The sequence below is a fragment of the Arachis hypogaea genome, chromosome 6, assembly GCF_003086295.3.
Source record: "Arachis hypogaea cultivar Tifrunner chromosome 6, arahy.Tifrunner.gnm2.J5K5, whole genome shotgun sequence".
Taxonomy (NCBI): domain Eukaryota; kingdom Viridiplantae; phylum Streptophyta; class Magnoliopsida; order Fabales; family Fabaceae; genus Arachis; species Arachis hypogaea.
In genome coordinates this window covers 80065580-80137668 of record NC_092041.1, presented here as the reverse complement: position 1 = coordinate 80137668, position 72089 = coordinate 80065580, and the positions used below count along the sequence as shown (strand labels likewise).

The 72089-nt window shown below is 37.6% G+C and overlaps 2 protein-coding genes and 2 non-coding genes across 5 annotated transcripts; 3 read left to right on the top strand and 1 right to left on the bottom strand.

Annotated features, from left to right (window-relative positions):
* The first annotated feature begins 16033 nt into the window (after positions 1 to 16033).
* On the top strand, positions 16034 to 26248 carry LOC112696762 (1-aminocyclopropane-1-carboxylate oxidase homolog 1). Of its 2 annotated transcripts, none has more exons than XM_025749621.3 (3): positions 16034 to 16768; positions 18660 to 18981; positions 25786 to 26248. In XM_025749621.3, exons 1-3 carry the CDS (start codon positions 16206 to 16208, stop codon positions 26041 to 26043), a joined length of 1143 nt encoding a protein of 380 aa, XP_025605406.1. In that variant the 5' UTR covers positions 16034 to 16205; the 3' UTR covers positions 26044 to 26248. The 2 variants fall into 2 exon arrangements, with proteins under 2 accessions (XP_025605406.1, XP_025605407.1); XM_025749622.3 differs by having other exon boundaries at positions 25812 to 26081.
* Positions 26249 to 45347: 19099 nt separating this feature from the next.
* On the bottom strand, positions 45348 to 45455 carry LOC112700577 (small nucleolar RNA R71). Its single transcript, XR_003153483.1, has one exon. It is a non-coding gene; the product is annotated as a small nucleolar RNA R71 (small nucleolar RNA).
* Positions 45456 to 62254: 16799 nt separating this feature from the next.
* Positions 62255 to 62358, top strand: LOC112700203 (small nucleolar RNA R71). The gene has a single exon (XR_003153117.1). It is a non-coding gene; the product is annotated as a small nucleolar RNA R71 (small nucleolar RNA).
* Positions 62359 to 67646: 5288 nt separating this feature from the next.
* LOC112805646 (uncharacterized) lies at positions 67647 to 68009 on the top strand. Its single transcript, XM_025848000.1, has one exon. It carries the CDS (start codon positions 67647 to 67649, stop codon positions 68007 to 68009), a length of 363 nt encoding a protein of 120 aa, XP_025703785.1.
* Positions 68010 to 72089: the final 4080 nt, after the last annotated feature.

The window sequence follows — 72089 nt, the reverse complement described above, 5'->3', positions numbered from 1 at the left end:
GTCAGTAGCTTGCAGTGGGCTCTCATGGAGCCTCACAGATACTCAGAGCAATGTTGGAACCTCCCAACACCAAACTTAGAGTTTGAATGTGGGGGTTCATCACCAAACTTAGAATTTGGTTGTGGCCTCCCAACACCAAACTTAGAGTTTGACTATGGGGGCTCTGTTTGACTCTGTTTTAAGAGAAGCTCTTCATGCTTCCTCTCCATGGTGACAGGGGGATATCCTTGAGCCTTAAACACAAAGGATTCTTCATTCACTTGAATGATCAATTCTCCTCTGTCCACATCAATCACAGCCTTTGCTATGGCTAGGAAGGGTCTGCCAAGGATGATGGATTCATCCATGCACTTTCCAGTTTCTAGGACTATAAAATCAGCAGGGATGTAATGGTCTTTAATCTTTACCAGAACATCCTCTATAAGCCCATAAGCTTGTTTTCTTGAATTGTCTGCCATCTCTAGTGAGATTCTTGCAGCTTGTACCTCAAAGATCCCTAGTTTCTCCATTACAGAGAGAGGCTTGAGGTTTATGCTTGACCCTAGGTCACACAGAGCCTTCTTAAAGGTCATGGTGCCTATGGCACAAGGTATTGAGAACTTCCCAGGATCTTGTCTCTTTTGAGGTAGTTTCTGCCTAGACAAGTCATCCAATTCTTTAGTGAGCAAAGGGGGTTCATCCTCCCAAGTCTCATTACCAAATAACTTGTCATTTAGCTTCATGATTGCTCCAAGGTATTTAGCAACTTGCTCTTCAGTGACATACTTATCCTCTTCAGAGGAAGAATACTCATCAGAGCTCATGAGTGGTAGAAGTAAATCCAATGGAATCTCTATGGTCTCTGTGTGAGCCTCAGATTCCCATTGTTCCTCATTAGGGAACTCATTGGAGGCCAGTGGATGTCCATTGAGATCTTCCTCAGTGGTGATCACTGCCTCTTCCTCCTCTCCAAGTTTGGCCATGTGTGTCATGTTAATGGCCTTGCATTCTCCTTTTGGATTCTCTTCTGTATTGCTTGGAAGAGTACTAGGAGGGAGTTCAGTAATTTTCTTGCTCAGCTGTCCCACTTGTGCCTCCCAGTTTCTAATGGAGGACCTTGTTTTAGTCATGAAACTTTGAGTGGTTTTGATTAGATCAGAGACCATGGTTGCTAAGTCAGAGTGGCTCTGCTTAGAATTCTCTATCTGTTGCTGAGAAGATGATGGAAAAAGCTTGCCATTGCTAAACCTGTTTCTTCCACCATTATTGTTGTTGAAACCTTGTTGAGGTCTTTGTTGATCCTTCCATGAGAGATTTGGGTGATTTCTCCATGAAGGATTATAGGTGTTTCCATAGGGTTCTCCCATGTAATTCACCTCTTCCATTGAAGGGTTCTCAGGATCATAAGCTTCTTCTTCAGATGAAGCGTCCTTAGTACTACCTGGTGCAGCTTGCATTCCAGACAGACTTTGAGAAATCATATTGACTTGCTGAGTCAATATTTTGTTCTGAGCCAATATGGCATTCAGAGTATCAATCTCAAGAACTCCTTTCTTCTGATTCGTCCCATTGTTCACAGGATTCCTTTCAGAAGTGTACATGAATTGGTTATTTGCAACCATTTCAATGAGTTCTTGAGCTTCTGCAAGCGTCTTCTTCAGATGAAGAGATCCTCCAGCAGAGCTATCCAATGACATCTTGGACAATTCAGACAGACTATCATAGAAGATGCCTATAATGCTCCATTCAGAAAGCATGTCAGAAGGGCTCTTTCTGATCAATTGTTTGTATCTTTCCCAAGCTTCATAGAGGGATTCACCTTCTTTCTGTCTAAAGGTTTGGACTTCCACTCTAAGCTTACTCAATTTTTGAGGTGGAAAGAACTTTGCCAAGAAAGCATTGACTAGCTTTTCCCAAGAGTTCAGGCTTTCTTTAGGTTGTGAGTCCAACCATATCCTAGCTCTGTCTCTTACAGCAAACGGGAATAGCATAAGTCTGTAGACCTCAGGGTCAACCCCATTAGTCTTGACAATGTCACAGATTTGCAAGACTCAGCTAAAAACTGATGAGGATCTTCCAATGGAAGTCCATGGAACTTGCAATTCTGTTGCATCAGAGAAACTAATTGAGGCTTAAGCTCAAAGTTGTTTGCTCCAATGGCAGGGATAGAAATGCTTCTCCCATAGAAGTCGGGAATAGGTGCAGTAAAGTCACCCAGCACCTTCTTTGCATTGTTGGCATTGTTGTTGTTTTCGGCTGCCATGTCTTCTTCTTGTTTGAAGATTTCTGTTAGGTCCTTTACAGAGAGTTGTGCCTTAGCTTCTCTTAGCTTTCGCTTCAAGGTCCTTTCAGGTTCAGGGTCAGCCTCAACAAGAATGCCTTTGTCTTTGCTCCTGCTCATATGAAAGAGAAGAAAACAAGAAAATATGGAATCCTCTATGTCACAGTATAGAGATTCCTTGAAGTGTCAGAGGAAAAGAAAAATAGAAGGAAGAGGTAGAAGAATTTGAACTTATCAAGAAAGATAGAGTTCGAATTGTGTATTAAGGAGGAGTGTTAGTCCATAAATAGAAGGATGTGAGAAGAGGGGAAGAAATTTTCGAAAATTAAGTAAAAGATTTTTAAAAACATTTTGAAAAACACTAATTGATTTTTGAAAACCAAGAGTGGAAAAGAAATCAAGTGATTTTTGAAAAAGATTTTGAAATTAGAAATCAACAAGATATGATTGAAAACTATTTTGAAAAAGATGTGAGAAAAATATATGATTGAAAAGTTATAGTTTTAAAAAGATATGATTGAAAAGATATGATTTGAAAAACAATTTAAAAAGGTTTGGTTTTTAAAATTAATGACTTGGCTAACAAGAAAAGATATGATTCAAACATTAAACCTTTCTCAACAGAAAAGGCAACATACTTGAAATGTTGAATCGAATCATTAATTGATAGCAAGTATTTTTGAAAATGGAAAAAAATTGATTTTGAAAACATATGATTGAAAAGATATGATTTGAAAAAGATTTGATTTTGAAAAATTTTGAAAACTTGAAAAAAATTTGCATTAAAAACAAAATCTTCCTTCTTGTGCCATCCTGGCGTTAAACACCCAGAATGGTATCCATTCTGGCGTTTAACGCCCAAAACACTACCCTTTTGGGCGTTAAACGCCCAGCCAGGCACCCTGGCTGGCGTTTAAACGCCAGTTTTCCTTCTTCACTGGGCGTTTTGAACGCCCAGCCTTTTTCTGTGTAATTTCTCTGCTGTATGTTCTGAATCTTCAATTCTCTGTATTTTTGACTTGAAAAGACACAAATTAAAAAATTTTTTTTGGATTTTTAATAATCAAAATGTAACTAAAATCAAATAACAATGCATGCAAGACACCAAACTTAGCAGTTTGTATACCATTGACACTAACAAAATGAGAATGCATATGAAAAATAACAAAGCACTCAAGACAAGAGAATTTAAAGATTAGAACAAGGAAATCATCAAGAACAACTTGAAGATTAATGAAGACACATGCATGAATGCAAGAAGAATAGAAACATGCAATTGACACCAAACTTAAAATGAGACACTAGACTCAACAAGAAGCATAAAATATTTTTTTATTTTTATGATTTTGTAATTTTTTGGATTTTTTGAAAATTTAGTGGAAAAGAAAATAAAGATATCAAAATTCTTAATGAGAATTCCAGGAATCATGCAATGTTAGTCTAAAGCTTCAGTCTAAAGGAATTAGACATGGCTAGCCAAGCTTCAGCAGGACATTGCATTCAAGAGCTAAATTGATGAGAATCAATAAGCTTTGGTGATGATAAGAACATCACCTTGAAACACTAGAATTCATTCTTAAGAACTCTGAAGAAAAATACCTAATCTAAGCAACAAGATGAATCGTCAGTTGTCCAAACTCAACAATTCCCGGCAACGGCGCCAAAAACTTGGTGCACGAAATTGTAATCATCAATGGCGCCATCAACATGGTACGCTCAATTGCAATCTCAACTCTTTATCACAACTTCGCACAACTAACCAGCAAGTGCACTGGGTCGTCCAAGTAATAAACCTTACGCGAGTAAGGGTCGATCCCACAGAGATTGTTGGTATGAAGCAAGCTATGGTCATCTTGTAAATCTCAGTCAGGCAGATTCAAATGGTTATGGATGATATATGAATAAAGCATAAAGTAAAGATAGACATACTTATGTAATTCATTGGTGAGAACTTCAGATAAGCGAATGGAGATGCTTTGTCCCTTCCGTCTCTCTGCTTTCCTACTGTCTTCATCCAATCCTTCTTACTCCTTTCCATGGCAAGCTGTATGTTGGGCATCACCGTTGTCAGTGGCTACAATCCCGTCCTCTCAGTGAAAATGTTCAACGCACCTTGTCACGGCACGGCTAATCATCTGTCGGTTCTCAATCAGCTTGGAATAGAATCCATTGATTCTTTTGCGTCTGTCACTAACACCCAGCCTTCAGGAGTTTGAAGCTCGTCACAGTCATTCAATCATTGAATCCTACTCAGAATACCACAGACAAGGTTTAGACCTTCCGGATTCTCTTGAATGCCGCCATCAATTCTAGCTTATACCACGAAGATTCCGATTAAGGGATCCAAGAGATAAACATTCAAGCCTTGTTTGCTTGTAGAACAGAAGTGGTTGTCAGGCACTCGTTCATAAGTGAGAATGATGATGAGTGTCACATAATCATCACAATTCATCATGTTCTTGGGTGCAAATGAATATCTTAGAACAAGAATAAGCTGAATTGAATAGAAGAACAATAGTAATTGCATTAATACTCGAGGTACAGCAGAGCTCCACACCTTAATCTATGGTGTGTAGAAACTCCACCGTTAAAAATATATAAGAACAAGGTCTAGACATGGCCGAGTGGCCAGCCCCCATGATCTAAGAACTAGACGTCCAAAGATGAAAATACAATAGTAAAAGGTCCTATTTGTAGAGAACTAGTAGCCTAGGGTTTACAGAAATGAGTAAATTACATAAAAATCCACTTCCGGGCCCACTTGGTGTGTGCTTGGGCTGAGCATTGAAGCTTTCATGTGTAGAGACTTTTCTTGGAGTTAAACGCCAACTTTTGTACCAGTTTGGGCATTTAACTCCCATTTTTGTGCCAGTTCCGGCGTTTAACGCTGGGCAGTTTTGAGCTGATTTAGAACGCCAGTTTGGGCCATTAAATCTCAGGAAAAGTATGGAATATTATACATTGCTGGAAAGCCCAGGATGTCTACTTTCCGACACCGTTGAGAGCGTGCTAATTGAGCTTCTGTAGCTCCAGAAAATCCACTTCGAGTGCAGGGAGGTCAGAATCCAACAGCATCTACAGTCCTTTTCAGCCTCTGAATCAGATTTTTGCTCAGGTCCCTCAATTTCAGCCAAAAAATACCTGAAATCACAAAAAAACACACAAACTCATAGTAAAGTACAGAAAAGTGAATTTTAACTAAAAACTAATAAAAATATAATAAAAACTAACTAAAACATACTAAAAACATACTAAAAACAATGCCAAAAAGCGTATAAATTATCCGCTCATCACAACTCCAACCACTAACCATCTTCCTCTTACTCTTAATGCCACAAAGAGCTCTAAGTTGACCATCCATCTCCAGTAGCCCATATTCAAGTGGGAAAGTAAAGGTTAAGAAAGAGTATTTTACCCACTTGAATGTTATATTGGACGGTAATGGCTTTGGGAGAGGTGTTTCTAAGGATCTTACAAGCTCCACTCCCTTGTGCTCTTCCTTGACAACTTCCACCTCTTTGCAATCTTCTTCAATATCAACCTCTTCCTCTTGGTAGATTTCTTCCAATTCAATGTCTTCTTTATTGTTCACCAAGGGCATGGGAGGTTGTGCTTCTTCTTCTTTCATCTCTATGCCAAGTCCAATGAGAGAGGATTCAAATGTAGATAAGAGTTCATCAATGATCAATTCCATCTCTTGATCATCCCTTTCAAAGTCTTCAATCATGAGATAGCTTGGAGGTTGTACACCCTCCCCAACATCAGTTTTAAACGTCTTCGAGAGATGCTCTATAACTTGACTTTCCCATGGAGGGTCAGTATCTCCTAAGTCTTCAACCACTTCTTCCTCTTCAATGGTAGGCGTAGCTTCTTCCAATTGTTCTAATACAAAATCGTGTTGCCCACTGCCCACCGGAGTTTCTAACTTCTCCATCATGCCACGTTCTTCAGTAGATTCTCCACATGAAGCCATGGGGTTCCTTGAATGTCCGAACGTCGGGAAGGTAATCGATTTATCGCTTGATCCAGTTGTTTAAGTATGAAATCATATTCCTCCTTGATGGCTTCTTTTCTATGATAACTCCCCTCAACTACTCCTTCATCTATAAAGGTCTCTTCTACCTTTACCTTTAGTGCCTCCTCTAGCTCCTTATGAAGTATGGATTCACGAAGATGATCCCTTCTCTCTTGTTCCATGTCAATAGCATCAATGGGATCATGTTGCTCTTGGATTGATGGATGTGCGTGCTCTTCCATGGGTGGTGGTGATGGGATGGAGAGATCATTTTGTGGTTGAGATGGAAGTGAACTAGAGCTTGAGGGTTGAACATTGGAGGTGGAGGGTTGGTCCATGCAGGATATAAGATTTTGGAGTTTAGAGGTGAGACCAATGAGAGAGGTAATTGTATTTTCCATGGAGGTTTGGGGTGGATAGGAGGGTGCATTATTTTGGAGAAAGGGTTCATGGTAGGAAGGTGGTTCATCTTGATAATGGCATGGAGATGGTGAATATTGAGGTGGTGGCTTATGAGAGTAATTTTATTGGAATGGGGTGGTTCTATGTATGGTTCATTTGGCTCATAAGGTGGTTGGTATGGTGGATATGGATTAGGTTCATATAGAGGTGAATGGTGGAAAGGGGCTTGTGAGTATGGTGGTCCAAGGTTATGTTGAGGAGGGGATTCATAGGCATATGGTGGTGGTTGTTGATAATCAAAAGAGTGCTCACCATAGCCATTACCTTGATATGCATCACAAAATGGTTGTTGATAGTCCATTGGAAGTGGTTGTTGCCGTGAGGGTTGATCAAATCCTTGTGACTCCTCCCATCTTTGATTGTCCCATCCTTGATGCAAGTTGTCATTATAATCTCCTCTTCCTGCAACATAATTGTAACCAGACTTATAGCCAAAGGGGTGAGAGTTTATAGTAGTAAGAGAAAATAAAAATAAAAACTAACAAAAAGAAAATATTTTGAAAAAAGAGATAAGATAAGATTTTGAAAAAGGACAAGAAAATATTTTGAAAAAGATATGATTTTTTTGAAAAAGATTTGAATTTTGAAATTTAAAACTAAGATAAGATAAGATAAAAATTTTAAAATCTGAATTTTTTTTTTGAAAAATATTTACAAAAACCAATAATAAGGCACACGTTTGCAATTCCCCGGCAACGGCGCCATTTTGACGATAAGATTTTTCCTAGTAAAGAATTTCATAAAAATGATCGCGTTGTAAGTATAGCTTCTAAACCAACAGAAAATCCTTTCGTACAAATGTTTGGTTGTCACAAGTAACAAACCCCTGATAAAATTGATAACCGAAGTATTTAAACCTCGGGTCGTCTTCTCAAGGAATTGCAGGGAAGTATGATTTATTATTGGTTATGCAAAGGTATATTTTGGGGCTTTGAAAAAGTTTGAACAAGTAATTTAATTGATAAGAAAAATAAATTAATTATTAATAAAACTCTTGGCAAGGTATGAAAACTGGAAGTCCTATCCTAGTTATCCTTATCAATGGTGATGAGAATTATATTTTTGCTCCCACTCAGTCAACCTCTAACTACGAAGGTAAGTCAAGTGGACCAATTAATTTAACACCTAAAGTCCTAGTCAACTCCTGAGGAAAGACTAGAGTTATAGGAATCTAAATCAATTAGCAAAGATACAATCATCAAACACGATGAGTTTGATAACTCAAGAGTCACCAATTAATCAACTAAAACCAAGAATATAAGAAATTAAATAAAAGCCATATATCTGAAATACCTCAAATATTAATAAAAGAAATCAGATCCAACATGGAAAAGTTCATAAACAAATGAAAGAGAAAATACATAAAAAAAGAACATTGAACCTGTGATGAAGAAATCCTAAATCCTAATCCTAATTCCTAAGAGAGAGGAGAGAGCCTCTCTCTCTCTAAAAACTACCTCTAAACTATGAAAAGTGAATTACGATCTGATATCTTGAGCCTCTGCATGTTCCCTGACCTTAATATGTGTTTCTGGGCCGAAATCTGGGTCAAAACGCGGCCCAAAACTGTCTCCAGCGTATTCTGAAATTTCTGCAGATCGCGTAGGTCACGCGTACACGTCATTCAGCATTTTTCTTACCACGCGTGCGCGTCAGGCACGCGCTCGCGTTGTTTGCGCGAACTCCAATCCACGCGTACGCGTCAAGCACACGTACGCGTCGCTTTGATTTTATCCAATTCGCGCGCACGCGTCAGCCATGCGTGCGCATCACTGTTCGCTGGTTGTCTCCTTTATTTCTTATGCTCCTTCCCTTTTTGCAAGCTTCCTCTTCATTCTCTAAGTCATTCCTGCCCTATGAAGCCTGAAACACTTAACACACGGATCACAGCATCGAATGGTATAAAGGAGAATTAAAATACACAATAAAAAGATCTCTAAGAAGCAAGTTTTCAATCATGGAACAGTTTTTGGATGGAATTATAAATTCATGCAAATCATATGAATAAGTGGGCAAGAATTTGATAAAAACCACTCAATTAAACACAATATAAATCATAAAATAGTGGTTTATCAACGAGTTGTTTGTATAACTTCTTACATTAACTTGTACCTCGTCGCTTTATCTTGCCGACAACTTTTAGGTCGGGTAATGATTTTTGGGGTTTGTCGAGCTTAAGTTAATGCGTTTGAAATAGAAAACTTTTAAAAAGAAATAGACCAGGAATATTTTATTAATGTTTAAGAAATTCCTTTATAGAGCTATTTACTAAAAGCTTGGGTGCCCCTAGCCCATAAAAAAAAACCCTTTTTATTGGGAAAAAGAGTGCACCTAGGTACAAGGCTTTTAGCAATAGTATCTTTTTAGGTTACAAGCGTGCCAAGACCTCGGGAGCTCCCGCCCTTGAAGGTCGGACACCTTATAGGAACCTTTGCTTAGGATCTCTACTATCTTGTAAGGTCCTTTTCAATTTGCAGCTAGCTTTCCATCACCTGACTTCTGTATTTCGATGTCGTTTTGAATTAGGACGAGGTCGTTGGTCGTGAAGTTTCTCTTGATCACCTTTCTATTGTATCTTAGATCCATCCTTTGCTTCAGGGATTCCTCCTTAATCCAAGCTCTTTCTCAGATTTCACAGAGGAGGTCGAGCTCTTCTTTTTTAGCCTGGGCGTTAGCTCTTTCGTTGTAAAATAAAACTCTAGGTGATTCTTCAGCTATTTCTATGGGGATCACTGCTTCCATTCTGTATGCAAGTCGGAGGGGTGATTCTCCCATTGTGGAATGTGGAGTGGTCTGATATTCCCACAAGACTTGAGGAAGCTAGTCCACCCAAGCTCCTTTCACATCTTGTAATCAGCATTTTAACCCAACTAATATGACTTTGTTGGTAGCTTCAACTTGTCCATTGGTCTGGGGTTGCTCCACGGATGTAAACTGATGTTTTATTTTCAGGTCAAACACTAAGTTTCTAAAGGTCGAGTCAGAAAATTGAGTTCTATTGTCCGTGGTGATAGAGTGTGGGGACCCTAAACCTTGTGACAATATTTTTGTACAAGAATTTCTGACTTCTTTAGGCAGTAATGGTTGCTAAGGGCTCTACCTCAATCCATTTAGTAAAGTAGTCAATCTCCACTATCAGGTATTTGACTTGGCTTGGTGCTTGTGGGAATGGTCCAAGTAGATCAAGACCTCATTTTGCAAATGACCATGGTGAGCTAACACTGATGAGCTCTTCAGGGGGCGCCACATGGAAACTAGCATGTTTTTTGCAAGGCGGGCACGTGTTAACAAACTTGGCCGCCTCTTTTTGTAAGGTCAGCCAAAAAAAGCCAACTCATATCACTTTTTTGGCTAATGACCGAGCTACTAGGTGGTTTCCACATATGCCACTACGTACGTCCTCCAAGACTTCCTTTGTACTAGAGGTCGGAAAGCATTTTAAGAGAGGTGTTGAGATCCCTCTTTTGTATAGGATATTGTGGACTAGTGTATAGTTTTGTGCCTCTTTTACGAGCCTTTTGGCCTCCTTTTCATCTTTAGGGTGTATGTCAAATTTGAGGTAGTTGACTATGGGAGTCATCCACTCTAAATGTTGATTGTGTATAGTCAGTACTTTCTCTTCCTTTGATATGACTGGCATTTGTAAAGTCTTTTAAATGAGACTTCTATTGTTGCCTTCTGGCTTGGTGCTGGCTAACTTTGATAGAGCATCAGCTTGGACATTGGACTTCTGAGTTACGAGTTATATGTCGGACCTCACTTTCTAAAAAGAGTGTTAGTTGTTCTCGTGTCTCATCCAGGTACTTCTTCTTAGTGCGGTCTTTAGCTTGGTAGGTGCCATTAATTTGTGAAGTTATTACCTGCAAATCACTGAATACCACCACCTTTTCTGCCTCCACTTGTTTAGCTAGCTTCAATCCAGCAAGTAGAGCTTTATATTCTTCATCATTATTGGATGTAGGGAATTCGAACATTAAGGATACTTCTATCCGAGTTCCTTGATCGCTTTCTAGAATAATACAAGTTCCTCTTCCAGACTTGTTTGATGACCCATCTACGTACATACTCTATGTAGTAGGGTTTTCAGGACTTTCAGTGTATTCAGCGATAAAGTCGGCGAGGTATTGCGATTTGATGGTTGTCCGAGTTTCGCATCTTAAATCAAACTTGGACAGTTCTACTGCCCATTGTAAAATTCTCCTAGCCAAGTTTGTTTTTTGTAGGATATTTTTCATTGGTTGATTAGTGCGAACTTTAATGGTATGGGCTTGGAAGTAAGGTCGGAGCCTTCGCGATGTAAGAACAAAGGCATAAGCAAACTTTTTTATCTTTTGATAATTCAGCTCTGCCCCTTGTAAGTATTTGCTGATGAAGTAGATAAGTTGTTGCCCTTTTTTGTCTTCTCAGACCATGGCCGAGGTATAGCACGAGTTCTTCCCCTTTTTCAGGTCGGGTAAGTATGGGTGGTTGCCCCAACAATATCTTGAAGTCTTAGAAGGCCTATTCGCATTCTAGGGTCCATTCAAATTGCTTCCCTTTCTTTAAAATTGAGTAGAGGGGAAGTGATTTTAGAGCTGACCCTGCTAAAAATCTAGATAAAGCGGCCAACCTTCCATTTAATTGTTAGACCTCTTTAACATAAGTTGGGCTCTTCACATTGAGTCACTACAAGAAAAACACTCATTCAGGTACACTTGAAAAGTGTAGTTAAAAATGAAAAAAAAAAAATGATTCCTTAGGCAAAGGCTACGCTTTTTAGGCTTTGGGGATGCTTTTTTGGGGATGCCTATACTAGTGTTGTCTATTCTCAAAGGCTACACTTTTTTGTATCAAAGGCTACACTTCTGGCCTTTGGGAATAGGGTGCGCTGTTTAGCTGATACTGTCCAGGAACAAAGGCTACGCTTTTCAGCACAAATAGTTACCAGAATTCAAAAAAATAGTTAACTATTATAAAATAAATTAGTTAACTATAATTAAATAAAAATAAATACATAATAATACCATACAATAATCTTTAAATAATAAAAATTATCATGAAACAAAATATATTTATATAATGAACCAAAAATATTGGGATGATCATAATTTTGAATATTCATACATCTCACCCTAAAATAAGCATACTCATATCAAAATATGCATGAGACCACTTAAAGTTTACTACTAATAAATTAGAAAAAATCAAAATATTATATCATACAAATGTATCTTCTAATAAAAGACATAATCATCAATCATACATCTTTCAATTTCCAACACTAGCTCCATCTTTACCAAAAAACCATCATGATAAACATCTTAATCTTCACTCACATCTTTAGAATTATCTGGCATAATTATATAGAAAAAATAATTATGAGTTGAAAAAGTGCAACAAGAAAAAAATAATTAATATATTAATAATACATACAAACTTATTCGTAATTATAAAAATAAAAAAATCAAAATAATTATTTAATGAGACAAAAATTTAGATATGAAATATAAATTAATACTGGTAGTATTAATTTCTAAAATTATCTTTCAGAAATGTTCAGATTGAAAGTATGATATTTTTTGTCTTTACTATTATACTAGTAGTATTAAATAAATATATAACTAGGAGTTATTAAATCCAAGTCACATGATATATAATACCCGCTGAAGCACTTGCTTTGAGGGAGCCAACTTTTTAATTGCTTGTTTCACCATTATTCTAGTTGACAAGATCTCTTCTAATAAGCGGGGAAGCACAGCTCTGCAAACCTGAATTACATTAAGTTATTTTATACTCTACATAAATAAGTTATGCGAAAGGCTAAAACAATCTACCACTAAATACTGAATATCAAATGTTTTAGATAAAGAATGTTTATCCAGTGTGGTTTGTAACCACACCGATTTCAATACAGAAACTCATTTACATGAGAAGTCAACTAAGTCTCCACTCGATGGTTAGAGGATGTTGTCACTGAGTTTCATTTTCTAAAAGGTAGAATAAAATAGAACGTCAGCGCTACTTCTCGGATCTAGTAGGACCCTTTTTACCATCAAATCCCCCAATTGAAGAGAGATAACCACAGGGTCATCCAGATTTTGAATATTGCAATCGAAATTGGCGGGTGTGAATGTCATTTGCGGAAATTGGGGGGCAGGTTTGGGTTCACTTTGGGACCCTTCAACTGAATACATTGTTCGAAAAGTCCTTTTTCGAGTCGAGCTTGATGCTCCTCCACTTGCATATCCACCTGAAATATAGTTGATTATGCCTCGGGGTTGTTCATACTGGGTTGAAGACGCCTTCTCCTTTCCCCTATATTATTGTTTTGACGAAGTGTTTCCAGTGGAGGATGGTGCACGTTTTTGCATGTGGCCGGTGATGTACTTGTCAAGATGACCTTGTCGAGTTAGCCGCTATAAAAGGTCTTTTGCGACTACACATTCATTAGTGGTGTGGCCATGCTTCTGGTGGAAAATACAATATTTGGACTTATCTACGTTCTTGGTATCTTGATAGGTGTCGGCCTTCCTTGGTGGTTTGATAAATTTTGAGTTCAGGATTTCTTTGATGATATCCTCTCGTTTTGTGTTGAACTGCGTGTAAGATTCAAACCGAGGAGTTAGTTTAAAACTTTTCTTACTGTTTTGCGTCTTGTCCTCGTCACTGTAGTATGTTTTATCAGCTTTTCGAGCTTGTCTAAGCTCTTCGATATCGATTTGTCCCTTGGCCTTTTTGCAAAAGTCAACAAGGGTTTTTGGCTTGGCTACTGCGATGGTCTCTTCGAACTTTCCTGGCCGAAGTCCACTATTGATGGCATGCAGATGGACCTCAAGGTGGAGGTCTGGTATGCTTATTACGATCTTCGTGAAGCGAGTCATGTAGTCTTTCAGGTTCTCATTCTATCCTTACTTGATTGTATTCAGATAATCTGAATCATGAAGATAAATAGCAGATCTAGCAAAATGATCATCAAATTGCTTGGCCAGTTCCTGAAATCGTGAGATAGAACCTGTAGGCAAAGCACAAAGCCAGTCAATTGCAGGACCGTCTAAATAATTTGGAAAGCAACGATATAAAACAAGATCAGATGCACCGTTAATGATAATTATTGATCGGAATTTTTCGTGGAACTTCTTTGGGTCTCCAAGCTCGTCGTAGGGGGTGAGGGTCATTGGTATGGTGAATCTTCGTGGTAGTTCAAAGTTCATCACTTCTAGTGTGAGTGGTCCTATAGAATTGTCAGGCTCCTCATTTTTTTCTTCAGGCTCCTCATTTTTTTCTTCAGGCTGGGCTTCTTCATTTCGTGGCTGAATCCAAATAGTTTCAGAAACAATGGTCAGGTCAGATTGGTGTTCCTCGTCTTCCGGTTGTGGTTGACGACCATTGTTATTTTCGATCCGAGCGTTGTTCAACTCAACAATATGATCAACCATTTTCTGATTTTCTTGCGCCATACGCTGGTTTGCCTGTTGTAGCTCAGTTACCATCCGAAGGAGCTCGGACATGAAAGGAGGTTGTGCATCAGCCATGTGTATGGGTGAAGGTAATGGGGCTGAGAAAAAGAGAGGGTTTTATATCCTTTCGGGCCCTACGGTAGGCGCTAATTGTTCTTGCCTGTGTGTGCTGGGGAACAAGTCGGCTCTCTGTTATGGATGATTGCCGAGCTGTAGCTTGCGAGCAATTGAGGAGGGGAGGAGTGTACCTGCAAAGGCACCCCAATGCTTAAGTCAGTATATGTATGTTTTAGTATATCCGAAGAGAATACTTTACCTTGCTTTTATATGGTGAAGTCCTTATCAGTAACGGTTCGAGCAATTAGCTCGGTTTGGAGAAAATAGGTAACATATCCGATTATTGTACTGTTTGGTCGCACGTTAGGATTGTAGGTATCGTGTAGTCGAGTTATAGTTTGTTAAGCCGAGGTATAACATATGATACCGAATTATAACTCGTATGTGTAACTGTCATATCAACAACTATTGAGTTAAAGGTTTATTAGTTATTTGATGAAAAATATAATTAATGATTTTTTATTATTACTAATTTATTATTACAAAAGATAAAAAAATAGTGCACACAAAAATTAATTTATTATTTTGATTTAGTGTTTGATTTTAAAAATATGATAGAATTAGAATGTATGTAATTCCCTTACCTAGATTAAATTAGCGTCTAAAGAAGTAAAGATTACTAAACATGTAATAACTTAGGTGTATTATAAAACTGGAATTCTTTAAATTAGTAAGTATAATCTATTTTAATAATAGTAAAAGTTCTGGCATCATTATAGTAGAGATTAAATATAGGTCATGTTGTATTTTAATCTATTTTGTGGAATTCTTTTTATATTATAAATACATATATAAAAATGTAATGAATAAATTTATCATTATTTTTGTCTAAAAATATGTAAAAAAATTATGATACAATATTATTATGTAATTAGTACATTTTTTTGTTGGATTTAGAATTATGTATATAGTGAGAATGATTTAATAGTATTTTTTTGAAAATATATCATATTAAAAATCAAATAGGGTTAATTTAACTTTAAAAGTTAATTTGATTATAATATCTGCTAATATTTTTTTTAATAAATACTTGAAAAATTTAGTGAATCATGCTGAAAAATAAATAAAAAATGTTATGTCGGACGAAAAAAAATATTAGAATTGATCTGTTTATTAATTTATTTAGAAACTAAAATGTCCACTTTTAAAATTTTTAAGAATTGGTTTAGGTTATTATTTCTCTGAAAAATAAAATAGAAACTAATTTGCTTATCAGGATAAAACCTTAAAAATATTTTTATGTATTAATTTTTTTTAAAAATTAAAATATTCACTTTTAAAATTTTTAGAGAATAATTTAAATAACTGCTCTATATATTATGTTAAAAATTCTTCCTCAGAAGGACTCCTTTCATTGATCCAAGAGAAGGGATTCTCTAAACCCTTTACTCCGACGGTACAATGATCCTCACGTGTCACAAGAGCTCCTCAAAGTGGCATTGGAGTTGCTCTAAATATTCGCTTCCTAATTGTTTATGCTGCTGAATCTTTTCTTAAGGTAGCAAAGTAATATTAATAATAAAAAATATTATTTGTATATCAAAATCAGTCACTAAAATCAGCCACTAATGTATTAATATAAAATATATATGATTTAATTTATTTTTAGTGTATATTTATATTTTAACATATATTTGATACTGGTGGCTTGATGATTTTGATGGCTGATTTTGATATACATGCAGTATTACTAATTAATAATTACTTCAATTATAAACACTAAACTTTTATATTCTTATCTTCGTCCCTGCAACCAAACAAATTTTATATTTTTCTTTTGAGGACAACATTGTCTACGCAACTTTATTTGTAACCTTAAGGCGTTTTCAATCTCTTGAATATGGGAATATGCGATAATAAATACCAAAGTATCATTGACTTTGTTTCTCTCCCCTTCATTTAATTTGCTCATCTTATGTCCATGATCTTTAATATTGAATCCTCATCAAGCCTCTTAAACATGGAGGAAACAAGCACAATAGAAAAGTCGCATTCAGGTTATGATAGGATGAGTGAAGTGAAGGCATTTGATGATACAAAACTTGGTGTCCAAGGCCTAATAGAAAATCGGGTTACAAAAGTTCCACCTATATTCCATTGCAATGAACCTGAGTCAAATAGTAGCAGTAAACCAAAATCAAAGTTCAGCATCCCCATAATAGATATCAATAGTGGTATTATTGGCGATGATGTTGTGGAGAAGGTTAAGGATGCTTGTGAGAATTGGGGGTTCTTTCAGATCATAAACCATGGCATCCCAGTTCATGTGTTGGATGACATGATTAATGGAACTCGCATGTTCCATGAGCAAGATCCTGAGGTCAGAAAACGCTACTACACACGGGATCTTTCCAAGAAGGTTCTTTATGTTTCCAATTTCAGTCTATTTCAGGAACCTTATGTTAATTGGAGGGACTCACTTGGAATTTCCATGGCACCTAATCCTCCTAAAGATGAAGAATTACCTCAAGTTTGCAGGTTTGCGTGATGATGATAATAGTTTTGAGAAAATTTTACTCTCCTCCCATGCGAGATATTAAAATAATATTTTTTTCCCTTTATTTTATAAATCTATTTTATAAATGTACATTTTTTTAATTTTTTAAAAACGTCCTCTTTAATCCATTTTAAATTTGGTAAAAACTCAGGTGAAGTAGACTTTACGTGAAGTTGATATCTCAGAGTCATTAGATAAAAATTTAATCAAATCAGTCAAATCATCTAACAGCTCTCAAGTATTAACTTCACGTGAAGTTGACTGCACCTGAGTTTCTACCTTTAAATTTTTTATGTTAACTAATGTTAACTTTATCTATTTTTTAAAAAAAATAAATTATTTTTTGAAAAATACCCATTAACAAAAATTTTATTTTTTATCGTTAATTTTTGCTTACTAAAATACTATTTAATAAATTATTTTTTTATTGATTAAATTGTATTTTTACTAAAATATTTTAAAAAAATTAATGATTAAATTATTTTTTTTAAAATACCTACCCTTCAATAATTTTTTAATTATTAAATTATAATTTTACTAAAATTTTTGTTAACAATTATTTTTATATTTATTATTAATTTTTTGATATTAATATATATTATTTTAACATTAAATAAAAGAATCTTACCACTGTTAATATGTATAACAATTAATATATATTGATATTAAAAAATAATCTTACTAAAATTTTTTATTTAATGTTAAAATAATATATATAGATATCAAAAAATTAATAGTAGAATATAAAAAAATTGTTAACAAAAATTTTGGTAAAATTATAATTTAATAATTAAAAATTATTGAAGGGTAGTTTAGAAAAAAATAATATAATTATTAAATTTTTTTAAAAAGACAATTTAATCAATAAAAGAATAATTTATTAAAGAATATTTTGGTAAGTAAAATTTAATGATAAAAAATAAAATTTTTGTTAATGGGTATTTTTTAAAAAAATAATTTTTTCTTAAAAAATAAATAAAGTTAATATTAGTTAACACAAAAAGTTTAATATGGATTAAAAGGGAGGTTTTTTAAAATTTAGAAGGGAGGAGAATGTGTATTTAGAAAATAAAAGAGAGAGAAATATCATTTTAGCATCTCGTAGAAGAGAAGAGTGAAATTTTCTCTAGTTTTACTAATATAACCTAGTTTTGGATATTATGATTTCATGTTTTATTTGTTTAATTATTCTTTCGGTTTTATGTAAATATCTCAATTGTTACTGCTTTCATTTTAGTACTATGTTCTTGGTTAGATTCTATGAAATAATTAATATCAACAATACAATTTTTGTGTGGGAATACAGAAACTGTTAAATGTTAATCCTTAGTCGTCATAATTGCATTAGGGATCTACCTGTTCTGCTCATTTATTGCTGAAGATCTTCATTAAATTTAGATACAGCACTATATTGTTAGCTAATATGATAGTGTGAAGTCATTGTGGCATGCCTACGGGTTGAGTTCTTTTCTTGTGCTTAATTCGTACAATAATTAATTATTGATTTATATAATAATACTGAATTGGTAAAGTAATAGGTAAATTTGTGCTTTTTCTGAAGGTCTCAAATTGGAAAATAAATTTTTATTGTAAGGCGAAAATAAAATTATAATATTAATTTACTTTTGTATTACTATTAATATGGTGAAATCTAATGACGACTTCTTAATTTAATCAATATTTATATTTTTTTTAATGAACTGGCTTTGTCTATTGTAGAAGAAAAAAACCAATATATTTAAGTTGTTTTGTTTTAGTTCCATCATCATAAATTTACTCTTTTCTTTTTATTTTTCAAATTTTTCTAAAGGCAAAATACTACTTTGAAATTATCCATCTTCCATGATGCTCAACATAGGGTTATAAATGCAGGGACATTGTGATTGAATACTCAAAGAAAGTAAAGTCATTTGCTTCTACTTTGTTAGAGTTAGTATCAGAAGCACTTGGACTTAACCGAAATCACCTTCAAGAAATGGGATATGGTGATGGTTTCGTTGTTCTGTGTCACTATTACCCTGTATGCCCTCAGCCAGAGTTAACGATGGGAAATAGCAAGCACACTGACAATGACTTAATCACAATATTATTGCAAGACCAAATTGGTGGCCTCCAAATTCTACATCAAAATCAATGGATTGATGTGCCTCCCATCCATGGTGCACTTGTTGTCAACATTGGGGATCTTCTTCAGGTACGTTCATAATAATTTCATAGAACCTACATTTTCATGCAACTTTAACTTGGAGGGGTAGCCATTAATTATGATCACTACTAGACATATGCCAATTTTGGCTTAAGACCTATATATCCGATAGTAGCTAAATTCTGCTGGCTATAAACATTGGCTGCCAAATTTCCATCTAACCATGCCCAATTTTAATTGATGGCCTGGCCAAATGTTAAGGATCAATTTTTATTGGTCTCTATGTTGAAAACTGATATTTCAAATGGTAATTTAATTTGCAAATAAATGGAAAAATTAAAGTAGAAAAAAAAAAGAAAGAATAAAAAGAAGAAGGAGAACGAATTAAAGTACAAACAATGTCAAATTAATGTTTTGTTGTGGGCAAAGCCGCCTTGTCATAGGATGAGTTCTAACAGTGGGAGGTAAGGATGACAATGGAGATTCATAAGCATGTGTATGGAAGGGTATAGATGAACAAGCAACTAATGGAACAGTAAATCAGTGGTAATTGCCTCAAAAACTTGATGGATATAGATTAAATTGTATAGAAAGTAAGTACGGAGTCGGACTTGTAAAAGGAAATTACATCAAGTATAACAGAAAGAATTGTAACAATTGAAATTATTGAGGCAGAAGGAATTAAAGAGTGATGGTCATGCACTCCATGCAGAACCTGAAGGAAAAAGCTGAAGGAATAAGAGGGAGGATTACACAGTGTTTGGTTCAAAAGAATAGGGGGAAAAAATATAGAGAAAGAAAATAGGTGAAAAATTAAATTTTTCATTGTTTGATTTACCAAAGAAAATGAAGAGGAAAAGAAAAATGCAGAGTGGGATTTATGGAAAACTTTTCTCTTCAACTATGAGATGAAAACTAACTAAAAAAGAGGAAATAATGATGCAATTACAGATTTATCCTCTACTTAATAAAAAAATCAATATTCTCCATTTCACTTTTTTTTAAATCTGAAAATCCATATCTTGTGTTCTTCCCAGTTTTAGAGCGTCACCAAATTTCATCTTTTTCTTAAATATAATTAAAGAGATTAATGATATAACCTATGAATAATTTTTATTAATCTTTTATCAAATTATTTACTTGTATATATTTAAAAAATAATGTTACAGTTTTTGTTTACCATATTTAAAAGACAATAGAAGAAGATAATTTCAAAAAAATGTTGTTATTAACAAAAATAATATATTAAATCTTAAAATGCAATTTGAATAATTTTTTTATTTAAAAAATAACTTGAATATATTAATAAATTATAATTTATATATAATATAGGTAAGGATATTAATGTAATTTTACTCTGATATAATTTTCTATTTTCTTGCTTTTTCTTTCATACAAACAAAAGAAATTTTTTTCCTATTTTCTTTCGATTCATTTTCTTTTCATCCAAACAATAAATAAAAAAATCAACTTCTTTCTATTTTCTTTCCTCTCATTTTCTTTTCTTTCATTTTTCATCTTACATCCAAACAAACCCTTAGAATTACAGAAAAAAGAAAAATAGAGAAAGAGAGAAGGAAGAGAATTCTGGAGGAAGAGACAGTACCACAGCAAGCTACCATACATGATCATGTAGTTGGCTAGTCGCCTACTAAGTGTGTTCCCTTTTGCTACATCTCAACCCCTAAATTTTTGGATCGTGCGTAACGTGTTCACTCTCTCTAACTAACTTGGTCCCAATTTGGTCATTCTGTCCTTCATTAGAGCTCCTCATAATAATAGCTCCACTTTATTCGTTATAGGAAATAGGCGAAAATTTTGGAAGATATATATGGAATTGAAGCAAAATTCATTCCGTGGGAATAGAGATGAGGATAAAGATTCTCTATAAAAAAAATTGAAGTTTAGGATCCTTGTCTCGAATAATTCTCGTTAATACCCAATAAAACTATGTTTTCCTGCAAGAACGAGAATGGGGTGAACATGAGAAGATAGAGTTGAAAATGAAAATAAGGAGAATTTTTAGAATGTAAGATAATGGGTGATGGATTGTTTTCTGTTCCCATTATATTATATTATCATTCTAGTAGGAGAAGGGTTGTTCGCGGTGCGGTTTGATTCGATTTTAAGGGAAAAAGTCATCCGATCCAAACGCTTAATTTATGTGTAATGCGATTTAGATTGAATGAACTTCTTTTAGAAATTCGATCAGATCCGATCCGATTATAAGCAGTTTGGATCGGATTGGATCTGCGATTTTTTAAATAAAAAATAATAACTTTGTTTATAAAATTAATAACCTGTCCAACAATCCAATATAATAATAAAACGTAAATTCAATAAAACATTATAAAACAACATGTTCAAATGTCCAACAATCTAATATATTCAACAAGTATTGATAAAATAATAATTCTTCAGCATAAAAACAACTAAAAGAGTTTCAACAACACAAAATTAAGTAACATAACAATATCTTAATAAAAATATAACATAAAAAACTCCAAGCTGAGAGGTGAAGCATTGATCACTAATCAGATTCATCACCAAAGTCTTCTTAATCTATTAGTTGAGAAATTGACTCAAGTTCTACAATAAAATATAATAAAATAAATATTAATAACTTAAACATATTATTAAGTAATAAAGTTAACCAATATATGTAGATAAAATAAAACATAATAATAAAAAATATTACCTTTCTCAAGTTTTTCAAATTTTCCAAAAAACTTCTCAAGGTCAATTGGCAATGAATTGGTTCGAAATAAATTTTGTGCACAAATCAAAACTTCAATAGTTTTTAGGGTAAGAAAGCTCCTATATTGATTAAGCACTCTACCTACAATGTTAAAGGCAGATTCATATGCAACCGTTGACACAGGCATACCTAGAATATTCCTCGCAATTTGACTTAGAACAGGATATTTGTAATTGTTAACGCTCACATTCCACCAAGTTAAAATTTCAAAACTACTTGGATCAATTAGTTTCTCCGAAGACTCTATGAGATATAAATCCACTTCATTTATGTTGACACTCTCACTTATTTATACATCATTTTTAAATCTGCTGCAAAGAAAACATCATCAAAGGCACTATCATTTATATCCACATCTTGGCTGTGTTGTGCAAATTGGTGTACTTGATCACTATTGAGAGCAACCCTATAACTATTAAACAAGTCATTAAATACATTCTTTACCTTACCATATAAGAAATCAGCATCCCCCTTTTCGAATAATCTTTGAAAACTTCACTCAACAAACTTAATCTTGTATCTAGGGTCAAGTACCACACAACAAAAATCATCATATTTATGTTTGTCAAGTTACTCCAATATTTATCATGCTTTGCCTTCATTTTTGTAGCCATACCCTTAAGTAATATGTCATTACTATCAACCCAAGTCTTCAAAGAACTAAGAATTGAATAAAAGTGATGAAAATATGAAAAAGAGATCACAAATGTAGAACCCGAGATATTTTTAGTTACATCAAAAAAATTTTCAAAAACCTCACAAAGCATCTTGTATTATCCCAATCTTCATTCTTTGGAATGTCCCCTTACATCATTACAAACTCAGCATCCCTCTCACTTAATCTCTTAAAGACCTTTTAAAATTTTAAACAACTATCAACCATTATGTTAGTGGAATTATACCTAGTGGGATCATCTAATTTCAGACAAGAGCAGTCTTGGATCTTAACCTCTTTAATACAACTTTTAAACCTATCTGTGCGACTAGGAGAAGCAGCATTCCTAATTTTACTAATTGAAGAATGCATATCCTTCAAACCATCATTCACTACCAAGTTCAAGATATGAATACAACACCTAACATGCAAATGTTCACCTTTTAAAGGATGTGAATTTCAATCCTCTATTCTACCTATCGAGTAACAAATGACAACATCATTTGAACTAGCATTATCAACTGTGATGCTAAAGATTCTACTTATTCCCTAGTTTAAAAGACATTTTTCTATCTTCCCACCAATTGTTTCACTTTTATGATTCTTGATGAGACAAAAGTGAAGAATTCTCTTTTGCAACTTCCAATCTTGATCAATAAAATGTGCAGTGAGACAAAGATAGTTTAGATTTTGTACAGAAGTTCAACAATCAGTGGTCAAATACACACTTTGATTTGAGTTTATAAAGACACTCTTTAACTTATGTTTTTCATTCATGAACAAGTTCCAACAATCCCTAGCAATTGAAATCCTGTCCGAAATATGGAGTTTTGGGTGCAAAACACTCATGAAATAACGAAACTGCTTTCCTTCGACAAATCTAAAAGGCAATTCATCTACGATTATCATTCTAGCATGAGCTTGTCTACATAAATCAGGATCAAATGATACAACAGTCAAACAATTACCCATTTCACTTCTTCTTTTTTAAGTTGCTACATAACAAGTATTTTTTGTGTGGGATCAAGTAAATCTTTTGAAAATTTTCTACACTGACGCAACAAGTAACTTTTAAGATTGTTATTACCATTTTTATGTGAATCAACTGCATAAGATGCTCCACACCACTTACATATAGACCAAAGTTTGAGACACTTTTATCTTTTTTAAAATGCTCCCAAATCCAAGATCTAGGTCAAACAGGTTTTTTAGTGTTACCTTTACTTAGGGATATTTGGGGTGCAATTTTGTTCGGTTTTAAGAAAAAAAGTCATCCGATCCGAATGCTTAATTTATATGCGATGCGGATTGGGTTGGATGAACTTCTTTTGTAAATCTGATCCAATCCGATTACACGGTTTGGATCAGCGATCTTTTAAATAAAAAATAATAACTTAATTTATAAAGTTAATAATCTGTCTAAGAATCCAAAATAATAGCAAAACATAAATTCCATAAAATACTATAAATCAACCTCTTCAAGTGTCCAACAATCTAATATATTCAATAACTCTTGATAAAATAATAATTTTTCTGCATAAAAACAACTAAACAAGTCTCAACAAAAAAAACATTAAATAACATAACAAGTATTAATAAAAATGTAACATAAAAAACTCTAAGCTGAGAGGTGAAGAATTGATCACTAATCAGATTCATCACCAGAGTCTTCTTCATCTATTAGTTGAGGAATTGACTCAAATTCTATAATAAAATATAATAAAATAAATATTAGTAACTTAAAAATATTATCAAGTAGTAAAGTTAATCAATATATGTAGATAAAATAAAACATAATAATAAAGAACATTACCTTTCTCAAGTTTTTCAAATTCTTCAAAAGACTCCTCAAGGTCAATTGGCAGTGAATCGGCTCGAAACCAATTTTGTGCACAAATCAAAGCTTAACAGTTTGTGGGGTAAGAGAGCTCCTATATTGATTAAGCACTCTACCTTCAGTGCTAAAGGTGGATCCAAAAGCAACCGTTGACATAGGTATAGCTAGAATTTCTCTCGCAATTTGTCTTAGAACAGGATATTTGTAATTGTTAAAACTCACTTTCTACCAAACTAAAATATCAAAACTACTTGGATCATCTGGTTTCTCCAAGGACTCCATAAGATATAAATCCACTTTATTTGTGTTGACACCCTCACTTGCTTGTACATCATTTTCAAAGCTGCAAAGCGAACATCATCAAAGGCACTATTATCCATATCCACATCTTAGCTGTGTTGTGCAGACTGGTGTACTTGATAACTATTGAAAACAATCCTATAGCTATTAAACAAGTCATTGAATACTTCCTTCACCTTACCACATAAAAAATCAACATCCTCCTTCTCCAACAACTTTTGAAAACTCCACTCAACAAACTTAATCTTGTATATAGGGTCAAGTCCCACAGTAACAAAAAAAAAAATCATATTCATGTTTCTCAAGTTACCCGAATATTTATCATACTTAGCCTTTATTTTTGTAGCTATATCCTTAAGTAATATATCATTATTATCAGTCTAAGTTTTTAAAGAACTAAGAATTGAATAAAAGTGATGAAAATATGAAGAAGTCACAAATATAGAATCCGAGACTCTTTTGATTACATAAAAAAAAAAATTCAAAAACCTCACAATGCATCTTGCATTATTCCAATTTTCATTCTTTGGAATGCCCTCTTGCATCATTACAAACTCGGCATCCCTCTCACTTAATCTCTTAAAGGCTTTTTGAAATTTTTAAACATTATCAAGCATTATGTAAGTGGAATTCCACCTAGTGAAAACATCTAGTTGCATACAAGAGCAGTCTTGGATCCTAGTCTCTTTAATATAACTTTTAAACTTATCCATGCGACTAAGAGAAGCACGGAGGGCACGACAATTAATTAAATAATTTTAAATAATTATTTTTCGTTTTTTATGTATAGTGTTTTTTAACATTTTTTGTTTTTATGCCTATTTTAATAATCATTGTATTTTTTTAATATCTTAGGGACTTTTAATTAAGTAGAATAATTTTGTTAAAATAATTTTCTAATTATGCAACTTTAATAATTTATTAATATTTATACTAAAATCTTGAAAGAAAAAAAAATTGCCTACGTAAATAGTAGTTTTTAATTATTCATGGATAACTTATTATGGAATAAGCTAAAGACTTGAATAATGATGTGAATTTCATTCACTAATATAATCTCTTCTAAAGTTTAACTAGAACAACTGAAAGCTATAAAAGAAGGCAACAAGAATAATATATTGACATAGCAGAAATTGGTTTGCTATGATTACTCCAATGGGTTTTCGGCCTGTCCACAACTCGAGGAAAAATTAAAAACATAAAATACTTCTTGCTAGTTGCTAAATAAGCAGAAACAAGTAAAATATAATGACCCTATACTATTTTCAGTTTTATTTTATTTTATTTTATTTTATTGTGCAGCTTCTTTCTAATGACAAGTTCATTAGTGTTCAACACAGAGTCATAGCAAAGAACATAGGACCAAGAATATCAGTTGCAACCTTATTTAGGACAGATGATGAAGCAGGAAATAAGACATCAAAAGTGTTTAGTCCAATAAAAGAACTGTTATCTGAGGAAAATCCACCTATTTATAGAGACACAACTTTGGCAGAGTACACAGCACATTTTTATGCAAAGGGCATTGGAACTTCAACACTCTCACACTTCAAGTTGTGATTATTATGAACAACAAACAATTGAATCATCTTGTGTTCTACTGAACCAACCAAAACATAATTAAACTATATATGTTCTTTAAATTCAATGGATAAGGAGCGAATTGTCCGCTTCTATCTCCTATACCAATAGAAAGTATGCTGTTGCGTAAATCAAACAGATACACAACATTGTTATTCTATAATAATCTTTAAAAATTATATAATCTCCTCTACGTAATTATATATTTTGAAACACTTGGGGAGAACCTAGCGCTAAGATTATATATGTCTTTTAGTTTGTTCGTACAACATTTTCAAGAGGAAAAAAAGGCAATCCCCAAATTAGCTTATAACATTTTCTGTATGTATTAGAACAATTTGTCTCTATAAAAATTGACAAATTGATTTTAAAATGATTTTAATATTTTAAAATATTAGATAAATTAATCCGATAAAATGAAAAATTATTACTTGACATTTTTTTAAAAAGTTTATTTAAAAGAAAATAGTATAATTTATAAATTAAATTATTTAAATTTTAAAAGATAACCGATTAATTTGTATATTTATTTTTTAGTAAATAGTTTATTTAATATTCTAAAATACTAAGGAATAATTTTTCAATTTTTTTAAACACTATCTTCTTTGATAAAAAAAAAATAGATAAAGACCAATTAAGGATTTCACCGGAAAAAGCAATATAAAATTTTGTACCGGTAATATCCAACATTTTAATCACCTGAAAACCAAATAGTTAGCCTTTTGTAAATAAAAAAAATATTTTATTTATCTAACAAAATACGGATATGAAATATATTGTTTTGTGCATTTAGTTGTCTACAATCAAGGAAATAAAAATGGAAGGTATATTTTACATTTGGTGCCTATGAAAATCAAAATTCTAAAAATCGGATTGGATCGGCCGATTCGATTGGGTTAACTAGGAATTAATCTTTTTAGCCAGTCTGATTGACATTCAAAACAGTCATACAGAAAATCAATTAAAAAATTAGTCGAACTGATAGAATCGGCTCGACTTTTTGAACTTCCAATTCCCTACTTTCACTTAAAACGACACCGTCTTCCCCCTACCCCAAAAAAAAAAAAAAACAAAACAAAACTTCAACCCAGAACACTCTCTCACCCTTCAATCTCTCATAAATGCCCAAGGTCCCAAACTGACCAATCCTAATCCTATTAGAACAAATCAGCAAAGCAAAGTAGCCACCATCAACTCTCACACTATCGAAGCCGGCAGTGTCAACCAGTCAACCAGTGGTTGACATCCTCGTCTATTAAAGGTCTGCTCTTCTCCTCGCGTTGCCAGAAAGTCGATTTGAAGCTGCCGTAGGCGTTGTCATTTCTATCATCGTCGTCAAGTCCGAGCCTATCCTCATCGTCGTTAGCCGCCCTGAACTCATTATCTCTATTCTCATTGTTGAGCCTGAGGGTGCCGACGTTGCCGCCGAACGTCTCTGCTGCTCGACATTGCAAACATCTACTCAGCCATATTCTCCTCGCCATTGCGAATGTGTCTACTTGGCCGTCTTCTCTTTGCCATCACCTCTGTTCCACCACTCGGCCATCAGTTCTACGGAAACATCTCTATTGCTCGCCCATCTTCTCTTCTCCTGTAAGCACTCATCTACTACTTTTTTAGTTGCGTTTTTTTATTTCTTGTTAATTTTTATGATTGTTGTTGTATATATTCTGACTTCTAAGTTAATTTTATGGATATTAGATTTTGAGTTAATTTTATGGATATTAGATTCAAACTAGGATTTTCTTTTGTGCTTATTTTTCAGGTTTTTGTTATTTCAAGTTCGTTGATTGGATTCCCTAGCCCCTTTTAAATTTTGAATATTTTCATTGCTTAGCAATTTGGTCTTGTTTGTTTATTTAACCTTTTTAGTAATTTCTTGAAAATTGTAAGATTGATTTTTTTCTATGTTGTTGGTTCTAATTCCTGATTTTTCTTATTTTGAGTTGATGGTGCTATCGTGTAGTGCTTCATGCATTGTTTATACTATTGTTATTTTATATATATATATATATATATATAATTTTTATGAAATTAGAATAATTGTTAGTAGTGGAACATTAACTCTCTGTCATTTACGTGTAATTTAATTTTCGTTAGTTATAAATGTTGATATTTGAAGTTATTTGTGAATTTTTAATAGATAATTTACTAAGTGAAATTGTAAAATTTTGAATTTTATCAGCTTAAAAATCATTGAATTTAAATATTTAAAAATGTATATTAAATTTTTAATCATTTATCTTTTATATAGTTAAACCAATTGAATTCCAGTTGAACCTATGAACTATTAAGCTATTGAATCAGTTATTCTATTAGTTTATTGACTGGTTGGGTTCTCACAAACTTGATGAAAATAAACAAACTTATCACTCGTTTTATGCTCCATGCTAGCAAAAATGAGGAAGAAAGGTGTCTCCCATTTTCGAGCTCCATGCTAGCTAAAACGACCGTAAAATTTTAAATCGATATTTAGATTTGATGCTTGTGAATATGGGGAAGAAAGTGATGTAACATTTTTTTGTTCAGTGCCTGTGAAAATGGAAGCATTAGCATTTAAAAAACTTGCCTACAAATACTGTAGCATTATAAAAATTCATCATATCTAACTTTCACATTTCTCACCTTGCTTTCTTAAATTTCTGACAGAATGACTATTGAATATATAATTGTTGGTTTATTCGAATGTAAAATTTAGACCTAACAATGACGATGTATCCTTTGAATGTAATGATGTGACGACCCAATTTCGAACACATCATGATCATACTAAAAATCGAGTGTTACTAACTTGCTTCCTAAATAACTATTACTTAATATTATGTCTGTAACCGAATTAGTACATAAAGCGATATACTTTTTTTTTTTAAAATAACAAAAAGTGCGTATCGCTGAATTGAGCCTATACCAACAACAATATGTATGTAAGCAAATGCATAACAACTAGAATCAACATAATAATATACATTATATACAGAAAAGTCATATAAAAGAAAAACCATTTAGTATACTGTCTCATACAACTTAGGTTTACTTATATATATATATATATATATATATATATATATATATATATATATATATATATATATATATATATATATATATATATATGACACTCTAGGCCTTGGTCCATTTAGAAAACCACTAAACTAGTACCCAAACTAGCCTAGCAGAGCTATACAATCTTCAATCTCTCGATGGATCTAATCAAAAGTGAGAGACTAAACATAAAAGTCTATGCTAAGTTGGAGATGCCGTCCAAAACATGCTGCTCATCATAACTATCTGTGGTTAATCTTCACTATCATAAGATGAGATTTATATCATCTCCATATCCTCCTCTAGGTCCTCATCATCATCGTCAGAAATCTCTATAATCTATGAAAACTCTTTTATATTGCTGTCACTACTAATATCCAAGCATGCAAGGTGGATCGAAAACATGGGTCTGCTCGTGTCCATCGAGAATGAAAGTCTGAGCACAAGTATCTGATCTAATGTCTCCTCAGAAAATCTAGACTGCTCTCTGTTCTATGCACCAGACGAGGTGATGAAATCAGCTCTAGAGGAAGATCCCACCACTTATGAATAGGCTCAGGTATATGTTTAGGTATATGCTCAGGTGCATGCTGCTCAACAGGGGCAAGCTGAGGAATGACATGGTCTTCGGGAGGTACAGGGATACTGTGCAGGATCGTCAGGAAAGGGATGATGTGGGGCATCCGGATAAAGCCACGATAAAGGAAACTCATAGGGGGCGTCAGGATAAAAAAGAGGAGTGCTAATCGGGTGCTGAAATGGATGGTTACATAACACATACATGCGTACTCGAGGCTCTGCGGCTACTATGTAGAAACTTTGATGTATCGGGTCTTCGTATATATATGGGTGGTCATGTTCGAAGAAGATCACTCCCATCTCCATCTGAAGGGGAAGGTAAGGGGTAAGAACTAGGTAGTCCTTAGTAGGGTCTTCGTATATATATGCACAAATAATTATGATGCATGTCTATTCCTCGTGCAGGTAATGAGCTCATTTATTTGTCGGTTACATACCTGCTTCTGATAATATCCAGTAATCACATCCAAATATGGCTTTTCAGTTGGCATACCCCCTGTACACACCCCGTGTCAATACAGGGTGCCTTTCTCTAGCCAACGTATGCTTGACATACCTCTATAAACACCCCTGTCACTACGGGCTATGGCCCCAGGCCAAAATGAAACCTTTGTAAACACCCCTTGTTGTCACAGGCTATGGCCCTAGGCCGAAGGTTTCCTAAAAAGAAAATCTTGATGGTTGCACCACCATTATCTGACTGCTCTTCTGCGGCAGATTCTTACATAATCTTTTTCATTATTTAACATCAATTACTCTTTTTGGATACACATCTTTAGTTCACACTTCCATTTAAAACCTTGTCACTTTTTTATTCTTTTTTTCTTTTTTTTTTCTTTCTTCAATCTTTTACTTTATAAATTTCAAAATATCGAATCATGTTCGCACTATTCTCTCGCCTTTTCCTAAATTCCTTATGAAAAGAGAACTATAAAAATCTTAATATAACTATATGTTTCTAATGATTTTAGAAAGTCTTAGTAAAAATAACTAATTAAAAATGTATACGAATTGAATTGATATAAGTAAAATAATATTAAAGGAGTATTAATATTATTCAATGTTTCTAAGTTGATATACCAAAACTAATTTTATTAAAGTTTTATTCTTGAACTTTTAGAAATTATACTTTAAATCTCAAACTTTTAAGTATTTTATTTTTAACCCAACATTTTAAGAAAACTACTAATTAAATCTCATGTATATTAAAATTCACAAAAGTAACTCTGGGTTTTCATAAAAAACATACCCGCTCACTCCTAAAAGCTTACTTTTTACTCAAAATGCCTCTAAACTTATTTATTTATAAAATCAACCTCAAATTTTTATAAAAATTCAAGTTTATCCTCAAAAAAATAATAACGTTATATTGGTAACAAATACAGTTCTTTAAACCCAAAAATCCTTTCTTGTAATCTGATCGAAAATATATATATGATTTTTAATCTGTTTTCGAGCTTTATGGTTATCAATTTTTCACCGTTTTTCGTTTAATCTCTTGGCTATCAAACCTCATCAATTTTATCAAGCTTTCTCACTTGAAGACAACCCCAAATTCACTCAAAAGACCTCGTTGCTGGATTGTACCCATAAAGGCAGAACCATCGACGAGCAATCAAAATAACAACAATTTCAAGGAAAATCAAGCATAATTTCAATCAAACTCAAACAAAAAGCAATCAAACCAGCAATCACTTACTACATTAACATTTAATTGATGCAAAATTATCAAACTCTATCTCCGTATGAAATCACCATAACCGAAGCTCTAGAAAAAGTTCCTGAACAAGAAATTGAAGACAAAAACGTCAAAAATCGGCAACTCCCTCCAACTCCTCAATTTCGGCCGTGACATGCAAGAGGAACTGCGGCTTCTCCGTCGACTTCTCCTGAATAAAAGTGACGTCAACGTGAAAAGGATGAAGATATGAACACTTTAATCAGTTCGGATTTTTTATCGGAATCACGAATTTAAAGAAATCAAGCTCAGAAGCTTGGAGGCACCATGGTTTCACGTTCTCTCGCCCACGATCTTTCTCACTCTTTTCTTCAATGAGTTCGATATAATGATGATGATTAATGAGGTATAATAGTGCTTAAATGATTAGATGGCACATTGGGGATTTGGGTGTCGCGTTATGGAAGCACTGAGTTAGGGATTTAAGTTATAAATATCTTAAACGGATAATTATGAAAACTGGGTACATATAAACACAAGTAACAATATATATAGGGTTAAATATATATGAGTTACTAATATAAATGATATTAGTAACTTAATGATAAGAAGGTATATGATGGAGCATTAGCAACTCTAAACTGATCAAAAAGTACCGATATTTACTTATATCAACGAATATCGAACTTGATAATAATAATAATATTATTATCTAAACTCTATTATAACTATAGAATGTAAAATAAATTAATAACATAATAATAGAATTATATTATCATTTATTTTACTTTGAAACTCGGAATCGACTCGTTGAAATAAAACTAATTGCTGGAAATAATATTTTTCGAAAAACATCGTATTGGCATAAAAATTTGGATTGTTACATTCTACCCTCTTAAAAAAATATTTTCTCTCAAAAATTCCTTTACCTGTAAATAGGTGCGGATAATCGGCTTTCATCTTACTTTCTAACTTCTAGGGGTGTTCCGCCTCTTCATCGCGTCCCTAGGCTACTTTAACCAAAGCAATTGTTTTGCCTCTCAACCGTTTGTCGCTCTTATCGACAATCCTGACCAGTAATGCTGGATATGTCAAGTTGCTTCGGAATTGTACTGACTCTGGTCGCAAAACATGGCCTTCATCGGGATTATACTTTTTGAGTTGTGAAACATGAAAACTATCATGAAGGTTTGACAAAGAAAGGTAGAAGGGCTATTTGATAAGCTACTGGACCGATCCTTTTGAGTATCTGGAAGGGTCCTATGTACCGAGGGTTAAGTTTCTTAGTCCTAAGGGCTTGACCTATTCCAGTAGTAGGGGTTACTTTTAGGAAAACATGGTCGCTCTCACTAAACATTAGAGGCTTACGTCTATTATCGGCATAGCCCTTCTGTCAGCTTTGCGCTGCTTGAATTTTTTCACGGATCTTCTTAATCTGCTCAGTTATTTTCTGTACCAAGTCTGGTCCCAATATACTAGCTTCCTCCTTGTCATAACAACATAATGGCGATTGACACCTTTGTCCAAAAAGAGCTTCATATGGCGCTATTCTAATACTTTGCTGAAAGTTGTTGTTGTAGGCGAACTCAATCAAAAGCAAATACTTGTCCTAGTTCCCTTGATGATCCATCACGCAAGATCTCAATATATCTTTCAAGTTTGGATTGTTCGCTCTGACTATCCATCTATTTGAGGGTGGTATGCCGTACTCATGTACAATTTGGTTCTAAATGCCTTCTTAAAAGCTCCCCATAACTTAGGCATAAACCATGGATCCCGACCAGAAATAATTGATGAAGGTACTCCATGCAGTCGTACTATCTCTTGAGTATACAATCGGGCAAGTTTCTCCAATGCATAATCAAATCGGATATGAAGGAAATGCGTTGACATTTATGTATCTTGAGCTTTATGCTTTTTGAATAGCTATCTTGAAATCCGATGTCAAGTACAACTGGGCTATAACCACTCTTTCTGACGTCTCCTTTATCCTTAACTTCAGATTATCAAAAGCCAAAATCAACTCCTCTTCCTTCATCATCATCCAAGAAATACTTAAACTCTTCTCACATTCCTCTGTCCACTCGAATGAAACTTCCTTATAATTAAGCCGTGTCAAAGGCAAAGCTATCTGCGAAAATTCTTTGATAAACCTTCGGTAGTATCCAGCCAGTCCCAGAAAACTCCAAACTTTAGTAACCATCGTAGGTTGCTTCCACGGAAATACTGCTTCAATCTTTGAAGGATCTACTGCTATTCCTCCATCTTTCTTCTTTACCAACAGTATTGGAGCTCCCCAAGGTGACAATTTTGAACGAATAAAATTCTTCCTAGGTAGCTTATCTAACTACTTCTTCAGTTCTACTAGTTCTAATGGTGACATTTAATAAAGTTCTATCGAGTTCAGTCCAGCTCTAAGTATTAAGTGAATGCCAAACTCTATCTCTCGCTGAGGAAGAAACTCTGGTATGTCTTCAAGAAAAACATCGAAAAATTCCTTCACCATTCAGATCTGTTCCAAACTTTGTCCGTTGCTGTTTGAGCTAGCCGTTAGCAAAACGTACCCCTCACACCCACTCCCATTATAGGTAACTTTTACAAAATTTAAATAGAAAGCATGGGATAACACTGGTCTAGTAGGTACCTTTTTAGATAGAATAATAATAGTTTTCTCAAAACAATCAAGAAAAAATATGGTTTTTGGATAACTAGTCTAATCCTAAAATAATGTCTAGACCATGTAAAGGCAAACAAATCAAATCAAAATTCATACTCATAGAATTTTAATCCCGACTCACGTGCAACAGTTAAAGAAATAAAGGAATGTGACACACCTGAATGGCACAATACAGTTAAGAAGTGTGTCTTGATATAACACTGACCTTGGATCAAGGAGTCCGAATACACAGCATCATTAGCAGTCATAGCAAATAATCATCCTTACTGTTGGATCCTAACTGGCTCTTGAATAAACTTCTTTCTATAGTTTCGTGATAGGTGGCCAAGCATACCAAAGAACTAACACGCATTTGCTCCGAAGTAGAAAGGCCTATCACCATGGTCCCTTCCACACTGGCTACATGTCATTCCCGCTTAGATCTATTGAGGTCGCTTGCCCAGATTCAGCCTTAACCTATTACCATTCCCTAAGGGTGTAAGTTATCGAACCAGACTGAAAATTATCGCAAAACAGAACTAAAATTTACAACAATCGAATGAAAAACCAAAAAAACCAATTTTTTGGTTTTTTTTCAAACTAAATCGATCGATTCGATTTGGTTTTCAGTTAACTTGGCTGAAACTGAATCGAACCGAACTGAGGAAGGTGTTCAGTAGTGCTTATTTTTACTATTTTTCCCTATAACTTAGTAAAAAAGAGCCCATCAGTCCAAATACCTAACTTTTTTCCCCTTTACATGTAGCACCCACTCAGTCACTCACCCACAACTCACTTTCATTCTTCCTCCTCCGACATAAGAGCCTGAGAGAGCTAGAGAGCATCGTCCGCCATCAAAGAATTCGTCTGTCGTCGCTTGGTGCACGAAATTTTGATCTTCAACGGCGCCAACAACTTGGTACACACAATTGTAATATCACTCTTTTTCACAACTTCGCACAACTAACCAACAAGTGCACTGGGTCGTCCAAGTAATAAATCTTACGTGAGTAAGGGTCGATCCCACGGAGATTGTCAGCTTAAAGCAAGCTATGGTCACCTTGTAAATCTTAGTCTGGCGGATTCAAATGGTTATGGAGTTTTAATAATTAAAAGATAAATAAATAGAAAATAAAGATAGAGATACTTATGTAAATCATTGGTGGGAATTTTAGACAACTGTATGGAGATACTTTATTCCTCTTGAATCTCTGCTTTCCTACTGCCTGCATCCAATTCTTCATACTCCTTTCTACGGCAAGCTGTATATTGGGTGTCACCGTTATCAATGGCTACTTCCTGTCCTCTCAGTGAAAATGGTCCTCTACGATTTCTGTACGGCTAATCAACTGTTTGATTGCTCGTCTCGGATGAAAAATACCATGCACAGATATCGTATGGCTAATCAACTGTTGGTTCTCGATCGCATAGGAATAGGATTTACTATCCTTTTGCGTCTGTCACCACGTCCTACAGTCGCGAGTTTGAAGCTCGTCACAGTCATCCCATCCCAGATCCTACTCGGAATACCACAGACAAGGTTTAGACTTTCCGGATCTCAGGAATGCTGCCAATGGATTCTAGCCTATACCACAGAGGTTCCAATCTCAGATTTAGATGCCCCATTGTCAGAGGGGAGTCGATCTGAATCGTTGATTAAAAACCCAAGAGATATACATTCAAGCTTGTCTTCATGTAGAACGGAAGTGGTTGTCAATCACGCGTTTATAAGTGAGAATGGTGATGAGTGTCACATAATCATCACATTCATCATGTTCTTGTGTGCGAATGAATATCTTAGAATAAGAATAAGAATGAATTGAATAGAAGAACAATAGTACTTTGCATTAATACTCAAGGAACAGCAGAGCTCCACACCTTAATCTATGGTGTGTAGAAACTCCACCGTTGAAAATACATAAGAACAAGGTCTAGGCATGGCTGAATGACCAGCCTCCCCAAATGGCATATGAATTTGAAAATAGGGAAAAAAAGACCCCTAGTACAATAGTAAACGTTCTATTTATACTAAACTAGTTACTAGGGTTATAGAAAGGAGTAAATGATGCAGAAAATCTACTTCTTGGGCCACTTGGTGTGTGCTTGAGCTGAGCATTGAAGCTTTCACGTGTAGAGGTCTTCCTTGGAGTTAAACGCTAGTTTGTAACTTGTTTCTGGCGTTCAATGCCAGAATAGGGCAGAAAGCTGGTGTTAAATGCCAGTTTGCATTATCTAAACTCGGGCAAAGTATGGACTATTATATATTGCTGGAAAGTCCTGGATGTCTACTTTCCAACGCGATTGAGAGCACGGCATTTGAACTCTTGTAGCTCCAAAAATTTTATTTCGAGTACAGGGATGTCAGAATCCAACAACATCAGCAGTCCTTTGTCAGCCTCTGAATCAGATTTTTGCTCAAGTCCCTCAATTTTAGCCAGAAAATACCTGAAATCACAAAAAAACACACAAACTCATAGTAAAGTCCAGAAATGTGAATTTGCTTAAAAACTAATAAAAATATACTAAAAAGTAGCTAAATCATACTAAAAACTACCTGAAAACAATGCCAAAAAACGTATAAATTATCCGCTCATCATAATACCAAACTTAAATTATTGCTTGTCCCCTAGCAACTGAAAACAAAATAGGATAAAAAGAAGAGAATATACAATGAATCTCACAAAATCAATGAAACTTAGTCCCAATTAGATGAGTGGGGCTAGTAGCTTTTTGCTTCTGAACAGTTTTGACATCTCACTTTATCCTTTGAAATTCAGAATGATTGGCAACTATAGGAACTTAGAATTTAGATAATGTTATTGATTCTCCTAGTTTAGTATGTTAATTCTTGAACACAGCTACTTTATGAGTCTTGGCCGTGGCCCTAAGCACTTTGTTTTCCAGTATTACCACCGGATACATAAATGCCACAGACACATAACTGGGTGAACCTTTTCAAATTGTGACTCAGCTTTGCTAAAGTCCCCAGTTAGAGGTGTCTAGAGTTCTTAAGCACACTCTTTTGCTTTGGATCATGACTTTAATCACTCAATCTCAAGCTTTTTACTTGGACCTTCATGACACAAGTACATGGTTAGGGACAACTTGATTTAGCCGCTTAGGCCTGGATTTTATTTCCTTGGGCCCTCCTATCCATTAATGCTCAAAGCCTTGGATCCTTTTTACCCTTGCCTTTTGGTTTTAAGGGCTATTGACTTTTTCTGCTTGCTTTTTCTTTTTCTTTTAATTTTTGCCACTTCTTTTTTTTTTGCTACTTTTTTTTTACTTTTTCTTGCTTCAAGAGTCAATTTTATGATTTTTCAGATTATCAATAATATTTCTCTTTGTTCATCATTCTTTCAAGAGCCAACAATTTTAACATTCATAAACTTCACTATCAAATATATGCAATGTTCAAGCATTCATTCAGAAAATAAAAAGTGTTGCCACCACATCAAAATAATTAAACTAATTTCAAGATAAAATTTGAAATCCAAGTACTTCTTGTTCTTTTGTAATTAAGCACATTTTTCATTTAAGAGAGGTGAAGGATTCATGGAATTATTCATAGCTTTAAAACATAGACATTAGACACTAATGATCATGTAATGAAGACACAAACATAGACAAACATGAAGCTCAAAAATTAAAAACAGAAAATAAATAGACAAGGAGATTTAGGAATGAGTCCACCTTAGTGTGGGTGGCGTCTTCCTCTTGAAGAACCAATGGAACGCCTAAGCTCCTCTATGTCTCTTCCTTGCCTTTGTTGCTCCTCCCTCATAGCTCTTTGATCTTCTCTAATCTCATCGAGAATGATGGAGTGCTCTTGGTGCTCCACCCTTAGTTGGTCCATGTTGTAACTCAAGCCTTCCAAGGAGGTGTTGAGTTGTTCCCAATAGTTGTATGGAGGAAATTGCATCCCTTGAGGCATCTCAGGGATTTCTTGATGAGGATCCTCCTCATGCTGTTGTTTAGGTCCATGAGTGAGCTCTCTTGTTTGCTCCATCATTTTCTTGGTGATGGGCTTGTCCTCTTCAATGAGGATGTTTCTGTCTATGTCAATCCCAGCCAAATTGCATAGGTGACAAATGAGATGAGGAAAGGTTAACCTTGCCAAAGTGGAGGATTTGTCAACCACCTTGTAGAGTTCTAGAGGTATAATCTCATGAACTTCCACTTCCTCCCCAATCATGATCATGATGACCCGATCTACAGTCATTTCAGATCGGTTGCTAGTAGGAATTATGGAGCGTTGGATGAACTCCAACCATCCCCTAGCCACAGGCCTAAGGTCCGGTTTTCTCAATTGAACCGAATTGCCTCTTGAGTCTCTTTTCTATTGAGCTCCTTCCACACATATGTCTCTGAGGACTTGGTCTAACCTTTGATCAAAGTTGACCCTTCTAGTGTAGGGGCGTGCATTTTCTTGCATCATTGGCAAGTGGAATGCCAACCTTACATTTTTTCGGACTGAAATCTATGTATTTCCCCCAAAGCAAGCCAGTTCTTTGGATTTGGGTTCATACTTTGATCATGGTTTCTGTTCTGAGGGTTACTTGAAACTGTAGGTCAATCTTAGACGAGATCTTCGGTACTTGGTCGGAGCTGTTGTATCTGACCTGTTGACGGTGGCTGGAGCCGCTGTGTCCGACTTGTTGGACACGGTGGTGGTGCTGATCCTTCGTTCTCGGAGGGTGGGGGTACCTGCAAGGGACTCCGATGCTTAAGTTAGCAAGGGTATTAAGCAGGTATTGAGTAGAATCAGAGTATGAGTTATACCTAGGTGTTCCAGTATATTTATAATAGCATAGAGTGACCTTCTTAGATAAGATAAGTTAATTATCTTATCTTATCTTTATCTTATCTTTAATTGAGGTCATCTTATCTTTAAGGGAACCGTCCTTCTCTCTGTAGGCTTGGGCTGCCTTAGGATTTGGAGCGTGTTCCTCCGTTTGGGCCCTCTATTGAGCCTTCCTGTGATTTGGCTGACCTCTTTGAGAAGAGGTCGGGTCCTCCTGACCTTAAAGAGGTCGGTCATTTTGTTTGTAGAATATCTCGGGTCGGAGAGCTCCACCCAGGGTATGAACAGTGCCCCTGCTCGAGCTCGGTCTTTATTTGGAGGTAGAGTCTTAGTTTTTAGGACTTCGAACCTTCAGGTGAAGCCGAACTCGAGCATTTTGTCGATTTTGCCCTTGTAGGTGTTCCTTTTTTGAATGCAGAATGTTTCGCTTCCTTTTGAAAATGCGCGCTTTGGATTAACGTCCTGGCATTGGGAACGTGTGAGGTTTTTTAATGCCACATTAATTGGTTTTTGATGCTCCGTTTTCTCTGGGTCTCTTTGTTTTTGAACTTCATATCTAAAAAATGGTTTCTTTTCTTCGTAACCTTCTTTCTCTCTTTTCTTGTTTTGTGATTTTCTCATTTCTGCGACATTTTCTTGGCGATCATTTGGTGTTTATTTTTGGAGTGCGATCATCTTCTTCAACGCTTTCTCTTTTCTTCAGGTTGGTTCTTTTCCCTGCTTCTTTATTTGTTTTGGAATGTGATTCTTCAATAAAGTTTCGATTTTGCCTGTATCTTTGTTGGAAAGCCTGAATCTTTTCGTATTGCCATGCTTGACTGCCGTTGTGATGTACATGTTCTGGTCCTCTTTTCACCCTTCCGTTTAGTGTCTCTAGGGTTTTGCATGTTGCCGCTGCTTGAAAAAGGTTGTTCCTTTAGTGGTTTTAGGTTCTGTTGGTAGTTTCTCTTTTGGTGAAGACGATGTTTTCTTTGATGATTTCTGCTTTGGTTGTTATTTCTGGTTTGAAAGGGGAACATTGTTGCTGGGTGTGAATCTTGTAAATCTCCTTGGGTTCTTGTATTGTGGCTTGCCCCCAAATGGTGCCCCAGGATTTTCAACGTAAGTCCTGGGGACTCCTTTTGTTGCTTGTAATGTACTGGGTTGTGTGGTCGAGTTGTTTTGCTGCTGTCCAAGATGTGTTTTAGTAATTCGATATTCTTTTCTTTATTGTAGGACTAGTTGGTCTTATGGCTTCTCGCAAGAATATTGTTGAGACGTCTTCCCGAGTCCCTGAGGGCATGGCCGATTGGGTAGATTCCATGGTTCTTCTATGTCTTTCAGTGGTGGATTCCGACTTCTGTAGAGAGCTGCGAAAACACCATAGGGTCTGTGGTAGTGGTGCCCAGGAAGGGAATTACGAGCTGGTAGCGCCTGATTCCAATGAGAGAGTTTATTTTCCTACTTCTGTTGAGAGGGAGCATCCCTACTTTTATGCTTATGAATAACTTCTTTAGTCTGTTGGACATAACTTTTCCTTTTTTTGCTTTTGAGACCAACCTGTTGTGGTCTTGTAACATTGCTCCATCTCAGCTTCATCCCAATTCGTGGGATTTTATAAAAATTTTTCAGCTGCTGTGTCAAGAGTTAGGCATCAAGCCTTCTCTAACTCTTTTCCTCTATTTGTTTGTTTCGGCCAAGCCTGGGGCCTCTTCAAAAAAGAAAGCTTCTTGGGTTTCCTTTAGATCTGCCCAAGGGCACAAGGTCTTTGCCATGTATGATGAGTCCTTTAAGGATTTTAAAAACTATTTCTTTAAAGTACGAGCTGTCGAGGGGGTTCGCCACTTTTTTCTTGATGAAAATGATGAACCTGCTTTTCCTCTTGAGTGGCAAAAGAATGTCATAGTGTCTTGGTATACTTGGGAGATGTTGGAGGGGGTCGAACAGGCCTTTGTGAGCGTATTAGAGGATATTTGGGGGGAGCCTCCACATCTGGATACTAAGAAATTTCTGGGGGACCTCTCTTTGGTCCGAAAAGTGTTGGGTATTGATTGACATGTTTTCATTTTATTCTATTTGACCCCTGTAATCCTTGACTTTTGTTTGTTGATTCTGTCTTTTTCTGGATTTCAGAAATGTCGAAGAACAACGTCTCCATGAAGGCTTTCAAAAAGGCCAGGAAGGCAGCCGCTGCACAAAACATCTCGGTCAAGGCGGCTGGGGAGGGGTCCTCCCAAACCATCATGAAGCCGCCCGTGTCGAGTTCCCCTAGCCCGAGGAGGGTGATCCCTACTCCTCGGGTTCGTCTGGCAGATCCCCCACAATCTTCCGCTACTGCTTCTGGTGCTCCTCCTTTGAAAAAGTTGAAAACATCTGAGCCCTTTAACCTGGGTGCCCCAGATTTTGATGCTATTGAGTTTGTCGACCAACAGATTGCCCCTTATGGTGGGCTTTCTATGGATGATGTGTCCCTTCTTCAGCACCTAGATTTCATTACGAAAAATAGCGTGAAGATGGCACATATGGGCGCTGATGAGCGGATAATTTGTATACTTTTTGGCATTGTTTTTAGTATGTTTTTAGTATGATCTAGTTAGTTTTTAGTATAGTTTTATTAGTTTTTAGTTAAAATTCACTTTTCTGGACTTTACTATGAGTTTGTGTGTTTTTCTGTGATTTCAGGTATTTTCTGGCTGAAATTGAGGGACCTGAGCAAAAATTTGATTCAGAGACCAAAAAGGACTGCAGATGCTGTTGGATTCTGACCTCCCTGCACTCGAAGTGGATTTTCTGGAGCTACAGAAGCCCAATTGGCGCGCTTTCAACGGCGTTGGAAAGTAGACATCCTGGGCTTTCCAGCAATATATGATAGTCTATACTTTGCCCAAGATTTGATGGCCCAAATCGGCGTTCAAAGTCACCCTCAGAAATCCCAGCGTTAAACGCTGGAACTGGCACCCAAATGGGAGTTAAACGCCCAAACTGGCACTAAAGCTGGCGTTTAACTCCAAGAAGAGTCTCTGCACGAAAAATGCTTCATTGCTCAGCCCAAGCACACACCAAGTGGGCCCGGAAGAGGATTTTTATGTCATTTACTCATTTCTGTACACCTTAGGCTACTAGTTTTCTATAAGTAGGACCTTTGACTATTGTATTAGAAATCTTTTGATCACTTTAGATCTCTAGATCATCTTTGGACATTTTAGTTCTTAGATCATTGGGAGGCTGGCCATTCGGCCATGCCTAGACCTCATGCTTATGTATTTTCAACGGTGGAGTTTCTACACACCATAGATTAAGGTGTGGAGCTCTGCTGTACCTCGAGTATTAATGCAATTACTATTGTTCTTCCATTCAATTCCGCTTGTTCTTGTTCTAAGATATCACTTGTTCTTCAACTTGATGAATGTGATAATCCGTGACACTCATCATCATTCTCACCCATGAACAAGGTGACTGACAACCATTCTTGTTCTACAAGCGATCAAGGCTCTAGTGAATATCTCTTGGATTCCTGATTGCACGATGCATGGTTGATCGCCTGACAACCGAGTGCTCGTCTGATAAACGAGCCAACCATTCCGTGAGATCAGAGTCTTCGTGGTATAGGCGAGAACTGATGGCGGCATTCAAGAGAATCCGGAAGGTCTGACCTTGTCTGTGGTATTCTGAGTAGGATTCAATGACTGAATGACTGTGACGTGCTTCAAACTCCTGAGGGCGGGGCGTTAGTGACAGACGCAAAAGAATCACTGGATTCTATTCCGGCCTGATTGAGAACCGACAGATGAATTCCGCTATGCTGTGACAGAGCATATGCAATCGCTTTCACTAAGAGGATGGGAGGTAGCCACTGACAACGGTGAAACTCTTGCTTAAGCTTGCCATGGAAGGAAGTAAGAAGGATTGGATGAAGACAGTAGGAAAGCAGAGAGACGGAAGGGAAGGCATCTTCATGCGCTTATCTGAAGTTCCTACCAATGAATTACATAAGTATCTCTATCTTTACCTTTGTGTTATTTTCGTTCATCACCATATCCAATTGAGTTTGCCTGACTAAGATTTACAAGATGACCATAGCTTGCTTCAATACTAACAATCTCCGTGGGATCGACCCTTACTCGCGTAAGGTTTATTACTTGGACGACCCAGTGCACTTGCTGGTTAGTTGTGCGAAGTTGTGTAATGCCATGGTATTGAGCCACAAAGTTTTTGGGGTTCATGACCGGGGATTATGAGAGTTGTGAAAAGTATTGTTCACAATTTCGCGCACCAAGTTTTTGGCGCCGTTGCCGGGGATTGTTCAAGTTTTGAGCAAGCTTTTGGTAACATCAGTGCCAAGATCCGGCAACAACACCAAGTTTTTGGCGTTATTGCCGGGGATTGTTCAAGTTTGGACAACTGACAGTTCATCTTGTTGCTTAGATTAGGTATTTATTTTTTTCGAAATTCTTGAAGATGAATTCTAGAGTTTCATGATGATTTATTGAAATCTGGCTGGCTGAGAAGCCATGTCTAATCTCATTGGACCGAGGTTTCAACTTATCACCACAAGAGCTTGTTGATTTTTATCAAATCTTGCTTTTGGAGCAGTGATCTGCTAAGGCTTGGCTGGCCTCTGGCCATGTCTAGTGTTTTGGACCGAAGCTTTCTCTGAAAGCTTGGCTGGCTGTGAAGCCATGTCTAATTCCTGGACCGGAGTCTTAGACTAGCATTGCACTGATTCCTGGAATTCTCATTAAGAATTTTGATACCTTTTTCCACTTGATTTTCGAAAAACACAAAAAAAAAAGTTAAAAAAAATCATAAAATCCAAAAATATTTCTTGTTTGAGTCTAGTGTCTCATCATAAGTTTGGTGTCAATTGCATGTATTCATTCATGTATCTTAGTGATCTTCAAGATGTTCTTGATGATTTACTTGCTCTGATCTTTGAATTCAATTGACTTGATTGTTTTGTGTGTCTCATATGCATTTTCATTTTGTTAGTGTCAGTAGTATACAAACTGCTAAGTTTGGTGTCTTGCATGCATTGTTATTTGATTCTTGTTGCATTTTGGTTTGTCCTTATTATTAAAAATCCAAAAATATTTTTAATTGGTGTCTTTTCAAGTCAATAATACAGAGAATTGAAGATTCAGAACATACAGCAGAGGAATTGCACAGAAAAAGCTGGGCGTTCAAAACGCCCAGTGAAGAAGGACAGACTGGCGTTTAAACGCCAGCCAGGGTACCTGGTTGGGCGTTTAACGCCCAAAAGGGTAGCATTTTGGGCGTTAAACGCCAGAATGTATACCATTCTGGGCGTTTAACGCCAGGATGGCTAGTAGGGAAGATTTTGTTTTCAAATCAATTTTTTTTTTAGTTTTCAAAATCTTTTCAAAATCAAATCTTTTTCAAATCAATTTTCCAATCAAATCTTTTTCAAAATCAATTTCTTTCTATTTTTAAAGATACTTACTATCAATTAATGATTTGATTCAACATTTCAAGTATGTTACCTTTTCTGTTGAGAAAGGTTTAATGTTTGAATCATATCTTTTCTTGTTAGTCAAGTTTTTAATTTTCAAAATCAAATCTTTTTTTAAAATGTTTTTCAAATCATATCTTCTCAATCACATTTTTTTTAAAATCAATCATATCTTCTTAACCACATCTTTTTCAAAATAGTTTTCAATCAAATCTTTTTAATTTCTAATTTCAAAATCTTTTTCAAAAATCACTTGATTTCTTTTCCATTTTCATTTTCGAAAATTAAGTAATGTTTTTCAAAAATGTTTTCAAAATTTTTCACTTAATTTTTGAAAATTACTTCCCTCCTTCTCACATCCTTCTATTTATGGACTAACACTATCCCTTAATGCAAAATTCGAACTCCATCTCCTTTGTTAAGTTCGAATTTTCCACTTCTGTCTTCTACTCTTCTTTTCCTCTGACACCTAAAGGAATCTCTATACTGTGACATAGAGGATTCCACATTTTCTTGTTCCCTTCTCTTTCTTATGAGCAGGAGCAAAGACAAAGGCATTCTTGTTGAGGCTGATCCTGAACCTGAAAGGACCTTGAAGAGAAAGCTAAGAGAAGCCAAAGCATAACTCTCTTTAGAGAACCTGAACGAATTCTTCAAGGAAGAAGAACTCATGGCAGCCGAAAACAACAACAATGCCAACAATGCAAGGAAGGTGCTGGGTGACTTTACTGCACCTACTCCCGACTTCTATGGGAGAAGCATCTCTATCCCTGCCATTGGAGCAAACAACTTTGAGCTTAAGCCTCAATTAGTTTCTCTAATGCAACAGAATTGCAAGTTCCATGGACTTCCATTGGAAGATCCTCATCAGTTTTTAGCTGAATTCTTGCAAATCTGTGACACTGTTAAGACTAATGGGGTTGACCCTGAGGTCTACAGACTTATGCTATTCCCTTTTGCTGTAAGAGACAGAGCTAGAACATGGTTGGATTCTCAACCTAAAGAAAGCCTGAACTCTTGGGAAAAGCTAGTCAATGCCTTCTTGGCAAAGTTCTTTCCACCTCAAAAATTGAGTAAGCTTAGAGTGGAAGTCCAAACCTTCAGACAGAAGGAAGGAGAATCCCTCTATGAAGCTTGGGAAAGATACAAACAATTGATCAGAAAGTGTCCCACTGATATGCTTTCTGAATAGAGCATCATAGGTATTTTCTATGATGGTCTCTCTGAACTGTCCAAGATGTCTTTGGATAGCTCTTCTGGAGGATCTCTTCATCTGAAGAAGACGCCTACTGAAGCTCAAGAACTGATTGAAATGGTTGCAAATAACCAATTCATGTACACTTCTGAAAGAAATCCTGTGAACAATGGGACTAGTCAGAAGAAAGGAGTTCTTGAGATGGATACTCTAAATGCCATATTGGCTCAGAACAAAATATTGACTCAACAAGTCAATATGATTTCTCAAAGTCTGTCTGGAATGCAAAATGCACCAAGCAGTACTAAGGAAGCTTCATCTGAGGAAGAAGCCTATGATCCTGAGAACCCTTCAATAGAAGAGGTGAATTACATGGGAGAACCCTATGGAAACACCTACAATCCTTCATGGAGGAATCATCCAAATCTTTCATGGAAGGATCAACAGAGACCTCAACAAGGTTTCAATAACAATAATGGTGGAAGAAACAGGTTTAGCAATAGCAAGCCTTTTCCATCATCTTCTCAGCAACAGACAGAGAGTTCTAAGCAGAATACCTCTGACTTAGCAACCATGGTCTCTGATCTAATCAAAACCACTCAAAGTTTCATGACTGAAACTAGGTCCTCCATTAGGAATTTGGAAGGACAAGTGGGTCAGCTGAGCAAGAAAATTACTGAACTCCCTCCTAGTACTCTCCCAAGCAATACAGAAGAAAATCCAAAAGGAGAGTGCAAGGCCATCAACATGGCCGAATTCTGGGAGGAAGAAGAGGCAGTGAATGCCACTGAGGAAGACCTCATTGGACGTCCACTGGCCTCCAATGAGTTCCCCAATGAGGAACCTTGGGAATCTGAGGCTCAAACTGAGACCATAGAGATTCCATTGGACTTACTCCTGCCATTCATGAGCTCTGATGAGTATTCTTCCTCTGAAGAGGATGAGTATATCACTGAAGAGCAAGTTGCTAAATACCTTGGAGCAATCATGAAGCTAAATGACAAGTTATTTGGAAATGAGACTTGGGAGGATGAATCCCCTTTGCTCACCAAAGAACTGAATGACTTGTCTAGGCAGAAACTACCTCAAAAGAGGCAGGATCCTGGGAAGTTTTCTATACCTTGTACCATAGGCACCATGACCTTCAAGAAGGCCTTGTGTGACTTAGGGTCAAGTGTAAACCTCATGCCCCTCTCTATAATGGAGAAATTAGGAATCTTTGAGGTGCAAGCTGTAAAAATCTCACTAGAGATGGCAGACAACTCAAGAAAACAAGCCTATGGACTTGTAGAGGATGTTCTGGTCACAGTTGAAGACCATTACATCCCTATTGATTTCATAGTCCTAGAGACTGGGAAGTGCATGGATGAATCCATCATCCTTGGCAGACCCTTCCTAGCCACAGCAAAGGCTGTGATTGATGTTGATAGAGGAGAGTTGATCATTCAAGTGAATGAAGAATCCTTGGTGTTTAAGGCCCAAGGATATCCCTCTGTCATCATGGAGAGGAAGCATGAAGAGCTTCTCTCAAAACAGAGCCAAACAGAGCCCCCACAGTCAAACTCTAAGTTTGGTGTTGGGAGGCCACAACCAAACTCTAAGTTTGGTGTTGAACCCCCACGTTCAAACTCTAAGTTTGGTGTTGGGAGGTTCCAACACGGTTCTGAGCATTTCTGAGGCTCCATGAGAGTCCTCTGTCAAGCTAGTGACAATAAAGAAGCGCTTGTTGGGAGGCAACCCAATGTTTTATAATTAATTATTTTCTTTTGTTATTTTATCTCTTTTGTAGGTTGATGATCATAAGAAGTCACAAAATCCATGAAAAAAGCAAAAACAGAATGAAAAACAGGAAGAAAAACAGCACACCCTGGAGGACGCACCCACTGGCGTTTAAACGCCAGTGAGGTTAGCTGGTGGGCGTTTAACGCCCAGTCTGGCACCATTCTGGGCGTTTAACGCCAGAAAGGGGCACCAGACTGGCGTTAAACGCCAGAAAGGGGCAAGATGCTGGCGTTAAACACCAGAAATGGGCACCAGCCCGGCGTTTAACGCCAGAAATGGCACAGAACGTGATTTTGAATGCCATTTGGTGCAGGGATGACTTTTCCTTGACACCTCAGGATCTGTGGACCTCACAGGATCCCCACCTACCCTACCACTCTCTCTCTTCTTCACCAATCACCTCAACACCTCTTCCCCAAACACCCCTCACCTATCAAATCCATTCTTTCTCTTCACCACTCACATCCATCCTTCATAAACCCCCACCTACCCCACCATTCAAATTCAAACCACTTTCCCACCCAAACCCACCCTCAAATGGCCGAACCTCTCTCTCCTCCTCTCCTATATAAACCCTCCTTCACTCCTTCATTTTCACACACCTTAAACACTTCTTCTTCTCCTTTTTGGCCGAACACAAAGCCCTCTCCATCTCCTCCATTTCTTCTTCTTATACTCTCTTCCTTCTTCTTTTGCTCGAGGACGAGCAAACATTTTAAGTTTGGTGTGGTAAAAGCATTGCTTTTAGTTTTTCCATAACCATTTATGGCATCCAAGGCCGGAGAAACCTCTAGAAAGAGGAAAGGGAAGGCAAAAGCTTCCACCTCCGAGTCATGGGAGATGGAGAGATTCATCTCAAGGGTGCATCAAGACCATTTCTATGAAGTTGTGGCCTTGAAGAAGGTGATCTCCGAGGTCCCTTTTTCACTCAAAAAGGGTGAATATCCGGAGATCCGACATGAGATCCGAAGAAGAGGTTGGGAAGTTCTTACCAACCCCATTCAACAAGTCGGAATCTTGATGGTTCAAGAGTTCTATGCCAATGCATGGATCACCAAGAACCATGACCAAAGTGTGAACCCGAATCCAAAGAATTATCTTACTATGGTTCGGGGGAAATACTTGGATTTTAGTCCGGAGAGTGTGAGGGTGGCGTTCAACTTGCCTATGATGCAAGGAGATGAACATCCTTACACTAGAAGGGTCAACTTTGATCAAAGGTTGGACCAAGTCCTCACAGTCATATGTGAAGAGGGCGCCCAATGGAAGAGAGATTCAAGAGGAAAGCCGGTTCAATTAAGAAGGCATGACCTCAAGCCCGTGGCTAGAGGATGGTTAGAGTTCATACAACGCTCAATCATTCCCACTAGCAACCGGTCCGAAGTTACCATAAACCGGGCTATCATGATCCATAGCATCATGATTGGAGAAGAAATAGAGGTTCATGAGGTTATAGCCCAAGAACTCTATAAGGTGGCGGACAAGTCCTCTACCTTGGCAAGGTTAGCCTTTCCTCATCTCATTTGTCACCTCTGTTATTCAGTGGGAGTTGACATAGAGGGAGACATCCCCATTGAGGAGGACAAGCCCATCACTAAGAAGAGGATGGAGCACACAAGAGATCCCACTCATCATGAGATCCCTGAGATTCCTCAAGGGATGCACTTTCCTCCACAAGACTATTGGGAGCAATTGAACACCTCCCTAGGAGAATTGAGTTCCAACATGGGACAACTAAGGGTGGAGCATCAAGAACACTCCATCATCCTTCATGAGATTAGAGAAGATCAAAGAATCATGAGGGAGGAGCAACAAAGACAAGGAAGAGACATTGAGGAGCTCAAGCACTCCATAGGATCTTCAAGAGCAAGGAAGAGCCGCCATCACTAAGGTGGACCCGTTCCTTGATTTCCTTGTTCTTTATTCTTCTGTTTTTCGAATTTTATGCTTATGTTTATCCATGTTTGTGTCTTGTGATCATTAGTGTCTTAGTGTCTATGCCTTAAAGTTATGAATGTCCTATGAATCCATCACCTTTCTTAAATAAAAATGTGCTTAATTGATAAAAGAAAGAATTGCATGAATTTTGAATTTTATAACAGTTAATTATTTTGATGTGGTGGCAATATTTTTTGTTTTCTGAATGTATGCTTAAACAGTGCATATGTATCTTGAATTTGTGGTTCATGAATGTTGGCTCTTGAAAGAATGATGAAAAAGGAGACATGTTACTGAGGATCTGAAAAATCATCAAAATGATTCTTGAAGCAAGAAAAAAGCATTTCTATTCAAAAAAAAAATCGAAAAAAAAGAGAGAAAAACGAAAAAAAAAAAGAAATAAAGAGTTGTGATCCAAGGCAAATAAGAGTGTGCTTAAGAACCCTGGACACCTCTAATTGGGGACTTTAGCAAAGCTGAGTCACAATCTGAAAAGGTTCACCCAATTATGTGTCTGTGGCATGTATGTATCCGGTGGTAATACTGGAAGACAGAGTGCTTTGGGCCACAGCCAAGACTCAATAAGTAGCTTTGTTCAAGAATCATCATACTTTACTAGGAGAATCATTAACACTATCTGGACTCTGAGTTCCTAAAGAAGCCAACCATTCTGAATTTCAAAGGATAGAGTGAGATGCCAAAACTATTCAGAGGCAAAAAGCTAAAAGCCCCGCTCATCTAATTAATACTGATCTTCATAGATGTTTTTGGAATTCATTGCATATTCTCTTCTTTTTATCTTATTTGATTTTCAGTTGCTTGGGGACAAGCAACAATTTAATTTTGGTGTTGTGATGAGCGGATAATTTGTATACTTTTTGGCATTGTTTTTAGTATGTTTTTAGTATGATCTAGTTAGTTTTTAGTATAGTTTTATTAGTTTTTAGTTAAAATTCACTTTTCTGGACTTTACTATGAGTTTGTGTGTTTTTCTGTGATTTCAGGTATTTTCTGGCTGAAATTGAGGGACCTGAGCAAAAATCTGATTCAGAGACCAAAAAGGACTGCAGATGCTGTTGGATTCTGACCTCCCTGCACTCGAAGTGGATTTTCTGGAGCTACAGAAGCCCAATTGGCGCGCTCTCAACGGAGTTGGAAAGTAGACATCCTGGGCTTTCCAGCAATATATGATAGTCCATACTTTGCCCAAGATTTGATGGCCCAAATTGGCGTTCAAAGTCACCCTCAGAAATCCCAGCGTTAAACGCTGGAACTGGCACCCAAATGGGAGTTAAACGCCCAAACTGGCACTAAAGCTGGCGTTTAACTCCAAGAAGAGTCTCTGCACGAAAAATGCTTCATTGCTCAGCCCAAGCACACACCAAGTGGGCCCGGAAGAGGATTTTTATGTCATTTACTCATTTCTGTACACCTTAGGCTACTAGTTTTCTATAAGTAGGACCTTTGACTATTGTATTAGAAATCTTTTGATCACTTTAGATCTCTAGATCATCTTTGGACATTTTAGTTCTTAGATCATTGGGAGGCTGGCCATTCGGCCATGCCTAGACCTCATGCTTATGTATTTTCAACGGTGGAGTTTCTACACACCATAGATTAAGGTGTGGAGCTCTGCTGTACCTCGAGTATTAATGCAATTACTATTGTTCTTCCATTCAATTCCGCTTGTTCTTGTTCTAAGATATCACTTGTTCTTCAACTTGATGAATGTGATGATCCGTGACACTCATCATCATTCTCACCCATGAACAAGGTGACTGACAACCATTCTTGTTCTACAAGCGATCAAGGCTCTAGTGAATATCTCTTGGATTCCTGATTGCACGATGCATGGTTGATCGCCTGACAACCGAGTGCTCGTCTGACAAACGAGCCAACCATTCCGTGAGATCAGAGTCTTCGTGGTATAGGCGAGAACTGATGGCGGCATTCAAGAGAATCCGGAAGGTCTGACCTTGTCTGTGGTATTCTGAGTAGGATTCAAGAGAATCCGGAAGGTCTGACCTTGACGTGCTTCAAACTCCTGAGGGCGGGGCGTTAGTGACAGACGCAAAAGAATCACTGGATTCTATTCCGGCCTGATTGAGAACCGACAGATGAATTCCGCTATGCTGTGACAGAGCATATGCAATCGCTTTCACTGAGAGGATGGGAGGTAGCCACTGACAATGGTGAAACCCTTGCTTAAGCTTGCCATGGAAGGGAGTAAGAAGGATTGGATGAAGACAGTAGGAAAGCAGAGAGACGGAAGGGAAGGCATCTTCGTGCGCTTATCTGAAGTTCCTACCAATGAATTACATAAGTATCTCTATCTTTACCTTTGTGTTATTTTCGTTCATCACCATATCCAATTGAGTTTGCCTGACTAAGATTTACAAGATGACCATAGCTTGCTTCAATACTAACAATCTCCGTGGGATCGACCCTTACTCGCGTAAGGTTTATTACTTGGACGACCCAGTGCACTTGCTGGTTAGTTGTGCGAAGTTGTGTAATGCCATGGTATTGAGCCACAAAGTTTTTGGGGTTCATGACCGGGGATTATGAGAGTTGTGAAAAGTATTGTTCACAATTTCGCGCACCAGGCGCGATCATTTTTCGGACTGTTCAGGGTATCCCGATTCATGCTACTAAATCTTTCATGGAGGAGGCTAAATCAGAGTTTGATCGGATCAAGGGTCTAAAGGAGGAATTGGAGGTGAAGTTGGCGAAGGTAGAAAAGGAACTGGAGGGTGAGAAGGCTAGCTCTATTGCCTTGGCGGCTTCTTTGAAGTTGGCTGAGGACATGGCATTGAAGCACAAGGATAGCTATGTCTCGGCTTATAGGGAGTTGGTGCGTCTTTGAGATGACTTGGAAACTGCTCGGGTTGATTATGCCGAGCTTCAAGGTCATCTTGTGGGTAGCGGGATTGCCACCTATGAGAACCTGATAGAGCAGTTCCGGATTGTTGCCCCTGGTGCCGATTTGACTCTCGTTAGTCTTGATAACGTAGTAAAGGATGACAAGATTGTCCTGGATGATCCCGATGATGATATTGAACCTCCTCCTGCGCCTCCTGTTAAAGCCTCTGCCCCGCCGGTTCCTTCAGCCCCCTCGACCGTAGTTGAGCCAGATCCTGACTGTCAGATCTTGAATCGAGGCGACGGGACAGTGGATGCGGTGCCTCTCCAGACTCCTCTTTCCCCTCATGTTGATGCTGCTACTGGGAAGCCTTTGGACTCTCTTTGATTATCCTTGATAGATTTGTGTATAGCCCGGCCTGTGGGTTTTGAACTCTTTTTTGTAAATGGTATTTTGTTGACTATTGATAGTTGCTACTTTTAGCAACTTTATTTTGAAAAACAAAATAGTTTCTCTTGCTCTTGGGGTTGGCTTCAAGCGGCCTCTTGAGTCTTTGTTTTATGGTAACTGCCTTGTTTTTCACAATATGCTTGCTTGCAGCTTTCTTTAGCATTTATCTGGAATCTTTCAGAGTTGCTTTTTATTCATCCTCTTTTGATTGCTTTTGGCGAAGTCGAGGTCTTATCGGATCGAGCAATCTTCCCTCTGTTGGCTGATTTTCTCAGTTGATCTTTTCTTGAGTTATTTCTAGCAACCCCTTGGGATTACTTTTTATAACTTTTTGTAGCTTTAGTCCGACTTTTTCACGTCGGTCGCTGTTCTGTTACTAGGTAATTGTTTTTTCTTGGATCTTGTTCAGATCTCTTTTGTAACTTTATCTTTTCCGGGCCGACTTCGTCATGTCGGGCTTTGTCGAGTTACTTGATAATCCTCTTTCTTGGATCTTGTTCAGGCTTTTTCAGGGATTTGTCTTTTGTAGCTTTATCTTTCTGGGCTGACTTCGTCATGTCAGGCTTTGTCGAGTTACTTGATAATCCTCTTTCTTGGACCTTGTTCAGGTCTCTTTCAGGGATTTATCTTTTGTAACTTTAATCGATCCGGGCCGACTTCGTCATTTCGGGCCCTGTCGAGTTACTTGATAATCCTCTTTCTTGGACCTTGTTTAGGTCTCTTTCAGGGATTTATCTTTTGTAACTTTAATCTATCCGGGCTGACTTCATCATGTCGGGCCCTGTCGAGTTACTTCATAATCCTCTTTCTTGGACATTGTTTAGGTCTCTTTCAGGGATTTATCTTTTGTAACTTTTTGTAGGAGTCCGACTTCGTCCTGTCGGGCTCTTCGAAGTTATAGTAATCCTCTTTTATAGGGTTGGCCAGGCCTCTTTCCAGGGCTTTACTTATAACTTTGGTTTTTGTGGTTGGTCCGACTTTGTGCCGTTCAGCCTTTAAGTTATTTTATAGCAATCCATTTTATTAGGACCTCGTCAGGTCCTTTCTATGGATCACTTTCTATAACTACTTGCATTATTCTGTCTTCATCTTTGCCGATTTCGTAGAATTTAGGTTTTTAGCCCTTGTTTTTATCGTGATCGCACAGTGAATTCGGTTTTCACTTTCTGTCAATTTGTAGCTTTACAATCGGGCGATGAATGTTTTTAGAATAATACGACTTGAGCGTTTGTAGAGAATCTGAGCAAATTTTATTAAAAGAAAATACAAATATACATGAGGAGTTAATTTCCTAATTCGGGTGATTTGTAGGTCTTGGCAGGGCGCCTCATTTGAAAACCTTTTCAGGAAAAAGAGTGTGCCCTGTCCAAAATCTTTTGTCATCCCTAGCTATAGTACCTTCTTAGGTTGCAGGCGTGCCATGATCTAGGAAGCTCTCGCCCGTCGAGTTCGGATAGCTTGTAGTAGCCCTTTCCCAGTACTTCTATGACTCGGAAGGGTCCCTTCCAGTTTGCTGCCATTTTCCTTCTCCAGGTCGAGTTGTTCCTATATTATTTCTGATTAGGATGAGGTCGTCTTCATCGAAGGCCTGCTGTATTACTTTTCGGTTGTATCTGGAGTCCATTCATTGTTTCAACGCTTCTTCCTTTATCCGAGCTCTTTCTCGGATTTCCGGAAGTAAGTCGAGCTCTTCCCTTTGGAGTTGGAAATTGGCCTTTTCGCTGAAATGGATTACCCTGGGTGATCCTTCTTCCACTTCTACTGGGATCATTGCCTCCATCCCGTAAGCTAATCGGAAAGGTGACTCCTTTGTCGTGGAATGTGGAGTCGTTCGATATGCCCATAGGACTTGTGGGAGTTTTTCGGCCCAGGCTCCCTTTGCATCCTGTAGCCTCCGTTTTAACCCTGCTAATATAACTTTATTAGCAGCTTCAGCTTGTCCATTAGCTTGGGGGTGGTCAACAGAAGTGAATTGTTGTTTTATATTCAGGTCAGCCGCTAGTTTTCTAAAGCATGCGTCTGTGAACTGGGTACCATTGTCTGTAGTGATGGAGTGTGGAACTCTGAACCATGTGATGATGTTTCTATATAGGAATTTCCGACTTCTTTGAGCTGTGGCGTTAGCTAGGGGCTTTGCCTCGATCCATTTTGTGAAGTAGTCTATTCCTACTATGAGGAATTTGACTTGCCCTGATCCTTGAGGAAAAGGTCCAAGGAGATCGAGGCCCCATTTTGCAAATGGCCAGGGTGAGGTTACGTTGATGAGTTCCTCTGGTGGAGCGGCGTGAAAGTTGGCATGCTTCTGACATGGCGAACATGTCCTTACAAATTCTGTGGCTTCTTTTTGTAGCGTCGGCCAATAGAATCCTGCCCGAAGTACTTTTTTGGCGAGTGCTTGCGCTCCGAGCTGATTGCCACAAATACCACTGTGCACTTCTTCTAGGATATCTTTAGCATTGGAAGTTGGCACACATTTCATCAATGGTGTTGAAATCCCTCTTTTGTATAAAGTGTTATTTATGATGGTATAGTATTGTGCTTCCCGTTTTAACCTCTTTGCCTCTTTCTCATTTGTAGGGAGGGCCTCCATTGTGAGGTAATTGATTATGGGGGTCATCCATTCCTGATCGCGACCTGTTATGGCTAGGACTTTTTCTTCTTCTGAGATTGATGGTTTCTGTAGAATTTCTTGGATAAGGCTTCTATTGTTGCCTCTTGGTTTGGTGCTGGCTAGCTTTGAGAGTGCATCGGCCCGTGCATTTTGTTCTCGAGGTATGTGTCGAATTTCATACTCTCCAAGTTGTTCGAGCTGTTCCCTGGTTTTGTCCAGGTACTTTTTCATAGTGGGATCTTTGGCTTGGTAGCTGCCTGTTATTTGTGACGTGACTACCTGTGAGTCGCTGAAGATGATAAGTTTTTGAGCTCCAACTTCCCTAGCCAGCTTCAAACCAGCTAGAAGTGCCTCATATTCCGATTGATTATTTGAGGCAGGGAACCCGAATTTAAGGGAGAGTTCGATTTAGGTCCCCTGGTCGCTTTCAAGTATGACACCTGCGCCACTTCCCGTTTTGTTCGAGGAGCCGTCCACGTATAAATTGCATACTACGGGGATTTCCGGTGTGTCCGTAAATTCTACAATGAAGTCGGCCAGATATTGAGATTTGATGGCCGTCCGTGCTTCGTATTGAAGGTCAAATTCGAACAACTCGACTGCCCATTGTAAGATTCTGCCTGCAAAGTCTGTTTTCTGTAAGATTCCTTTTATGGGCTGGTTGGTCCGAACTTTAATGGTGTGAGATTGGAAGTATGGATGAAGTCGTCGAGATGTTATTATGAGAGCGTAAGCGAATTTTTCCATTTTCTGATAGTTCTGTTTGGACCCTTGTAATGCTTTGCTAATAAAGTATATGGGTTGCTACCCACTGTTGTCTTCTCGGACCAGTGCTGAGGCTATTGCCCGATTTCCTACTGCGAGGTACAAGATGAGTGGTTCTCCTTCCCGTGGCCGACCTAATATAGGTGGTTGACCCAGAAATTTTTTGAAGTCTTGTAAGGCTTGCTCACATTCAACTGTCCATTCAAACTCCTTTCCCTTCCTTAGAGTGGCATAGAAGGGGAGAGATCGTATTGCTGATCCCGTCAGGAATCTGGACAAGGCTGCCAACCGCCCGTTGAGTTGCTGTACCTCTTTGATACAAGTCGGGCTTTTCATGTCGAGTACGGCCCTGCACTTGTCCGAGTTCACTTCGATTCCTCTCTGTGTGATCATAAAACCTAAGAATTTTACCAGCTTCCACTGCGAAGGTACATTTTGTGGGATTGAGTCGCATGCCGTGTCATCTTATGGTGTTGAATACTTGTGTCAGGTCAGATAGTAACATCTCTTCATTTTCCGTCTTCACTAGTATGTCGTCCACGTAGACCTCCATGATCTTTCTGATGTGATCCGAAAAAACTTTGTTCATTAGCCTTTGGTAAGTAGCTCCTGCGTTTTTGAGACCAAAAGGCATAACGATGTAGCAGTAATTTGCCTTTGGGGTCAGGAAAGAGGTTTTTTCTTGGTCGGGTGGGTACATTGGGATTTGGTTACCCGAGTATGCGTCCAAAAAGGAGAGGTATTTGTATCTGGAGGAAGCATCTACCAGTGCGTCGATGTTTGGGAGTGGATAAGGATCTTTCGGGCAAGCTTTGTTGAGATTGGTATAGTCGGTGCACATTCTCCACTTATTATTTGACTTTTTTACCAAAACGACATTAGCAAGCCATAGCGGGTATTTGACTTCTCTTATGAAGCTTGCCTCCAGTAGGGCTCATACCTGTTCTTCCACTGCTTGAGAGCGTTCTGGTCCTAGCTTTCTGAGCCTTGTTGTACCGGCCGAGATCCTGGGTAGACTGCTAGCTTATGGCACATTAGTTTGGGATCTATGCGTGGAATATCTGCGGCCTTCCACGCAAAGAGGTCGGCGTTGTCACGTAGGAACTGTATGAGTGATTTTTTATGTCCCCTTTTAGGAGTATGCCGAAGTTAGTTGTTTGGTCTGGGGTGTTTCCGATCTGGATTTTCTCTACTTCTCCTTCAGGTTGTGGGCGGAGCTCTTCCCGCCTCTGAACTCCTCCGAGCTCGATTGTATAGAATTCTTCTCCTCTGCCTCTGAGGTTTAGACTCTCGTTGTAATAGCGGCATGCCATCTTCGGATCTGCCTTTACTGTGGCTATTCCTTCGGCGGTCGGGAACTTCATGCATAGATGCGGGGTCGAGACTATTGCGCCGAGTTGATTTAGCGTTGCCCGCCCTATTAGGGCATTGTAGGCTGAGCTTACATCAACGACGATGTAATCTATTTTGAGTGTCTTTGACTGACTTCCCTTTCCAAAAGTTGTGTAGAGCGGGATGTATCCCATTGGTTGAACCGGGGTGTCTCCTAACCCGAACAGGCTGTCCGAATAAGCTCTGAGTTCTTTTTCTTCCAAGCCAAGTTTGTCGAAAGCGGTTTTGAATAAGATATCGGCAGAGCTCCCCTGATCTATCAGTGTGCGATGAAGATTTGCGTTTGCCAGTATAATAATGATGACCATGGGATCGTCATACCCTGTCGTGATGCCGGATGCGTCTTCCTTGGTAAAAGTGATTGTCGGGATGTCGGGTGCTTCCTTCCTTTCTGCGACGTGGTATACGTCTTTGAGATGTTTTTTGCGGGATGATTTGGAGATTCCTTCCCTGGCGAATCCTCCGTGTATCATGTGGATATGTCTTTCTGGCATCCGGGGTGACCGTGCGATTGGTCCGACGTCTTCTGTTCTTCTTCTTTTCCTTTGTTCATCATCATGGGTTGCCAGGTATCGATCTAACTTTCCTTCTTGTATGAGCTTTTCTATGACGTTTTTTAAGTCAAAACACTCGTTGGTGGAGTGCCCCCGGATCCGATGGTATTCACAATATTCAGCCTGGTTTCCTTTTCCTTTTTTGCCTTTGAGTGGTCGAGCTGGTGGTATTTTTTCTATGTTGCAAACCTCTCTGTAGATATCCACAAGAGACACCCAAAGAGGGGTGTAATTGTGGTATTTTTTGATTTTCTCTCCATGGCGATCTTCTTTCTTTCTGGAATCTTTATCTTTATCCCGAGAGGTGAACCCGACCTTTGAGGTCTCTCCTAATCGGGAGTTTTCTTCCATGTTGATGTACTTCTCCGCTCGTTCTTGCACCTTGTTCAGAGACGTAGGGTACTTCTTTGATATAAATTGACTAAAAGGCCCTTCTCGCAGGCCATTAATGAGGCCCATGATAGCGGCTTCTGTTGGCAGGTTTTGTATATCCAAGCAGGTCTTGTTGAATCTCTCCATGTAGTTGCGCAGGGTTTCCCTCTCTCCTTGTCTGATTCCCAGTAAGCTCGGTGCATGTTTAGCTTTGTCCTTTTGGATGGAGAATCTGGCCAGGAACTTCTTGGCCATGTCGTCGAAACTTGAGATGGATCTAGGAGGGAGGTTATCAAACCATCTAATTGCTGTTTTTGTTAAAGTAGTTGGAAAGGCTTTGCACCGAACTGCATCTGAGGCGTCTGTGAGATTCATTCTACTCCTGATGTTGCTGAGATGATGGCTGGGATCCATAGTGCCGTCGTACAAGGTCATGTCTGGGAGTTTAAAGTCTTTTGAGATTCTTCTCTTCATGATCTCTTTGGTGAATGGATCTTGCTCTTTGCGGGTGCTATCTTCGGGAGTGGAACGGTCGACTTTAGTCTTGACATCAGCTTCAAGTTTTAGGAGCTTGTTCTCCAATTCCCGACGTCACCTTATTTCTCTTTGCAGGTCCTTCTCAGCCTCTCGTTGGCGTAGAGCTTCTGCCTCAAGTTATTTTAGCCGATCTTGAAACGCATCCAGGGCTCCCTCGTTTGGGGAGTTCTTTTGTTGATTTAGGAAGTATCTTTTGGTGTAGTGTCCGTGTTTTTGTGTGACGTTCTATCCTCTAGATCTGAGCCGTGGTTGTTGTCATGGTCGTCCGCTATGGTGCTGGGATGACTTCCAGGATCCCCGGCAACGACGCCAATATTTTGAGGGTTACCTGAAACTGTAGGTCGATCTTGGACGAGATCTTCGTACTTGGTCGGAGCTGTTGTATCTGACCTGTTGACGGTGGCTGGAGCCGCTGTGTCTGACTTGTTGGACACGGTGGTGGTGCTGATCCTTCGTTCCCGGAGGGTGGGGGTACCTGCAAGGGACTTCGATGCTTAAGTTAGCAATGGTATTAAGCAGGTATTGAGTAGAATCAGAGTATGAGTTATACCTGGGTGCTCCAGTGTGTTTATAATAGCATAGAGTAACCTTCTTAGATAAGATAAGTTAGTTATCTTATCTTATCTTTATCTTATCTTTAATTGAGGTCATCTTATCTTCAAGGGAGCCGCCCTTCTCTCTGTAGGCTTGGGCTGCCTTAGGATTTGGGGCGTGTTCCTCCGTTTGGGCCCTCTATTGAGCCTTCCTGTGATTTGGCCGACCTCTTTGAGAAGAGGTCGGGTCCTCCTGACCTTAAAGAGGTCGGTCGCTTTGTCTGTAGAACATCCCGGGTCAGAGATCTCAACCCAGGGTATAAACATTTTCTAATGATCCATGCATTGGCATAGAACTTTTGAACCATTAAGGTTTTGACTTGTTGAATGGGATTAGTAAGAACTTCCCAACCATTTCTTCGGATCTCATGTCGGATCTCCGGATACTCATTTTTCTTGAGCATGAAAGGGACCTCAGGGATCACCTTCTTCTTGGCCACAACTTCATAGAAGTGGTCTTGATGGACCTTTGAGATGAATCTCTCCATCTCCCATGAGTCAGAGGTGGAAGCTTTTGCCTTTTCTTTCCTCTTTCTAGAGGTTTTTCTGGCCTTAGGTGCCATAAATGGTTATGGAAAAATAAAAAGGAATGCTTTTACCACACCAAACTTAAAAGGATTGCTCATCCTCGAGCAAAAAAAGAAAGAAAGAAGGGGAAGAAGAAGAAAAATGGAGGAGATGGAGGGAGAAGTGAATTCGGCCAAGATGGTGGAAAGGTGTATGTGTTGTGTGAATATGAAGGAGTAGTGAGAGGTTTATATAGGGGTGAGGTAGGTGAAGTTTTTGGGGAAGAGATATGGAGGTGATTGTGAAGAGGTGATGGGGAAGAGTGAATGAGTTGATTGGTGAGGGGTATTTGGGGAAGAGTGTTGTGGGAGGGTAGGTGGGGATCCTGTGGGGTCCACAGATCCTGCGAGGTCAAGGATTTATCATCCCTGCTCCTATTAGGCGCTCAAAACGCCTTAGAGTGCAATTCTGGCATTTAAACGCCAGTCTGCTGCCCTTTTCTGGCGTTTAAACGCCAATTTTCCTTCCTGTTCTGGCGTCTAAATGCCAGTTTCTTGTCCTGTTCTGGCATTTAAACGCCAGTCTGGTGCCCTATTCTGGTGTTTAAACGCCCAGAAAGATGCCAGATTGGATAGTTAAACGCCCATTTTGCTACCCTTACTAGCGTTTAAACGCCAGTAAGTCCTTCCTCTAGGATGTGCTGTTTTCAATGCTATTTTTGATTTTTTTTGTGATTGTCTTTGTGACTTCTCATGGAGTCTCACAGATAATCAGAGTATGGTTGAGATCTCTCAACACCAAACTTAGAGTTTGGCTGTGGCCTCCCAACACCAAACTTAGAGTTTGAATGTGGGGGCTCTATTTGACTCTGTATCGGGAGAAGCTCTTCATGCTTACTCTCCATGGTTACAGAGGGAGAATCTTGAGTCTTTACTACAAGGCATTCTTCATTCACAAGAAGGATCAACTCTCCTCTGTCAACATCAATCACAGCTCTTGCTGTAGCTAGGAAGGGTCTTCCGAGGATGATGGATTCATCCTCATCCTTCCTAGTGTCTAGGATTATGAAATCAGCAGGGATGTAAAGGCCTTTGACCTTTACTAGCACGTCTCTACCTGTCCATAAGCCTTTTTTCATGGATTTGTCTGCCATTTCTAATGAGAATATGGCAGCCTGTGCCTCAAAGATTCCCAGTTTCTCCATTACAGAGAGTGGCATCATGTTTATCCCTGACCCCAGGTCACACAGAGCTTTTTCAAAGGTCATGGTGCCTATGGTACAGGGTGTTAAGAATTTACCAGGATCCTATTTCTTTTAAGGTAAATTTTGCTGAACTAATGTATTCAGTTCATTGGTGAGCAAGGGAAGCTCTTCCTTCCAAGTCTCATTACCAAATAGCTTGGCATTCAGCTTCATAATTGCTCCTAAATATTGGGCAACTTGCCCTTCAACAATGTCTTCATCCTCTTCAGAAGATGAATAGTTATCAGAGCTCATGAATGGTAAAAAGATATCCAAGGGAATCTCTATGGTCTCTGTATGAGCCTCAGATTCCTTTGGTTCCTCATTAGGGTATTCCTTACTGGCCACTGAACGTTCCCAAAGGTTTTCCTCATTGGGATTCACGTCCTCCTCCTCCTCTAAGGTTTCGGCCACGTTGATTATATCAATGGCCTTGCACTCTCCTTTGAGATTCTCTTTTGTATTGCTTGGGAGAGTACTAGGAGGAGTTTCAGTAACCCTTTTACTCAGCTGGCCCACTTGTTCCTCCAAATTTCTAATGGAGGATCTTGTTTAAGTCATGAAACTAAGAATGGTCTTAGATAGATCAGAGACTATGTTTGCTAAGCTAGAAATATTCTGCTCAGAATGCTTTGTCTGTTGCTGAGAAGATGATGGGAAAGGTTTACTATTGATAAACCTATTTCTTCCACCATTGTTATTATTGAAGCCTTGCTTCTATTGATCCTTCCATGAAAAATTTGGATGATTTTTCCAAGAAGGATTATAGGTGTTGCCAAAGGCTTCACCCTTGTAATTCACCTCTGCCATTGCAGGGTTCTCAGGATCATAAGCTTCTTCTTCAGAAGATGCTTCTTTAGTACTGTTGGATGCATTTTGCAATCCATTTAGACTCTGAGAGATCATATTGACTTGTTGGGTCAATATTTTATTCTGAGCCAGTATGGCATTCAGAGCATCAATTTCAAGAACTCCTCTCTTTTGAGTCGTCCCATTACTCACAGGATTCTTCTCAGAGGTATACATGAACTGGTTATTTGCAACTATTTCAATAAGTTCCTGAGCTTCTGCAAGTATTTTCTTTAGGTGAATGGATCCACCTGCAGAGTGGTCCAGTGACATCTTGGAAAATTCAGATAGACCATCATAGAATATATCTAATGTGGTCCATTCTGAAAGTATGTCAGAAGGACACTTTTTGGTCAGTTGCTTGTATCTTTCCCAAGCTTCATAGAGGGATTCACCTTCTTTCTGTCTGAAGGTTTGAACATCCACTCTAAACTTGCTCAGCTTTTGAGGAGGAAAGAACTTGGCTAAGAAAGTCATGATCAGTTTTTTCCAAGAGTCTAGGCTATCTCTGGGTTGTGAGTCCAACCATGTTCTAGCTCTGTCCCTTACAGCAAAAGGGAAAAGCATAAGCTTGTAGATCTCAGGATCAACTCCATTGGTCTTAACAGTATCACAGATCTGCAAGAACTCAGTTAAAAACTGATAAGGGTCTTTTGATGGAAGTCCATAAAACTTGCAGTTCTGTTGCAGTAGAGAAACTAATTGAGGCTTTAGCTCAAAATTGTTTGCTCCTATGGCAGGGATTGAGATGCTTCTTCCATAGAAGTTGGAAGTTGGTGTAGTAAAATCACCAAGCATTTTTCTTGCATTGTTGTTTGGTTCGGCCATAATTGTTTCTTTTGCTGCTTCCCTTTCGAAAATTTTAGTGAGGTCCTCTTCAGAGTTTTGTGCTTTAGCTACTCTTAGCTTCCTCTTCAGAATCCTTTCAGGTTCAAGATCAGCTTCAACAGGTATGCTTTTATCTTTGTTCCTGCTCATATGAAAGAGAAGAAAATAAAGAAAATATGGAATCCTCTATGTCACATTATAGAGATTCCTTGAGATGTCAGAGGAGAACAAGAATGGAAGGATGAGGTAGGTAAGGAAGAATTCGAACACACAAAGAGAGACGGAGTTCGAATTGACAATGGAGGAGGAATGTTAGTGTTTAAATAGAAAAAGATAAGAGAGGGGGAAGAATTTTCGAAAATAAAAAGAATAAAATTTAAAATAATTTTTGAAAAATTGGTTGTGATTTTCCAAAATTAAGAGTGAAAAGGTGGTTTTGAAAAAGAAAAGAAATAAAGTTGAAAAAGATAAGAAGTTATTAGAATTTTTAAAAAAGTGTGATTTGAAAAAGCTATGATTTAAAAAGATATGATTGAAAAGATAAAATTAACAAGATTTGACTTTTTTTAAAAAGTTAATGACTTGATTACTAAGAAACTAAAAGATATGATTCCAAATTTCAAATATTGAATCTCTTTCAACAAGAAAGTAACAAACATGAAATTTTTGAATCAAGATTTTTGAAAATATGAGGAAAAGGTTTGATTTTGAAAAAGATATGTTTGAAAAGATATGATTTTGAAAAAGATATGATTGAAAATATTTGATTTGAAAAGAATTGATTTTGAAAAATTATGAAGATTTGAAAAAGATTTGATTTGAAAACATAATTCCTCTCCTTGTGTCATCCTGGCGTTAAAGGCCCAGGAACTGCATGTTTTGGGCGTTTAACACCCAATTGCTGCATAGTTTGGGCGATTAAACGCCCAGCCAGGTACCTGGCTAGCGTTTAAATGCCAGTTTTCCTTCTTTACTGGGCATTTTGAACGCCCAGCTTTTTCTCTGTAATTCCTCTGCTTTATGTTCTTGGATCTTCATTTTGCTAAATCCTTTATTCAAGAAGATATGTTTTCAATTTTGAAAAATAACAAAATGAGTCAAAACATATAATTCTTGGATCAAAACACAAGATATATGCAAGAACATTATGAACGTCAAAACCGTGACCATAGACCTCTTTAGGTCACCCCTCAAAACCGTGACCATAGACCCTTTTAGGCCACCCTTTTTTAAAAAACCGTGACCATAGGTACTCTATGGTCACCATTTCCAAAAAAACTGTGACCATAGCTTTTTTTTTTGGTCACCCTAAAAAACCGTGACCATAGAGGGTCTATGGTCACGGTTTTTTACCGTGACAAAAAAAACTGTGACCATAGACCCAAAATGTTGTAGTGTTATCATCAATTTATATATTACTAACTTGGTCAAATTAGTTCCAAAGATGTATAAGACATTTAATTGTCTCTTCACTATCAATCTGTTACATTTCTCCATAAAATTAGACCTCAAAAACATAAAATTAGTTCTTGATGAACAGAAAATTGATTATTAAAGGACCATTTTGATGCTGCTGTCACAAATGAGCATCAATGTGTTGCCCCACGTACCTGAACTTTTCTAGGCCTACATGAAATATAAGGATTTAAAATAACAGAACAAAAAGCAGCAGAAGAAAAACTTTGAATAGAAACTGAATTTTAATTCAATTTTCTAGCAACAACTTGATACATCATATGCATTGTCTGGCTCTGTATAAGAAAAGAACAAACTGAGAAAATATTTGCCTTGGATTATATCAAGTCATACATCATTCAAAATCCAGAATTATATTCAGCAAAAGTCAATGTAGCAATCAAAATCCAGAGTCCCAAAATTGTATCAATTCTATATAGCATTCAAAATCCAGAATCCAAAATTGAACTTATATCAAATTTATATTAAGCAAACTCAGAATTACAGAATAATTAACCAGAGGTCAGAACAAAACACCAACAATCTAGCACTGTTAACAACAATGGATAGCGAAGAAAATTAACTCAGAAAACAACTAATTAACCCAGAATAAAAATCAATAATCAACATAATTAAATTCAAAACATTAATATCTCAAAATTCAGCAGAATCATCTATAATACATCATATGCATGTTCAAAATAAATTTGAAATTTCAGAGGGATAGAGTCAGGGAAATAGAATCAGGGAGTGTTAGAGACTGAGACTTGAGACCTGAGAAGGTTGAAGGCTTGAAGCAGAGAAGAAGAGACTTGAAACTTGAGATCTGAAACTTGCGATGGTTGAAGCAGAGACTAAAGACAAAAGGTAGCCTCTTCGACTGCGAGACTCCACGCGAAAAAGAGAAGCCACGACGGAGAAGCAATGACGGTTAGACACGGTGCGGAGCATAGAAGCAGAAACAACGCCAGCGAGGAGGGGAGAAGGAGAAACGACGAGGAGGAGAGAAGCGGCGAGGACCAACGGCAAGGATCCGAGAAGCAGCGACGACCCACGGTGAGGAGCAGCGAAGCGGCAATAACCCACGACGAGGATCAGCGAAGCGGCGTGACCCACAGCGACAAAGCGAGCTCGGACAGAGAGGGCGACAGATAGAGAAAGGAGAGAAGGGTTTGGCGATGAGTTCGAGCTCTGAAGTGGGATGGTGGGTGGTGGCTGTTGTTGGAATTCGAAGGGAGGAGAGGATTGTGGGTGCTGGACGCGGAGAAGAAAGGAGAGATGAGTGGCTTCAATTGGTGTTTGGTGATTTAGGGTTCAGCTTCAGCACTTGCCTTTCTTCTTTTTATTTTTTATTTTTTTTAATTTTTTACACAAAACGGCGCCGTTTTAGAGGGTATATTTCCGAACCGGAAACCCTCTAAAAAACCAGACGGTTCTATCGATTGACTGGTTAACCGCCGGTTCGACCGATTTTTTCACCGATTTTTTGCTAAACGGTTTCTAAGTTTACCGGGACCGACTAGCTGACTGGTTCCCGGTTAACCCGATTAAACCGGCTGGTCGGTCCGATTTTCAGAACCATGCTTGTAACACAAAGAGAGTGCAAAGAGAATTATTTGAATTAGATAAAGATATAGTAGAATAAGTATTAGTAATAGGTGGAGGAATAGAAATTTGAGGTAAAAATTAAAATTCATGAGATACAGGTTTATGAGAAGCATAAGAAACAAAATCAGAAAACATAGATTTGTATATAAAGTTTTGCTCATAAAAAATTATATTCCTAACAATAGTAATTTTATCACTCCTGCCTAGATATTTAAAATCTTTTGAAAGGTCTTAAATAAGATCTATAGTCTAATTTAGTTTTATTGAAAGGTCTTAAATGTGGGAAGCATGCACAACCAAACACCCTTAGCATAGAGTACTCGGTAGGAATTTTGTGTATTGGTTAATATGGTGATTTCAAATTTAAATTTTTTGTTGAGAGTCTATTAATATAAAAAAGAATTTCGCTAGGGAGCCAATAGAATATTTGTACAATGTGTATAATTGGTTATTTATTTGGCCCAATACGAGTTAAAAAATGAACATCCAAGATAAAATATTACTAATTTCTCAAACACAATACACCCATACTATCTAGAATAACCATCCGAGTACCAAGGATAATAAACATCTGATATCCTACTGAATCGAACATCTCTAAACCCCATTGTACACATTATACAGATACTCCATTGGCTCCCTATACTTCCTCTATAAAAAAACAGGCACGAGCATCTTCCCAAAACTAGTTTGGCAATTTAGCAGTAGCTAGTAAAATTAAGCCCATTTTTGTGATAAACGAGATAAGAGAGTAATTATGATGTTTACACTGTAAACGGATACATTAAGATAAATTTCTAGCAACAATAAAAGGATGTGTAACTCTTTGTATTCTCCACAAACATTTCACTACTTCTTTTCTACCTATTCCTTCCAAAAATAAGCCAAAATGTCTAGTAGTAGTAGATACCTGGTTGTAAGTGTGTATTCAAATTGCCGTATGAGAAATAATGATGATGGGGTGACATTTGAGTGTGTGAATCCTATTCTGTTGCGTACTACCCGGCCAATAAGTTCATTGGAAGAATTGAAGAGTCTGATATTGTGTAGCGTCAGTGGTAGCAGGAGAAAAGAGATCAAAAGAGTGGGGTATAGGTCGACGGTGAGGATCTCGATGATGAGTATGTTGCGAATAGCAATGAGAGCGGTTCCTCTGAGGATGATGATGAGGAAGAGTTTGTACCAGAGATCTCGGTTAAGGCATCACGTAGGTATCTTCTGCCTCCCCCGCACCCAATTCCAACCTTGTCATCGGTACCCAGTCACTATGGTACGTTGGATCTAGACGCAATGCAAAGGAAGAACCCATTTTCCAACACGGGTGAGGAAGATTACAATATGGATGGTGGACTGGAGTTTAGGGTTGGCCACAGATTCAAATGCGAAGATGCAATAATGTAGGATGTGGAGAATTATAGCATTCGTAGAAGTGCTAAATATCGAGTAGTGGAGTCAGATCGATTAAAGTACCATGTGCGTTGCCGACAACATGCAGCAAGCTGCCCTTGAAGTCTTCGTATTGCTCTTTGACAAAATCTCAAATACTGGTAAGTTAAAGTTTCATTGTGTTCTATATTCTTAGTTATCGTTGTTATGCTTGTTGAACTTGTTTACCACTTGTGTTCTATTTTGCTAGCGAGGTGCGTAAGGTGGGAGAAGCACACACGTGTTTAGCACCCACAATGTTACAGGACCACTGACAGTTGGACAACAGTCTCATCTACTATGTCATCCTCATGTTGATACAATCAAACCCGTCCGTCAGCATCTCAGTCCTACAAAGTGTAGTTAGGCAAAGCTATCATTTCAAACCCTCGTACAGAAAGGTCTGGATGGCAAAGAAAAAGGTGATTGCACAGATATACGGTGATTGGGAGGAGTCTCACAATAAGGTGCCGAGGTTGCTGCAAGCGCTGCAGAGTTGTTGTCTCGGAACGATGTGTGAGATCAGCATTGCACCGTACTATGATGGGCACCTCATGGTGCGTGACTATAGCATATTTGACAAGGTATTTTGGGCTTTCCCTCCCTGTGTCAAGGCTTTCAAGGATCACAAGCCATTCGTCTCCGTTGATGGTACGCATCTGTATGAAAAATATGGTGGAGTTCTTCTTATTGCAGTGGCCCAGGACGGTAACAGCAATATTCTTTTTATAGCCTTTGCAATTGTTGAGTCTAAGACGATGGAATCATGATCTTTCTTTCTTAACAATTTGAGGCGACACATCACCACACAGGAAGGCCTGTTGATTATTTTTGATAGATCTCAAGCGATCAAGGCTACATTGAGAGCTGAGGATAATGGCTGGCATCCTCCGAGAGCATTTCATGCTTACTATGTGTGACACATGGTAGCAAAATTCATGTTTTATTTCAAGTCTGCTGAGGAAAAATAGTGTCTCATAAATGCTGCTTATAGTCCGTGCAAGGCTGGGTATGAATGGTACATGGATGCGTTGACGTTGTTGTCGCAGAAGATGGCGGATTGGGCCGATAGATTCAATAAAGAGATCTGGCTACAACACTACAATGGCGGTTGTCAGTTCGGTCACATGATAATGAACCCATTCGAGTGCATGAATGTTGTTCTTAAAGGTACATGCTATCTACCAATATCGGCGATCGTGCGATGCACATGCAAGAAGCTGCAATAGTTGTTCATGAAGAAAGGACAGGAGACACACACAGCTAGTGGCGGGTAATCAATTTTTACAATGGCTCATGGTGGCTATTGACAAGAATATAGAGGGAATCTAAAAAATGTGCATCACTCACTGTGATAGATAGGCTTCTGTGTTCATGGTTGATGAGTTAGAGCCATATAAGGGTTGGCCGCAGAGGTCATTCCGTGTTCGCCTCGCAGGAGGCATGGGTGACTGTGGCCTTTTCTAGTTACTCCATTTCCCATGTTGTCATGCGTTGGCCGCCTATGCCGCCGCGAGTATCGAATGGGGTCCATAATTCCATCCGGTGTACACGTAGTAGGCTATGTTCAAGGTATACCAGTCGGAGTTTCCACCGATACCAGATGAGAAACTTTGGCCGAAGTGGTATGGGACACGCCTCTGACCTAACCCCCCCATGCGCAGGAAGTCCACTACCAGACCGGTTTCCACCAGGTTTCGTAATGAGATAGACGAGGGCGAGCATTGATCGCAAAAATTGTTGTCAATCTAGATTTTTCTTCTTAAAAAAAGGAATTATTTCGTTGTAAGCATATCTCCAAACCAACAAATAACTCTCACATCAAATTAAATTTGGTTGTCACAACTAACAAACCCCAATGAAAATTAACTGAAGTATTTAGACTTCGCGTCGTCTCACAAGGAATTGCAATGAAGTGTATGATTATTGGCTAGGAAGTATGTTTTGGGATTTTTTTTTATAAGAGACATGAAAGATAAATGACAAGGACGTAAACTAATAGCTAAAAGGTCTTGGCAAAGGTTGGTGGTCAAGGATCTCTATCCTTATCACTAACCACAACATGAGAATTGGAAAGGATCAACCCCATTAAGTCATCCTCTAACTAATAAAGGAAAGCCAAATGAGCTATGTCAATCCAAGTCCATAAGTCCTAGGTCTCCACCAATTCAATTAATGAGATCTAGGGTTAATGGCTCCCAATCATCAATCACTTGGACATTAGAAACTCAAGAGTTCCTAAGTTACCTTCCCAAGCCAAGAGCATAAAATTCTACTCTAAAGCCCAACCAAGCATTTTATCAAACACTTGGTGGGTAATAAAGGAAAGCATGGTAAATGTGCTAGAATAATAAAATCTAACAACTACCAATGGCTAGAAAAGTAAATCAACAACTTAAATCATCAATAAAGGAAACATCAAACATCAAATTGCATTAATTGTAAATCAAATCCTACCTGAGTTCATCGTCACAAAAGAAACATAAAAAAGAAATTAACATGAAAACTAAGAGAATCAAGAAGTAGGAACAAGAAATCATAAAAGAAATAAGATGAGAACATGGAATTAAGCCTAGATCTAAGATGAAAATATCCTAAGAACCCTAATTCTAGAGAGAAGAGGGAGCTTTTCTATCTAGAAACTAACCTACATGATGCTATACTACCATACAATTTCTCCCCCTTGCCCAAGCTTGAATTCTGCATGAAATAGCATTGGAAATGAGTTGGATTGGGCCCAAAATGAGCTACAAAATTGCTGGCCACGATTTCACTTTAGTGGGCCACGAGCAGCATCAATGCACACGCGTACATGGCGCGTGCGCACCCCTAAACACGAAGCAACATATGGCAAATTTTATATCATTTTGAAGCCCTGGATGTTAGCTTTCCAACGCAACTAAAACTGCCTCATTTGGATCTCTGTAGCGCAAGTTATGATCGATTGAGTGCCAGGAGGTCAGGCTTGATAGCTTTACGGTTCCTTCATTTCTTCATGAGTTCTCCCACTTTGCATGCTTTTCTCCTCACTTCTTCCATCCAATACTTGCCTTATGAACCTGAAATCACTCAACAAACATATCAAGGCATCAAATAGAATTAAAGTGAATTAAATTTAGCTATTTTAAGGCCTAAAAAGCATGTTTTCACACTTAAGCACAAATCTAGGGAGAATTACAAAACCATGCTATTTCATTGAATAAATGTGAAAAAAGGTTATAAAATCCCCCAAATCAAGCACAAGATAAACCAGAAAATCAGGGTTTATCAAATCTCCCCACACTTAAACCAAGCATGTCCTCATGCTAAGAATAAAGAAAGACAAGAAAAGGGTATGAACATTTATTCAATGCAAAGAAACTATATGCACCTATCTATATGAATGCAACTAAATGCAATATGACTCTATCTACTTGGTTAAAAGTAAATCAATACCCAAGAGCATGTATGAACAAGTTGGGATAAGATCATATGATGATTCATGAATCCTACCAATTCAAATATCAAAAATGAAGTTCAAATAGACTTGCAAGAAGAAAGCTCATGAAAGCCGGAAACAAGGAATTGAGCATCGAACCCTCACCAGAAGTATATCCACTCTAGTCGCTCTAGTGTATAGGATCAATCCACTCAATTCTCTTCTAATCATGCTTTCTATGATTTGTTTTTCATCTAACAATCAACAATTATTCAATGCATGCATACATTTATCATGAGGTCTTATTCATAGGTTGTAATGGGGCTAGGGTAAAGGTGAGGATGCATATGGTCAAGTGAGCTTGGAATTTGAATTTTTGATTAACCTAAGCTCTCACCAAATACATATAACAACCTATACAGTTCTAATACACAACCTAGCTACCCAAGATTCCCACTTTTTCACATACTCATGCATTCTCTTTAATTCACATTCCATATGCATTGATTTTTATTGAACTTTACTTTGGGGTATTTTTGTCTCTTTTTTATTTCTTTTTCTCTTTTTCTTTTCTTTTTTCTATATTTTTTTCTTTTATATATATATATATGTGTATATATATATATATATATATATTTATTTATTTATTTATCATTTTTTTAAAGTATATACAAACGTATCGATGCATATGGTTTTACATATAATGCATGAACATGTACCCAATTTCTAATATTTTCAACAAAAATACAAAAATTACACTTTTACCTCAACCAATATCCCAAGTTTCCTATACCAAATGATACACATCCTCACTAGCCTAAGCTAATCAAAGATCCAAATTAAGGACATTTATTGTTTTTCACTTAGGGGTAGTGATGTGCTAAAATTAAGAACAAAAGGGATTAAATAGGCTCAAATTTGGCTAACAATGGTTGATGAAAGGTAGGCTATTTGGGTAAGTGAGCTAAATGAAATGATGGCCTCAATCATATAAATGCATGTATACATGGAATAATGGACATAAAGAATCAAACAAATCAAAGATTACAATCATAGAAAGAGAACAATGCATACAAGAATGGGAAATAAGTGGTTATAAGATGTAACCACGCAATTAGGATCAAAACTCACATGCTTGTGTTCTTAGCTCAAAAATCATGTTTCAAAATAAATTCTTCATGCAAGTTCACACAATTTTTTTTTTCAAATTGGTAGGGTGCCCTAAAACAATTTTTCTTGGAAAAGAAATCATCACCCTAACCAAGTAGTCCTAACATAAAAAGAAATGATAGAATATATACAAATTATAAGTAACATGCAACCTATCATGCAATGCAACAACTAACTAACAAAAAAAATTGGTGTTGAAAGAAAGAAATTGTTACTCATGGAGATCGGTCGAACGACCTCCCCACACTTAAAAATTTGCACC

What these genes read in the sequence shown, in the direction of transcription:
- LOC112696762 (XM_025749621.3), top strand. Translation starts at nt 16,206, where the DNA reads ATGTCCATGATCTTTAATATTGAATCCTCATCAAGCCTCTTAAACATG. An exon ending in GAATTACCTCAAGTTTGCAG is followed by an intron (nt 16,769 to 18,659) that starts GTTTGCGTGATG and finishes TTATAAATGCAG; the next exon opens with GGACATTGTGATTGAATACT. An exon ending in ACATTGGGGATCTTCTTCAG is followed by an intron (nt 18,982 to 25,785) that starts GTACGTTCATAA and finishes TTTATTGTGCAG; the next exon opens with CTTCTTTCTAATGACAAGTT.
- LOC112805646 (XM_025848000.1), top strand. Translation starts at nt 67,647, where the DNA reads ATGGCAAAGAAAAAGGTGATTGCACAGATATACGGTGATTGGGAGGAG.